Source organism: Phalacrocorax carbo, chromosome 1 (assembly GCF_963921805.1).
Source record: "Phalacrocorax carbo chromosome 1, bPhaCar2.1, whole genome shotgun sequence".
Lineage (NCBI taxonomy): Eukaryota > Metazoa > Chordata > Aves > Suliformes > Phalacrocoracidae > Phalacrocorax > Phalacrocorax carbo.
In genome coordinates this window covers 154,579,139-154,650,983 of record NC_087513.1, presented here as the reverse complement: position 1 = coordinate 154,650,983, position 71,845 = coordinate 154,579,139, and the positions used below count along the sequence as shown (strand labels likewise).

The 71,845-nt window shown below is 39.4% G+C and overlaps 3 protein-coding genes across 18 annotated transcripts in view; 2 read left to right on the top strand and 1 right to left on the bottom strand.

Annotated features, from left to right (window-relative positions):
* Positions 1-38,271: 38,271 nt before the first annotated feature.
* Positions 38,272-42,709, bottom strand: LIG4 (DNA ligase 4). 3 transcript variants are annotated; one of them, XM_064440529.1, is made up of 2 exons: positions 42,552-42,709; positions 38,272-41,912 (listed from the first exon to the last, which is right to left on the bottom strand). In XM_064440529.1, the coding sequence occupies exon 2, from the start codon at positions 41,894-41,896 to the stop codon at positions 39,158-39,160; it is 2,739 nt and encodes a 912-aa protein (XP_064296599.1). In that variant the 5' UTR covers positions 41,897-41,912; positions 42,552-42,709; the 3' UTR covers positions 38,272-39,157. The 3 variants fall into 3 exon arrangements, with proteins under 3 accessions (XP_064296599.1, XP_064296611.1, XP_064296607.1); XM_064440541.1 differs by lacking the exon at positions 42,552-42,709 and adding an exon at positions 42,071-42,207; XM_064440537.1 differs by lacking the exon at positions 42,552-42,709 and adding an exon at positions 42,009-42,197.
* Positions 42,710-42,741: 32 nt separating this feature from the next.
* On the top strand, positions 42,742-50,845 carry ABHD13 (abhydrolase domain containing 13). 8 transcript variants are annotated; one of them, XM_064440570.1, is made up of 4 exons: positions 42,742-42,905; positions 43,886-44,059; positions 44,573-44,608; positions 49,501-50,845. In XM_064440570.1, the coding sequence occupies exon 4, from the start codon at positions 49,536-49,538 to the stop codon at positions 50,547-50,549; it is 1,014 nt and encodes a 337-aa protein (XP_064296640.1). In that variant the 5' UTR covers positions 42,742-42,905; positions 43,886-44,059; positions 44,573-44,608; positions 49,501-49,535; the 3' UTR covers positions 50,550-50,845. The 8 variants fall into 8 exon arrangements, with proteins under 8 accessions (XP_064296640.1, XP_064296652.1, XP_064296629.1 ...); XM_064440582.1 differs by lacking the exon at positions 43,886-44,059 and having other exon boundaries at positions 44,577-44,608; XM_064440559.1 differs by lacking the exon at positions 43,886-44,059.
* A 5,710-nt stretch (positions 50,846-56,555) lies between these two features.
* The window catches only part of TNFSF13B (TNF superfamily member 13b), a 17,895-nt gene continuing 2,605 nt past the window's right edge, over positions 56,556-71,845 (top strand). Inside the window, exons 1-8 of one of the 7 annotated variants that reach the window (XM_064440504.1) lie at positions 56,556-56,895; positions 59,571-59,705; positions 60,935-61,047; positions 62,252-62,664; positions 62,761-62,866; positions 70,370-70,426; positions 70,720-70,832; positions 70,929-71,079. In XM_064440504.1, the coding sequence (XP_064296574.1) occupies positions 62,338-62,664; positions 62,761-62,866; positions 70,370-70,426; positions 70,720-70,832; positions 70,929-71,079 (754 nt within the window). In that variant the 5' untranslated portion in view covers positions 56,556-56,895; positions 59,571-59,705; positions 60,935-61,047; positions 62,252-62,337. Of the gene's footprint in view, positions 56,896-59,570; positions 61,048-62,251; positions 62,665-62,760; positions 62,867-70,369; positions 70,427-70,719; positions 70,833-70,928; positions 71,080-71,845 lie in introns of all 7 variants that reach the window. The other 6 variants (XM_064440491.1, XM_064440508.1, XM_064440499.1 and 3 more) reach the window with 6 other exon arrangements.

Below are 71,845 nucleotides of genomic sequence, written 5' to 3'. Positions count from 1 at the left end.
CCAAAATGTACGCACTGCTGATAGACCACTTTGGTACTGTATTTCAAGTATTGCATGATAAGCTTATTCTTCCAACCTGAATGCACAAATGAAGGAGACACCTGGCACGCATTTACTCATTAGGTCAAGATATCAACGTCTTCAGCAGCAGCAACCAGCAATGCTCTGCACTGGGTGCAGATGTTGGCTCAGGTTGGCTCCACATGACCTTCGCATTTATATCATGTCTGGGGCCACTCCTAAATTGTTCCACTTTTCAGAGGCATATCTGAATGTTGTCAGTCCATGGGCAAAAAAAACCTGGTGAGTGACTGCAAGGAGGGGGTGTCAGGACCCCATGTCCTGATGGCACAAGGACATGGGTCAGTCTGGATGTGGCCTAAATTGATCCTGGAACACAAGGTAGCAGCCAAATATTGCAGAAGACAGAGATAACCTGTTTGCCAAAGGTGGTTGTTGGGGAGAGTACACCACCGGTCTTAATTCTTTTGATCTTCACCACTTTTAAGAAGACAACTTAGATAAGCCTCTGTTGAAGAGCTCAACGGGCTGAAGAGAGGTGTGCAGGAATGACCACAGGGAAAGACTTCAAGGGGTCAGAAAGGGCGTTTCAAATCTTGAAATTTCCTGTTCCAGAGTGCATTAGGTGGCTCATTAGATGTACAGGTCTCTTCAGTAGCATCAAGGCAGCTCCACCTTGCTTTCTAACATACCCGGCTGCAAATATTTAAAGGGTAAATCCCCCTTCTGAGCATTAACGCCCATTAAGTATTGATAATATGACCTGCACAGTAGATACCTGACAGAGTGCTAGGGTAAGTAACCAGTGGCAGTAAACAATAATGTACATAATAACAGTGAATCATCAGAAAGAAAACAGAGCACTAGTTAGTTCTGGAGATGAATTAGGGCAATTTACTTTGTGCATTAAATGAATTTCCCTGCAGTACTTCAGACTGCCTGGTTTTCATACCTTCCGATGCATCTGCTCCTCCTGAGGGTTGCTGTAGTCACTCTGCTGAGCTCCTGTTATATAAACAGAGAAGTCATCTCTTTTACCCTGCCCTTCCCAGCTTGTCTCAGCATATGCTGCTAGCTTTCACAGTTGACAGACACTCTGACAACTGGCAGTCTGTCTGTCAAGAAGATCCTAAAAGATGAAAGCATTGAGTAGAAAGTTCAGTTCAGGATCATCTCCGTGGCTTTAGGAATATGTTTGCAACATAGATACTGTAGCAGAGTGCTGATAAAATCATATCCCTTGCCTTCCTGTGAATGCAGGATCTACTTTAAATTGGCAATATTTGCTTTATGCAATGTTTAATCACCAGAAAATTATGTATTTTAAAAACAGCCTTTCTTTTTCTTTCTCTGGGCCAAGTACAGTCCTCACAAAAGACAAATAACCACCTCTCACTGCGCTGCGAGGAGTGGGTGCTTTGCCTCAAGGTGACCCTCCTAGATTTACCTCTCTGTCCCTCACTCTCTCCCCCCCTTCCTGGCCACTTCGCCAGGCTGCTGTCACCTTCTTCTTGCTTCTTCTCACCTTTCAGAACATTGTCTACTTTCCTTCTGCTTGGCTTATGTCAGGTGAGGAGCTGATCCAACGCCGTCACACCAGGCAACTGGCACCAGGCCGAGCAATATTGTCCCTTTGCTGCTGGCAGCCGAGAGCACGAGGAGAGGAGGCGGTGACCTGCCTTGCAGCACTGACAGCAGGGGAGGGATGCCAGCGGCAGGGCTGGGACGGTGCCAGGAGCCTTGCTGGGATGGCTCTGGCTCTGCATTGCGAGACCTCTGCAGGAACGGGGCAACTTCACTGATATCCCTGACAAGCACTTATATTTTATTCTCTCAAGCGTAGTCCTTGACGGAGTTTAGAAGCCGACGGAATAAAGTAGCTTTGTTCTGCTGTCACTGTTTCTAATTACCAGCTCTAATAAGGCTTCATCCTGATTCCTTCTCCCTGACTTTTAAAATGGTGTTATGGCCTCCAGGGTGAATGGACTATTCTTTCCGATAAGCCAGCAGCAAAAGCAAATCTATGGTGCCTGTTTGAATGTGAAGCAAACTGACTTACAGTAAAATAGAAGTGCAGAATGTTATGCAGAATATTCATCCCAGAAAAATTAAGACTTAATACAAATAGATGATGGGAATGTTACCCAGTCCTCTCCCTCATAAGTGGTTTATTTAAGCCAATTCATTTTAGGCATACAACAAATTTTGATCACAAAGAAACAGCTTTGTATATTGTATACTACCCTCTTCTTTCTGAATAAGAATAGCTCTGCTTAAATAGACCATTTGTCTTTGATAGCAATCTGAAGGGGTTTCGATGCAGGCACCGTGTAAGGCTGCAAACTGACAACGCTACGCAACTCATCCACAAGCTGTAGTGCACTTGTCTTCAGACGAGTCTCTATTTTTCCCCCTTGTTTAGACTCTGTGCTGTCAGATTTAGGGATTTTTTTCAAAGTGGGTTTTCTTCTTTCTTTCTTTCTCAGTGAGTTGATTCACCGAGTCACACAGTTCACCTCAGTGCTTTATACGATAAATCTGAAAGATAATTTAAATTGGCACAGACCCTATAAGATACGCCAATCAATTCTAAATGCCATCTGTCACAGCACTCTCAAAGTAGAGGAGAGAAGAAAGCACCCACTGGTTCAGTTCCCCCACACTACCCAGCAGGTGCCTGACTGCCCGTCAGCAACCCTGCGTCTTTCTGCTTTCTGAAGCTTAATAGGACAACCAGTTGTCCTGTTTAATCCTGGAGTCTACAGCGGACCTTGTAAAAATTACACCCAATGCTAAGGTTATACCCTCCCTTCTCAAAGGAAGACTCAGAGCAGTAAAAATCCTCTCAGTTCTCCTTACCAAATTCAGAGGGTAATTCTTCCCTTATCCCTCTTTTCCTTACAATTAAGCACAGACATATAACTGTCTTACTGTTGGTATGTACATGGCTCCTTTCCAACACATGAGTGTCTAAACTTCTTGCTTCCCTTTAAGAGTGAGGTCTGCTGCCCCAGAGCATCATTTACCTTTCTGCTTCTATCTTTTTAACCCACAAGTGCTCAAAAAAAAGTGGGTTTTGGTTTTCTTCATATTTATTTTGGGTGTGCTGGGGCAGGTAGTAGGGGTGTCTTCTGGATGCTTTTTTTTTTTTTTGATAGGGGAAAGTGGTGCATATATATAACAATGGGTTAAATATTGAGGTGGTTTTCTCTATCTCCATTCCCTCGTCTGTACAGGTGCTAGCTGTAACGTGGATACTTGTGCCACCAGCAGTACCAAACACACCAAGAGCAGACTGGCTGGCAGAGATGGGCCATGACACACCCCATCCTCCCTGTCCGTAAACCAGATTGCTTTTAGTGGGCTACAGGGCAAAAGCATTTCTTCTTGTTTTTTGCCGTCTGCTCTTATCCGCAGCTACAGGAAGGCAAATGCTGCAGCCAGAGTTCTTAGGAAAGAGGGGTTTTCCTTAGGTTTTCCAAATCCTTCCCCCAGGGTGCCTCTGGTCTCTAAGTGGACCTTACCAGCAAGGCTTTTTTTCCCTGACTATTATTAAGGGACAAACACCATATGAAACTCCTCGCTGTTTCATCCTCAACATTCCTCAGCCAGCTGTCTTTATTCAGTCTTTTCGAATGATCTATAGCTTTATTCCCTTCATTCCCTCATGAAATTAGCAACTTCAAAATCCTTCCCATCTTCTCTGAAGCTTTGATGAGTGCTAACAATAAAAGCAAGCAGCCAGATTGCTGGGATTTTAGCAATGGCTAAGAGCTCCGAAATGGCCTTTATTTGCCTGAGAAGGTTGCTCAGGGTGGGTGAATTGCTGGATATCTGTTTTTTAGCAAGACCTTTAATCTGTGTACTGGAAGATTATGTCCTCTGCCTCTGAAAGCAGCCATGGTGAATAGAAACTATCTACTTCCAAAAGCATTATTTATTTACTAGGAAACAACAAAATTATCACCTCAGTGTCTTCAGCTGAAGTCACAGAAGAGAAAGAACTAGTTCTTGTCCTAAAATATTATACAAACAAATAAGACAGAGGAATGGATGAAGAAAGTGATATTAGATCTGTTAGAACCTGACTACCCCTTCTTTTGAGTTTTTATGGATATTTTGTGCTTGTTCTCAACTAGATACGGTTTTAAAATATAAATGTAAAAGACACACTGGAAATCGGGACAGCTACAGGTCATTAAAAAACATATGTTGAGATTCACTGATGCCATGAAGCACCCACTTATTGGATGATGTACAAGATATAACTTAATTTTATACTTGATATGCAGAATGTATGCTACGAGTGGGCAGGTGGACAACAGCCTATTTCTGAATAATAGCTATTTTTTCCCTAATCAAATATCTGTCTTCACTAGAGAAATAAAACATACAAACTTTTAAAAATTATTTGTACAATTTAGACAATCATAAAATATCATATTTTAATTATATTAAATTAGATATATACGTTTTTCTGCCTTGTAAACCTGTAGTTTCGTTTAAAATCTTACAGGCATTATCCCACTTTTTAATAAATTCTGTGGGTTTCAAAAAAGTTACATCAGAACTTACACAGACCCTTATTGCTGTCACCTCTTCTGGAGGGCACTTTGACAAAAATGTCTAATGATTATACAAATAATCAGAAGTACAGTTTGTAATTCTGCATGGAGATGAGTTTCATTACAGTTTGTCCTCACTCCATATACTAAATAAATTAACCTCAACTTCTTTTCTTGTCAGGATAAATCTCAGATGAAAAGATTAAATACAAGTTGCTTGTTCTTGCCCTTTTGATTTCATTTTCCTTACACAATCACAAAATTACAACACACTTTTTCTTGTGGCATGTTCATATATTTGGGTTTACTCTTTTTAACAGGCGCGTTCCCATTTCCCTTGATAAGGTGTCCACCTCCACCCTCTCCATCCCTATTTGAACCACTCACCACATTCTTCAGCAAAGTGTTTCCTGAAGAAAGGAGCTCCTATAAATGCTCCAGCAGTCCCCCTTCCCCTGAGTCAGCAAGTTCCTGCACTCTGTTTACACAGCACTCTTTCTCAACAAGTGTTAAAACTACCAGATATAAACATTTGACAACGGGATTATGATCTCTTTTTAGTATAGCACTTCTTACAGAGATGCTGTCTTTTCTTCGATTAATTATTTAAAATTAATTTTCTTCATGCTCTTTTATTACAGCATGACATCCCCTGACTACTTCTGCAGAGTTCCTTTGTAATGTCTGAGAAGTCTAAAAAGGCTAACATCTATCAGCTGCACATTAGGTTGACTGATGCCTTCCGTGGTATGCTATGAACAGCCTGCTTCCCTGCTCCAAGGCTGCACAGCAAGCTTCTCAACTGCAATCAGCTCCAAAAGCTGCCTGCACTCTACCGCTGCTCAGAAACTCCGCAAGCATGATGTAAAATATATTATCTGTAATCATGTAAATTTGTACAGTCAGAGAGTCGATTTTTATTTGCTTGGCAGGAGAATCCACAGGCTTGCAACACTCCAAAGCTTTAAAATTGCTAGGTACAACTGCTGTGACATTTCAATTCAGCTGTGTTCATCCCAAATGATAGAATGACTGTCTCTGACCTTTCACATGCACGTATATGCATAAAGCTCGACAGTAAGTAAATGTTTAAAATCTCTCTCATAGTACCAAAAGCAGCTGCTGTCTTGCATGTGTATGTGCGAAGATTTAAAAGATTTTCATTAATATTCTGCTAAAGTAAGGCTGTGAAATTTTATTGTTAGCGGTAGCACTCAGCCTCAGAGAAATAATAGGTGAAAAACAATATGTGGCATGCATTCATATCAAACCTTGACAGAAAAGCAAAGCAGTATCTATGGCTACGCTCCTCACAAAGGTTCATCTCCCTTACCCCTGAGCAGACCTGCCAGGCTAGTGTGGAGCTGTGTAACCTGTGGCCCACTCCTCTGCTGTATTATACCAGAAATGTCAGGCAGAGACCTGTGTCCATATCGTGCCGCTCCATTATCGCTTTCTTCATTCGGCCAGAGGGCCCAAAGTACATTCCCCTGAAGATGAAAGTGTTAGGTGTCAGAAAAATTTATGAAGGCGTATGGCATATGGGAAATGAACTGATTTAGTGTGTATCCTAAGTAATCTCTTGCAAACACAGATCCTCAGACATTCTGCCTGTTGATCAAAGCTTGTTCCCCTACCAAACAGTGGCATGTAAAGAAGTACTCATTTCCTCCTTCCAGCAGAAAGTTGAAGGGAATCTTTCAGAGCTGCATCTACTAATGTACATACATTTTCTGCTTAGAAGCCCTCATAGGATTTGATATAGCAAAATGTGACCAAAAATGCTGCCTTTCATGCTGTCCTCTATAACAAGAACATCTTTTTGTCAAGTGTGAGGAACTGACTTCCTACAAGAATAAAATAATTGACTTTATAACACTTCTATGAAAAGTATCTGGTCTAAATCTCTTGGCAATATGTCACACAGCTAAGCTGAGTAACAAATCTGCAGCCTGCTCTGTATGTGTGAATGGAGACATGATCTTTGGATCATGAAGAAAAGCACCATCACAGACCCAGTTGGACCTCTTTAAAAGCCAATGAATTTCAATAAAGACTTTGTCAGAAAATATACTTTTTATTTATGCCAGTGTTACTTGTCCTAGAACTTTACATATAAAGTGCCACGCATGCCAAGGGGAATCCCAATTACTTGCTGTTTGAATCATCAGAGAAAAGAATAAACCAGAAAATGGCTTTTCTAGCCTGTGATATATTTTGACACATCTTTCAAAAAATCTTTCCCATTCTATAATGACAAAAATCCTAGATTTCAAGATGATCCTATGGTATAAAGGGGACTAGAAAAGAAAAAGCAACTCTCACCTCAAGACAGCCATTGGCCCAACAGTTTGGTTAAAACAGACTTAGGACTTTTTATCAACCCTTAGGGGTGTTCCACAACCATGAAATCATTAACTTCCTAGTTAGTAACTGCATTTCTGCCTATGATTTTATTTTTTCTTATGAAAAATAAAACATTCCAGAAAAATATGCCAGGTTTTTTTTGAGGAATATTAATTTTGTGACATAAAAACCCTTTTGAAACAAAACTTTTGAACAGATCCACCTGAACAGAGATCTTCAGACTAAAATCAAAATAGAAAGCGAATTACAGTTCACCAGAACTTTCGGCCACAATAACTGTGCACTGTCATGATATTTTGGAAAGTCAGAATGTAACCACCCAGGCAAATGTTATTTGTCATCTGCATTTTCTATTCAACATATGAGCAACATGCATTTTCCCTCTAATTACCATTTAGAATTTAGGGTTATTATCTTGATCTTAGATGTTGTACTGGAAAATTACTTAGCATTCAGCTGTTTGGCTGCCAGAAGGAGGTACAAGAGGAACTCAAAAATCTCACTTTAAAATGTGAAGGCGCTCTAGGTTGACACTTCAGAATGTATTGCTGAGGTGAGGGTCTCTCCCCTTCCGCTCTCCTTGCCAAGGTTTTTGTTTGTGGTAGTGGACTCCTGACAAAGGAGGAATCTCTTCAGTAGTAAGATTTCAGAACAACTCCAACGAACTCTAAAAGCTCTAGAAAGCATCACAGATGTTGAAGTGGTAAATCAGTGGGAATAAGCAGAAGGATTTCAAGTATTTCCTGCAGAATTCTAAACCCAGAGAGGAGAGTCCACCTTCTGCCATCCTTTTTACTAAAGGAAAAGGCTAAAGGGAAAAAGGTGCCTGGCTACCATCCTGCAGCAGTAAAACTCGGCAACTGCAGAAAAGTATACAAGAGAAAAAATATTGTGAGGGCATGAAGGCCATTTTGGAACCCTAAAGGAATAGGAAAGTGAACCCACCTTCTCAAATCTTAGAAACAATGTGGTTCAGCGTAAACTTAGATTCGTTGTTTTAACTCATGCGTATACAGTCACTAATTAAACCATGTAGAAATTAACATGTAAGAAAACTATTAAACGTAGCATGTTTAAGACATTCATATTTCTTTTAAGTAGAATAACCTAATGCAGGTGAAGGTGGATTCAAATCAATTCCATTGAATTAATGGAATAAACAAAGAAGTGCTAGTGTCCTTCTGAAGTATCACCTCCTACAGAACTAAAGAGACAGCATTAAAAAAACAAACAAAACAAAACAAAACAAGAAAAACTCAAGATCAAAATAAAAAAATAAATTATAGAAATGAGTTTTAATGGTGGATTGAAAGGGAGGAGAGAAAGTAACAAGTCAGTCACTGCAAATGTTGTTTAGAGCCAAATAAAATAATTTTATTATTATTATTGAGGGGATTTTGTTTCAAAAGTGTCTTCCAGTTAATAATTTTTGAAAAGGTGCATGCTTTTCATATTTGTTAGGCAATCTTTATCAAGATACTGCTTTTCGTGAACTCTTTCTAGCTGCTGTGAGACTACTACAGCCAAGTTTGGTCACGGTAGACCAAACTCTTTTTCTACCTGGACCTGAGAGCACAAGGTCTGTTTACTTGAAGTTTCATGGAAGACCAGCATTGTGTTCTACCCTTTTGTTCCCACATTGGATAGGCAAGGCTTTATAAATGTAACCAGGTGGCTAAAGAGGTTACTGGGACAGCAAGTTTCTCAGGAAAGTTTGTGGGCACTAGTGACCAGTGGAGAGGTCAGCAGCTTGCCATGTGGTGTGTAAAAACATGCATTTCTTTCTTCAAACGAGAGCCTAATTAGGCTCAGAGGCATTGGATGTGTGCTACTCATCATCTTATTGGCGCCGTCTTTCCCCCTCTGGAAAAGAAGGTTTCTGCTGGACTGAGAGTATGTGAGACCATGGAATCGAGGGCTACTTACTTTCTAAAGTGCCAGAACTTCAGTTGCCAGACTCCAGCTGTTAAAATTTGTCCACCTCTGTGGCAAGAGAAGTGCTCTGTGGGCACCAGGGCTATAAATTACTGAATCTGAATTAGCACCTCTAGAATATTTTAAACTCTCTTTCATTACCTTTGTCCTGGAAGAGTTGTGTAATTATATCTATGAACATATCTATGCTATGCTGTGCTGTAAAGAATACAGAAACATAAACATTCCTATGAGGAAAAAATAGATATAAGCCATATTTATTCTTCTGTAGCAGATTTCACACCTTTAAACGTTTGTCCATGAGACTGTTTAAAAATTGCTGGAATAAGGGAATAAAGGGCTGGAAAAGAATTTTACAGGGCTGAACCTACATGGCAAAACTGTATCATTATTTTAAAAGTTAAAATATGACGAAATTAATATTCTGTCTACTTCTAGATCTAATTTCTCATTTAGGATTTTTAAAGGATATGTTTATTTGCTTTAATACATCTTATTAATTTTTCACACCATTAATGCAATTTCTAATTATGATTAATATTCACATATTACTAACCTAGGCTAAAGGTAGATTTGATTTAATGTTAAGTGTTCATATTCTTTTTACTTATATTTACAGAGATACAGATATTACTAATACTAAACCACTACCTGTTAAAATAGCTGGCTGTGTAAGCAGTTGTGTCATATATATCACGTCCAGTTTTCAGCTGAAAGAGATATGTCTGTTATCCTCAGTGTTCACCTGAAGAACACGTTAATCCTGAAAGCATTTTATTATATTAAGATGACAAACAACTTTTACTTTAAAGGAAAGGAAACAAGGTTAGAAACTTGTAAAAAATGTGTGTGTTCCTGCTTCCTATTCTTCAAGTTTTGTTGGAAATTGTTAGCTATGATTCTTGCAAATAAGAACCCCACTAAGATAAGGTAGTCCTTTAAATGATGTTAAACCAATATGCTTGGTTAGCCACCTCTGAAACTAAGCTAGTAAAACAGCATATATGTGTATGTTAAACTAAGTTTGACATCTTTACTTCCCCTGAATACCACTGACTAATCTTACATAAATATTAAGACATAGTACAAGGACAACAGCTCAGCCTCCTTCACTGTCATACAGGCTTAGAACCAGATCAGTCTTTCAAGCATCCTTGATGACCTATAACAATTCTTCTTCACAATTGTCATTGCACCCAAAGGTGAAAGATGAATTATTATTTCTGCCAGGGTAGGAATGGCAGCAAGATTTTTGAAATGATGTTATGAGCATTCTTCACTTGATTGGAAATGATTGAGAGATTGGCTGATTCAAACCGACTTCTTGTGTTGAATTTTATGTGATGGATAGTTCTGTGACTGCAGTAGGACAATGCTGACAGTATAATAACTGCAGACATTTCAATATATGTATAACTATGCACAGTTAAATTGTGATCAATACATCTTGTTTATTTCTTGGCATGAACAGTCTTACTAGATATGATTACTGTCTAATCTACCTCCCACACTGCAGTATACGTGCAGGAAACTTTGGTAGCAAGCTGGGGAGAAGGAAAAAGAAAATTAGACTGATAGCTGAACAACAGATGAAAACTTTTGAGAATGTCAATATGAACCTGAAAGAAAGTATTAAATGCAAGCATGAATGAAAGAGCCTTGTGAAAACTATGTTTCTTTACACTATTTCGTTTCGTGTCTGAATCAAAGTGCAGGCACTGCAGGTCTGGCTGGCTCAGGAAGGGATTCACACCTTTTGATTAACTCAGGAAAGGCGACTTGCACAACCAGTTGATCCCCTCAACTGAAACAGAGGTTTATCCAAAGCAAAGGCCACTCTCCATCCCCTTCGTGTTAGGTTCAGCTTTCTTTTACAACAGCTGTGGTCACTCCCTATAGTATTATTTTCAGCTCCATGTCTTGCCTTTTGACTTTTGTAAACTGCCCACTACCTTTCAAAGGCAGACAAATAGCATCACTTCTCTTTTCTGCATGTGAATTGCATGAATGGACAACACTGCTCCAGCAGTGAATCTTAAGGGTTTTGGCCAGGGTTTGGAGGTTAGCATGCACAAGTACCGTTTCCTCAGGTATCATATATGTATGCTGCTTTGGTACAGGGGAGAAACCTGCAAGACACCTGTGTTATCATCATTACCATCACTCAAGATTGCCCTCTTTCTCCATCAACTTCTGACTCTGAAAGGCTCCTCAGTTCAAGCCCATAGCTGAAATTCCTCTGTAAATTGTGGTTTCTGTGGCTCATTGTCTGTAAAGCTACTTGCTACAGTTCAAGTGTGCTCCATACTGTGCCAGGTTGCACCCAGCCACAGTTCATTAGCCACTTTGTTCTAATTAACTATGTTTCAAATAGTGTCGGCTGTAACAGGTCTGAAATCACCAGTGTTGTGGGTTTTGGTTGCTTTTTTCTTCTTTTTTTAACATTTTATCAGGAAATCCAAATGTGCAAGTAGGATCTGGAAACCCCAGATATGTCTGCTTGTACTTACCAGTTGTATGGGTTTAAATCCTCACCAGCAAAGGAAGCCTTATTAATATGCCAAACAGGTTCAGCTGAGATGGAAAGCTGGCTTCTTAAATCAGCCCCGTTAATGCTGATGTGGAATATCAAGTACTGAATCCCACGGGAGCAAGTGAAACCAATTCCACAAGGCTTGTTACTTATGTCTTCCTAAACAGAATTTAGGATTTAGGTTTGATTTAGTACGACACAACTGAATTAGGAGTACCTGTCCCAAGGTGAAGCTTTTCTATGTACCTTATCACTGTGGCTGTGGCCAGCAAAGACATGCAAGTTAGGACTCTCTGTTTAAAAAATAAAATATTCAGACTTCAGCAAGTTATTTTCCTCCAGTTTTAGAACTTTCCAGGATAATTTTATTTAGAAACATGTTTAAATCAGCGGCCTCCAGGACAGGCTGTACTTTGCACTTATTAACCATATCTTCTGGGGTAGAAAGGGCTGATATGAACAGGTATTTGGGAGTTTGGTGGGCATTTGGTGTACCCTTCCATCATTTTTTTTTAAAGTTGAGGAGGAGCTGCTATTGCATTTCTTATAAGATGCATTTGTTATTCACGGCTAGAGGACTAAAGATCAAAAAATGTGCTAAAACTTTTGGAGATCAGTCCCACCCCCAGCATGTTCTTCTTGGGTTACAGTGCTATATCTTCACCCACTTGATATCTACTGTGGGGAATGCCCTTTTGAAAGTGGGTATCTATTTTGAGAGAACAGTCATGGTTACAAAAGCAGGCCCTAAATTTTGCATTCAGCACAGGAAAAAGGTCTTCCTTCAATGGGAAAGATGCGCAGTGACCCTCCTCCTGGAATACCATATAGTCCTGTGGTTCAAACACTTCAAAAAAAGATGAGAATAGGTACTTCAAAAGGTGTCAAGTTATGGAGAGCCTGTATCTCAAATTACTCACTTGAATATTCATACACTGCAACTACATGAATCATGCCAAAAAGGAGACTTCCTCTCCCATTTAGACAAAGACTCAGCTTTATGAAATGGGAAACCTACTGTGAGGTTCTGAATCAGGGACGTAGATTTTTGCATAAGAAGTAGCGAACCCTTTTATAGAAGTCCTTGACTTTTTCCACAGTGAAGAACAGGTGCCTTGCTCAGACATCTGAAAGCACTTCTCCCTCTCCCCTGCTTTGAAAGCCTAGGCACCTCACCTTGACTTAGCTTGTTATGGCAAAGAGGCTTACCCTTACCTTCAGTACACTGCCACACCTATTTTAGGGGCCCACAGTATGTCTGCAGATTCTGGTCTTGAACATTTTCCCTCAGACAGCTTCCACACTGAAGTTTCTGTCTGTCAGCGTTACAATCATCATTATCCATCTGAACTCCTACAGTTTGACTCTATACAGGCTGTTTTTTCCCTTCTGCTTAATTCAGTATCTCTAGCATTTGTCTTATACTCCCTGTTTTTAATTTTGAGGCACTTGGTGCTAAAAGATAAGCCTGTGGCAGATGTAATTATCCAGCAGGGTATTAGTCACTTGTTACTGCCACCTACCTGCCTTTGTCATACCAGAGTGTTTTGGCTGGGAAGGGAGAGACTGGAAAGTCTTTCAACTTCCTTACAATTATTTCTTCATAATAAATAGCTGTGTGGAAACTAGACAGAAAAAACAGAAGTTTAAACCTTAAACCTGAGACTCATCAGTCCTGTAAATCAATAGATCTGACTTGCAGAACCTGCCCCATGCTTTATCTCTATTGCTGGCATCACTGTGTTGACTTTTTAAACTGAAAAGAACAAATATAATAACCTAGTTTGTCATTAGGCTTCTACTTTTCCTTTCAGGCCTGTACGTTCAGCTGGAACCGGACACATCTTTCAGAAAGTCATCCACCTTGATGTTAAAGCTAGAAAAACTGGGCTATAACTGAAATATAAGCTTACTTACCTTTACCATTTACTTTTGGTAATATTTTTGCATCACTTTTCCTAGTTTCAGTTTGCAGCCTTCGCAGCGCTTTGGGAGACTGCTGTAGGTGAAAAACTCACATTCCATTTGGACAAATAGATGATGCGTCTGAGAACTGCTAGCTCTTTTCCATCCAGGGTAATGGAGTGGATTGGGACAGATGGGTAAGCAAGCAGGTGAACCACCCAGATCATAAAGATGCTAGGCAACAGTGTACAGAGGCTTCCAAATAACTCTGTAGACTCAGTTCACAAGAATCACTGGCTGGACCTGAAATTATTCTCACAGTGGCTTCCTTGCATCAGGCTTCTGGTTTCACACAGGTTTACTAGTTCAGATACAGCACTGCATCTGTCTTGGCTCCATCCATTTTTCTCATTCTGCACCAGAAATGGAAAACCCTTTTACCAAGACTTCCGGAAAGTGATTCTGCAGAATTTCTCTCAGATACCTGTGACCTTATTCAACCCCGCCATGCTGGACCTACGCTGGTTTCATGCAGCATCACTCTGGTGGCTCTGTGTCACCCTTCCCAGAGCTGCCAGGAATGAGAATGAGTGTGGTGGGGGTCTGGGCTGGGTTTGCATGCAGCAGTTCAGGAGCTCCTGAAGGGCACTACATTTACTGACTCAAGATCCAAACTGTGCAAAAGTGACTACTTCTGGGCACGTATAGCCAGATTCATACGGCACTGCACTTGAGTTTAGAAGCCCAGCTCGCAGAAATTGGCTCTGCACTGAGTTAGCTCACTGTCTTTGCAACGATTAATGGAGTGATTAATCAGCAACCGGATAAACCACCCACAGATAATTCACAGTTGATTATAGTTTCTTTTATCTGACTGTGCTCCAGGATTGAAATTTTATGTAATGCACAGGCCAAGAGTGTTTCAGCGAAATTCCTAGTGGGTATTTGCAATCAAGATACCACAACACGGCTTGATACAAATGTTAACTTTTGCTCGAGGGAGTACCAGAATGATGGGGTTATTGCAGGTCAGTATAAAATGAAAGAATGTCAGAGTAACAGCCCAGCTTCAGCCAAAGCTGATGCTGATATTCTTAAGATGCTGCTTAGTGAAGGGAAATCTTGCTTTTTTCAGGACTGCAGTTTACAGAGGTTTGGTTTTAAAAAAAAGAGTCTCCAAGGTGGAAGAAGACAAAAATGCTTCTCTGCAATGGAAGCGCATTGTCTGAGAAAAACCAGTTGTACAAAATCAATGGCACATAAGGATGGAGATGCCTTATAAAGAACCTTTGCTCTTGGGTGCCCCTGAAACTCTTATAATTTGGTACCCTGACATTAACTCAGCTAAAGGTCCTAGGGGTCCCACCTTTGCCGTGTTTGAGCAGAACTGGTAGCTAAAAAAATTGTTTTGAGAATTACCAAGATCTTAATTAGATGTTTCTGTGAGAAGAAAATTTACTTTCTTAAATTAACTGCCGGTTTTGTATATTTGCAAATGATTATACGGACTCCAAGAAGATGGCTCAGTTAAAGACCATGCTGTGCTGAAGTAATAGCACAAGGGGAACAACCTTTAGACATATTGTATTCATGTAGTAAATGATGGCAAAAACCTTTTAAAGACTGAAAACTAACCTACAAAAGTTCACAGAAGGACTCCAGTTCACAGCTGTGTCTTTGAGCTGCTTGACAACGATCCTTATTGCTTTATGACTCTTGTAGGCATCTGAAATGCCATGGTAACTATAATTTTATGGATAAACTTACCCTAAATATCTCCTGCTAGCTTCACCCTGAATCAACTGCAGCCTGGAAGCTGGTAGATATCTTGCTGATTCTAATTACTCATTAATCATACTGCTCCTCATGTCACTGCTGGGCTCCAGTCTGGAAGATGCTCCCAGAATTCACGTACCCAATGGAAAAGATAGAGTAGCTGTGCAGGGGATCACAGCATCTCATACCGCATGTGGGAAACCCATTTTCACACACATACAAAACTAGGTCCAACAATAGAAGCGGGTATCTCAGTCCCTGTTTTTCACATGTGGTCCCCATGACAGGAATTCATTGACCTGTGGAGGTTCCCTCCCAAGGCTGTAGGGAAAGAATGATCTGGATCTCCTGAAGTTGGCATATTCTGGATGCAGAACACATGTAAAGTGAAAATGGAGATATGCAATAAGCCCATCCCTAAACACCACAAAAAGGTATCTTTTCTACTCAGGATCCATGCAGTTCCCGTTGCAAGTAGCCTCATCTTCTTGGCTGTATGTATTATATGTACACACATATTGGTTCAGGGATACTGCTGTAGGAACATCTAGTCTCTAGACCCAGTAATATTTGGATTAGGCCCAACTAAGCTTTGGCAAGGTTGAGGCATAGCTCCACATGTGCAGAAACAGCACTCTCAGGCCTCTGGTGGACTTTGCAGCAGCAACTCTGGAGATTCAGCTCACCACAGTCTCAGACAGCAACTGAGAAAGGATTATAAAAATTACCATTTTACTTTTACCTACCTAAATTCCATTTACATCTTGTTCTAAAGTGCTTCATGACTGTCTTTTATAAACAGCTGTGGGATTAAAAGACTGTGAGATTTATGGATGAAAACTACTCTGTAAGGGTTAGGCTATTTGAGTTATTTTTGGTAACATGTCTGGGGCTTGTCCATAACTGTCCCCCCCAGATATTAGTGCTGTAGACATACGGCAAAGAAACAGGAAGCTTTAAAAATAAAGAAGTAATAAATACTGAATTTTCTCATCTACAAGCTTTCAACACATTTATAGCAGTCATTTTATTTCCCATTCTACTCATGTTCTTATTAACTAAGCAACAGTCTTTCTTGGAAGTAAATATTTTATTTTAATAGCACATACTACCACCTGCTGTAAGCAACTGAAATTGCCTTTGCAATTTTAGAGCTTTTAAAGCTGCGTAAGGCAGACAGCCTTAGATTTAAAGTACAGCTAGATTGTTGACATCTCTCTCTGATGCTAATTTAATTAGCTACTCATTCAAATATTTTCTGAGTGTAGAAGTTTCTTAATTATATATGATTTGTAATAGCTGTAGCTTGACTGTCTCTAAGATGCATGGAAATTTAGGAAACAGTTCTGTTGTAGATATGAAATTGATAGCACATTATTTCAATAATAATTATGAAGATCAAACATTTCCAAATACAGAAAACTCAGTTAATAAATTAACAATAGCTCCAAGGTGAGCAGAAGCTCTTTTAATAAATCAAGCCATGAGGGATCAAATATTCAGAGTATAAATTATTAAAATATTTAGTGTTTTGGTCAGTTACCCATTTGACTCAAAGAACAGCTAAGAAATGTTCAGGAAATCAAGACATCTCTTCATGACTTGTTAGAATAAGAAAATTGTAGGGGCAAGGGACACATTCTATGTGGCTATTTTAATGTGTGCCTCTCTGTTTTCTTCCTGGTATGTTTGTCTGCTTCCAATTAAGAAGCTGAATTATATGTAAACAACTCTTTTGCCAAATCTTCAGCAGGCATAAATCCATGTAAGTGCTATCAAGAAGTCAGTGGCTTAGGCTGTTTGTCGCAATCTGGAAAATTGTTTCTTATGTCTACTCAAGATCTTGGAAGAAAAAAAAGAAGGAATTAAGAAGAGAAAGAAGGCAGAAAGCTTTACGTTGTATTAATAAGTATGCATGTGTATATGTAGTACTTACCGGTACATTAGAAAGTACAAGTACAAAAGAAGCTAATAAGAAAAGCCAAGCTCATTGTCCTGTAGCAAATCAAGTTTCTAGCTTCTAGAGGTTGCTTTTCATGAAGAAGCAATTGCAGTCATCTTGTCCCTGCTGCCAATCTTTAGCACATAGCTGTCTTGCAGCATGCAGAATTTTCTCTCTTCCCCATCCACCCAAGGAAGCCTAATAACACAGCAGCCATGGGCTGCCAGGCATAGGTGCAGAGCAGAGTCATACCCTTGCTAAGCTGAACCTGGCTGTAGGTTTATTCTACTCTGCTGCCTGGAACTGAAGAAACACCCTTCTGGTGTTTCCACAGCGGAGCCTGTGGTGTGGCAGGAGCTACCAGAGCCATAAAGACAGCAGGAGGCAATAGCAGATCTCTCTCGGCTCTCTTCTCCTGTGCATGGCAGCAGCAGCCCTCCAAGAGTGAAGCCCAGCAAGGAAAACTCTTTCCTAATAGCTGGTATGTTTGGTGACATAATCGCATCAGAAGACTGGTGGAAACAGAGGTGTCTGTGCAATGTAGACCCAGCTACTTTCTCCCATGTTGCTGGCCTTGCAGCACACATTTCACTGAGGCTGATGAAGGCCAGGCAGTGGGGAAACAGTTCTCCTGCTCCAAGGATAGTCTCAGCACACCCACGAGGGAAATTTGGTTTTAACAATAGTGGTAGAGCTGGGTACTTTCCTACCCGCTCCTCTCATCACCTAGACAGCCTCGACTAGAACACCAGTTCCCTCTCAAGCCCACGCAGCTATCCTCTTAGGGTATTACTCCTGATAGAGTGTGACTAAGGCACATCCAGCATTTGGCCCAAATCATGGAAAGGCTTGCCCACCTTAGTGCAACCTACCACTCAGGCCATTGTGTGCTTCTTCACTACGTACCCATGCTAATGACAGGAACTATTTGTTTAGTTCTAAGTGCTGTTATTAATAGAAACAACAAAAAAATAACAAATTATTCCTTTTTGGGTTTTTTAATTTAGTTTTTATGATTACCTGTCTTGTCGCTTTACCTTTCCTTTTCCTTATCAACTCCATTTTCTCCCACTGTTTTACCAACTAATCCCACCAAAATTACTCTTCTCACTCTTTTCTCCCTTTGTCCAGGTTGACATTTAAGGCAGTCTCTGAACACATTTTTCTTGGAGATTTTAGGTGCCATTTCAGGCATAGCCTCTCCAAAACTGAATGCCTTCTCTTCTTTTTCCTACTATCTCTGTTCTGTTTTCCTTCTTTTTTTTCCCCCACTATAGTTACTTTCACTCATAACCATTCTCTTGCTAGACTTGATTGATTTCCTCAGTTTAGTAACTCTCAAAGCTCCCCTTTTCTACCTGTTACAACATCAAAACATTTTGCCTATGTTCATGCATTGCTTTCAAAAGCCCCATTGTTTTCCTCCTTATAGCTGAGCTTCCCAAGCCTTTTTGTCTGAGCACCACCGCCAGCAGCAGTAGTGCCGGGAGGTATCATCCCTGGAGAGACGGTGGAACGCACTTCGCTTGTGGCTTGTCTGTCCTGAACATTCCAGAAAACTGTACGTGCTGCCTGGGATCCACTGCACCAGGAAATCCAGACCTCTCTCCTTCCGTCTGCTGGTGAACGGGGAAGGGAAAGGCTATTTTGCCTGGCTTTACTTGCATATCCTCATTAGTCAGGATTCCTTCAGTGTCACACTGTGAGTCACCCTTGAGTCAGAATTAGCTTAATAAACGGAAATAAGGAAAGATTTGAGAAAGACTATGCGCAAAGAGGCCGCTGGGGGACTCCGGGTGATTTGTGCTCCTTGCCACCCTCTGAGATACTTCTGTCAATAAGACTTCTGTGAGAGAAGAAATTATGGTGGAAAACTTTAGGCTACCAAACTGAGCTAAGGAAACTTCTTTGTAGGATAAGATATAATGGAGCTGCTGCCCTAGCCATTAATGACAATAATTCCTACCTCAGCTTTCTGATCTCCTTTTTGTGCAGTCTTTCCCCATTTCATTATTGATCTGCCTCTTCCCAATCTGTTGCTTATACGGTTTTGTCCCTAAATTAATTTCCTTCCTTTTGTCTACTCTGTCCTCCATAACCATCTATAAAACACCTGTTTTCCAATGATCCTTCTTATCTTAAACATGAATCCTCATGCTACCTGTTCCCTTAACACCTGTCCCATATTTCGACTGCCTTAAACTGGGAATAGACCACATATTGTTCCAGGTTGCACAATGCTAGAAACTGCATTGCACTGGGAACAAATATGACAATTATTCACTTTTTTTGAGCATGAAGAAAAGGAGAGGAGAGGAGAGGAGAGGAGAGGAGAGGAGAGGAGAGGAGAGGAGAGGAGAGGAGAGGAGAGGAGAGGAGAGGAGAGGAGAGGAGAGGAGAGGAGAGGAGAGGAGAGGAGAGGAGAGGAGAGAGAAGAGAAGAGAAAAGAAAAGAGAAGAAAAGAAAAGAAAAGAGAAGAAAAGAAAAGAAAAGAGAAGAAAAGAGAAGAAAAGAGAAGAAAAGAAAATAAAAGAAAAAGAATCACTATAAAGCAATGGCCCAGAAATCCCAACATGTTCTCTGGGTGACTGAAGTTTAGAGATGCCATACCTCTTCAAATATCTAGGCCACTTCCTGTCATCTTGTTGTCACTTAACAACTATAATGTTTGTTGAGACATGTCTCATTTTGAAGCATTTTCTTCTCTTTCTACCCTTTTTATAGGTGTCATAATTTATGAGGTATGTTTATGTAGGTGCCTTATAAATTAAATATTTTAATATTTATGGGTACATGGGTTTGATAACACCTCAGTGGCAGTGAATATTCTTTTAAAGTTCACCTTCTTTCATTGTCAGACAAATACATATGCAAGATTACTCAAGAGAATCTCTCCTAGTCACATTCTTTCTGTCCAAATCTTTTTGTTTTTCCTTTTATTTTGCTTTGTTTTAGTCAAAACAGAGTGGAGAATAGATTACCTGTGTTTCAGTTTTACTGCTGCTGTTTCTGTTCTGCTGAACTCTGCAGGTTGTCTCCAAAAATACTGTCTGACAAGGGAATTGTTTCCACCGCATTTTGTGCTTTCACCCACAAGAATCTGTCAACCAAATCCACCAAAAATTGACTGTGGTCTAAACTAAACAAAATAGTTTGACAGCGTGAAACAGTACCATTCAAAGTCAATGGCTGAACCAGGTTGACTTTTATAAGTTAAAGGCTTGGCTCAAAATGTCACTTGTGTGTAAAGATGTCCAGAATAATCTGTGCATATCAGATGTGAAAACTGAACTTTAAATTTTGATGCAATCCTACCCGTGCTTAAATACATGCCTTTTAAAAACTAATTTAAAAATACATGAATCAATAGAACTGCTTCCGTGCTTAAAATGAACCACTGCTTAAGCAATTGGCAGGATGAGAGCAACAAAAATGCTACCAGCCAAAGCACTGAATTCCTTTGCCTTTTTTGATAGCCTCTGATCTTTCATCTACTACAGGAATGACACATGCATGAAATCGTTTGCTCTCGATGCATCAACCGACATGGGGTTTTTTGCTCGTGTTGATTTGGCTTAGCATAAACAGAAAATGTGTTTTCAGCAATGAAGGAGCACTGTGTTTTCAGGCTCTTTGAAATGCGGAAAACAGAAAAGGTCAATTATTCCTGTAGATGCACTGCTTCTTCACTGGTGATACCATCTAAATAAAAGTGATGCTCTTCTCAAAAGTCAGGCATTTTGATACAAACCAATGTCCTTCTAATTTAAAAGAAATACTTATTCAGGTGTACAGACCCATAAAGAAGATGAGTGTCTAGATATGTTTCTCTTACTTTATTGATTTTCCTTTTATTAAAATGTCATTTCTAGAAACACAGTCATTTGGTTTTCTGTATGACAGTAGGTCAATTTAATTTTTAACTCCTGATTTATATCACAAATATTTTGCAATTCTTTCTACACATTAGTAATAGAATGCAGCTTGTCTCTGAATACCTCTTGGAAGCTTGAGTATCTCTAATCCTTCTTTTAGTATTTATACAGGCATAGGAAAAAAAATATACACAGGTGCATATAGAAAAATGATTGCTTTTTCTGTTTTGACTACTAAAGAGGCATGACCCAGTTAGCAAGGACATGGGTGTGCCTGAGAGGTCACCTATCTCCAGGACTTAGACACAGGGCCCTAGGTTATCCAGAGGCATTTCCACCTAGTTAAAATCTACAGCAGAGGCCTCTTCTGTAGGAGGACACCTGTTTTACATGTGTGTGTGTGTATATATACATATAAAGCTAATATGTATATACAAAGCTATATATATAGGTACAGTAATGATTTAATCCATTAGCTTTATGATGTTTTAGGATGCAGAAGCTCTAAACTTGAATCCATTTGTGAAGGATTGTTTATGCATTCTGCATTAAGCTGATCCTGGATAAAATATATAAACAGCTCTTGAAGCAGAGTTGGCAACACAGCGCTCCTGCGCAGCTTCCACAGGCAAGGTGAGGAATGCCCATAGCGGCCCATGGCCTCCAGCCTGCTCGCCTGGGTTTCTTCTGGAAAGCCAGCACAAGTGAGCCTGTAGCCTCTCAACCATGGGATATTCAGCACAGGTCACCCACATCCTGCATGATAACGTTTGTTATAACAACCAGCATCACTTTAAAGAAACAGTGAATTTAGTTGCAGTGAATTTCACTGCATTTCATTCAGGCTGGACCCACACCAGTAGGCTTGCTGGTGCCAACTGGGTTGAGCCCTTGCGAAGAGATGGATGGACTAGCTGTGGATTATCATCAGTCTTCATTCCCAACAATGCTCAGTGCTGTGAAAACTGAAATGCTGCTCTCCATATTCAGCAGCAGGAGGCAATATGCTTTTTAAGGTAAGGTACCAAGGAACATATAAATCTTTAGTAGCTTTTGGTAGCAAATAAACAGGTCTTCCAGGATTGTGGTACTAATTAGAAGTCCCTAAGCTCTGCCTAAAGTGAGCTTATAATAGCTAAACCTGATTTTGCATCTTTAATAAAATGAGGATAACAATGTGCTCAGTGTCAAAGGATTTAGAAAACATGAACGATAAAAGGTGCAAATTCCCACATCATTAGAACTATTACAAATTAGGAGTTAAATGCTGGCTTGTATAAGCTGATGGGTGTCTTTCAAACACGGATTATCTAATTAAATGATTCACTCCTGTAGTGCTGTAGTTCATACCCTGGTCTTGTTCACTGCTACACTTGGGAATGCTGACTGATGACTCACGAACTGTGGATTCAATACTTCATTTACTCTTTACAGATCCTAGGTAATCATTATAATTTCAAAAACATAAAGAGTAGTAGCTTTGCTTTATTTTTGTGCTCAGGAAGTTGAAGTTATGTTGCTCTGGCGGATTTTGTGCAGTTATATGTCAGCTGAATTTTCATGTACAAATGTATTCCCTAAGTTGATTTACCACAGGACTTTAAATGTCAACTCAGTATTCATATGGAATCTTTTGTCTGCATTAAGAGTCGGCTGCTGTCCGTGATATTGGGTTACAGAGCACAAGAACAGCCAGCCAAAAAAAAACCAAAGTCATTGCTTGATTTGATTGTTATTCATTTTTAAGTACTTTCATTCAACTCTGATTGCTGTAGAATTTGTCTGCTTTATGAACATCTTTGAAAGGCGACATTGATGTTTTATGCTGTCTTAAGTGCTATCATCACTGTTAATGAACATGGACTCATTAATGTCTAAATAATTCACAGCACAAGGGTGTTTCCTTCCCTCTTGAGTTTGCTTTTCCTGGGACAATTAATTTTTGTATTAGCTACTACATCTGTTTGCAATACTATCCATGAATTTTAGTTTATCCTTTGAATCACAACACTGTTTTGCACAGTAAAGGTGGCATTTCTTAATCAGGTGAAGAGTTTTTAGAACCCATCTCTATCTGTAGAAAAACACTTTTATTTTTTTTTTTCAATTCTTAAATCTATGACCTATAGGTCTTTTACCTATTCCTTAAATGAAAGCTGCCACTATTAGTGTCAATAACATTACATTGTGAACTACGGAGAAAACAGATATACCTCTTGAGCATGGGACTATTAAAACTGACAGTATGACACTGTGATATTATCAAATCATGTAGGAACATAGACAAAAAGGAACAACATCATCATACCTGCTCTTGTCTTAATTTTGGATATTGAAGGACAATGTTTTTTAAAAGAATATTTTTCAGTGACATATTATGGTGACCATTTCAGGAAAAGCATAGCAAAACTGAAGACTTGGGTTGAACACAAGCCCTAAAGTTTCTAAGGAATAAAATGCCTTCTCCTGAGAAAGATTAATACTCTGAAACTGCACCACCAACAAAAAAAATAAAATTACTAGTTCTCCTATAGGGTTGGACAGTGCAGCATCCCTTTATCCTGCACAATACCCAGTAACTCCTGTGAAGCAGTGGAATACCACCTAAATCAACCATAATTGAATTATGATTTTGATGGGAAGGTCTGTTGATGATCAAAATATCCTTCCTGTGCTGTGGGCTTGGCGGTTATTTGCTTTATGGAACTAAAGGGGACGATCTGCGGAACCGTTTTCAGTCTATTAGTCCGTTTTCCTCATCTTTGGCTCTTTCTGTCCAGGTAGAAATTGCCTTCTGATATGAGTACACTCTTTATTTCCACCGGATTTGGATTCACTGAATATGCATAACAAGGATGTGATAGCATTGCATTTTTAGTATCTTTCTTACTAAATAAAAATGACAAACAGCAGCAGGTTACAGCAGACCATAACATAGCGGGAGTCTGCTAGGTTCTGAGAGTCTGCATAAACAAAGAAAATAAAAATGATAGCATTTTCTGGAGTGGTGCACATCAGGATACATCACGCACTGCAGCAATGCTGAACACATGTAGTTCTCTAAGCAACAGAGCCAGATGAGAGTGGTTTCAAAGAATTTTGTGAATTACTGATTAGATACTTTGTTGCCTAATGAAGTATGATATTTTCCTGTGGCTGGCCATTCGTACTTCCCTCTTCACATGAGCACTAAGCAGCAAACTGGAGCAGAGGAGGTAGTGTCACAACTGAAGAAACTTGTTTCCATACTGCTGCGCCTTGGGTGGACTGAATTCATGAGAAGATGAGAAAACTGCCGGGAGTTCTTTTGGCATCTGAAATGTTTTTATTATTTCTTCTTTCCAGGATGGGTTCAGAGACCCTTTCTCTCATAGACGCCATTAATGCCTTCTCTTCTACTCTGGCACCTACTGTACTGGGGCCTGGGCAAAGAAGTGAGCAGAGAGAGGGATATCACTATACCATTGTGCAATTTGGTTAGAACTGGCTGGTTGGTTAAGACGTTATAAGGTATGAATAGACACAGGCATACGCACTTCATTGCTTAATGCTCATTCTTTTCAGGCAACTTGATTAGAAATGCGAAGGGAGGCAGAGGGAACAAGTAAATCATCTGCTTTCTGTATGAAGAGATCTGACTTTTAACAAGTTGCAGCTCCCTTCAGTTTGCCTCTTTCTCACTTTACAGTTAACAAAATTCTTCTACTGAGAGAAGAAAAGGAAAAAACAAGTCCCTGGTAAGCTGATTTTACTACACACAGCACTTAATGCATGTAGCTTTTCTCTGAATTTATTCCCAAAAAGTGGTTGCCTTTCAAGTTCTATTAAATATACTTAAATATAGACTTTTATGAATGTAGCCCCCTTTTATCTCCTTCTTACAACTTTTCCTCCCTCTTTGGAGTATTTCTGCTGTCTGTGTTTCAAGATCCAAGGCTTAGCTCTGGTAGGGAAAGCTGGCTCAAACTTCTGAGGAAATTGCTAACTTGTGAGAAAGATCTGTGACAACATCTGTAGAGTGGAGTCGTGTGAGATAAGATAGGTAAAATTGCCTGTGGAGGTAGGATTATAGAAACTAGGACTGTTAGTAGCTCAAGGATTCAGGAGGGAAAATGCCAACATGGAAAAGAAAAACAAAACACTAAGGGAAGAACAGGGAGGTAGACGTGAACAACTGAGGAAAAGCTGAGATCCAGGGAGCAGCAGAGGCCAACCTTTGTGACTTAACCTGACTCAGGATCCTCCTGACCCGACCTCAATATTGACTCCCGCCTTGCTAACAAGGAGTCTCCAAATGTCATATGGGAATGGGTAAAGACAAAGCATGCTAATATTTAGCCTAGTTATTTATTAGGTGGCTGTCTTTTGTATGTGCCAAGCAATGAATAACTGCTATATACTTTAAAGCTGCACATATTATGCTGCTGCAGTCTCTTCGCAAATAGCTAAAGGTGTCCAAAGTGATCCAAATAGTTACATCAATTGGTTACATCAAACAGGTAATGTCTTAGTCATGCTGAGTTAGTTATGTGGATGCCACCAAAAATGAAACAGGCCAAAAGCAATTGGTTGCAGAGCTTAAACAGGCGAGACTTTTGAGGTATAGTTTCGAAGAGGAAAGGTATTAAACTATCTGTACTACCCATTGCATGGTCCAAGCCTTTGAAACCTGGCTGTTGAAGGGGAAATTCTAATTGTAACTGCTCAGCAGTGGTAATTTGTGACCGAGGAAAGATCTGCCATGAAGGACAAGAAGGCCCAGCTGCAAGGGGTTAAACTGGCTGGAAGCAGGAATGCCAGAGACAGAATGACTCCTTGCAAGGGAGTGAAGGTTCCCTTGGTGATGAGACAGGAAAGAGCCTCAATATTGCCTTGTAGACCATTCTGGAATGAGAGCATGCAGGGGCCCAAGCTCAGGGGACACCCTTGGGCATCAGAGCTGGGCTGAGGGATGGATCCACAGCAAGGCTGAGGTGCCGCGTGCAACCGCTCTTGGGTTTGGTGCTGGTGCAAGTGTATATAAGGAATCTGCCTGTGCCACATCATTGCAGACTCCTTGTAAAACTGCCTATTATGGTAGGACTCTGCCCAATGCATTGCTCATTAAACTTTTCTATTTATGTACAAACCTGTTTAATTCATCTCAAGGGGTGCCATAAAAATTCCCCAACACTATCTATATGTTCCCTTTTCAGACTGGACCACCCTACCTTTTAACATTTCCTGATCAGTCAGAAGCAATATGGTAGCTGACAAGTAAGCTATTGCCCCAAACTGAAACTCTGAGCTGACAGTTGAGAAACTTATACATGTCTTCAACCAGCAGAAGAGCTGTGATGTGTGAAGTCTCTGTCCTCTACCTGAGAACTCCGCTGGAAATACAGTCTTCCTTGCGTCAGCCCCAAACCTCTCACTACGTCCCGTGGGCCAGTGGCTAGGGCATTTATCTGGATTACTGTCTGAGTTTCTATCATGATTTCTCCTTTTATATAAAGGCTCTGTGATATAAAACAAATAAACAGCTTTGAGAGCAGGGACTGAAACTTCCCATGGCAAATACTTAATCCATGAATCCAGGTTATAAATCCACCCTAAAATCTGGACATTAACCAGTCCTTTTCAAAGAACAGTTTATGTTCATCCAACTTCAGGAAGAATTCAACCTCTGTGTCAGTCTTGTCTTAGATATCTAAATCTGAAAAAAAAAAAACAACTAAATATCTTATGGTTAATGAGATTTTTCTTTGCCCTTAGTAGCATTCCACCGAATTTGTGGGGCTTCTAGAGGCCCCTTTAGGTATAAAAGTCCATTTGTCAGAGTACCTACCCAGGCAGTAGAATGCTTTGGGTTCGGTACAACACTAGCATAGCTCTCCCATTCCTGGGGAACACTCAAATAACAGACTGTAAACAAAGTAAGTGAAGTATATGGAAGGGTGAGAGATCTATTAACTGTTCTCCCAAAGCTTGGATCCATGCAGGATTATAAAAGTCATGGGGCAAGAGATGCAAAAAGCCAAAGGGAATCAGATTTCACTTTGATGAACTTTCAGACAGGTCAAAACAGGGTTTCTACTTCTGGCTTCCTGAGGTATGAGTATAAATGGACCATTTTACTAGGAAGCAGTCCTGGGAAGAAGACCCACTTTATCTTAGGAAGCGTTCACAGAGCACTAGTTTACAACTGCAGTGAACAGGCTGGACACCCAAACCAGCAAACTGCATGATACTGTGGAAGTGCTGAAATTTTTTGTACAAGTAAGGGGAAACAGGTGGACCTGGTTTCTCTCTGCAGCTCTCCAGAGCCCTCTGCAGCCTGATCATCATTTGAAGCTAGGTACACAAGGTGTTGATGGGACAACATTTAAATTAGAAGGGTATATTGGCAGAAATTATTTCTTCCTTGAGATGGTCTTGAAAAGGCTCACAGTACATTCATAGATGTAACACAGCCAATCTATCCTGTTACCCTTGTACACAGAAATTATTTCACACCATTTTCAGCATACTGCTTAATGCCAGCGAGTGAACTCCTTTTTTGCATTTAACTAGATTCTACGTCATCCTGTCAAATATGTTAACTGAAACAGCCTGTTTTTCCCTTTCAACAGAATTTAAAACCAGACGTAGCACAGATTTCTGCAGGGTGCAACCCAACCTAAAACAAGTTAGTAGTAGATAAAAGAGAGGCAGGAGGGGGGCAGAGGGAAGTTAGGCTGATTAACGATGCAGAGACCATTTCTGCTTGAATACTGATGAGCCAAGTTATCTATTTTGGCCACCTGCCTAACTATTTGGTTCCTGCCAGTATTTCATTGCTCGTACTCATCTTTGGGGAACTGTTATTGTATGAATTCTGCTAAATTATTTTAATCTTTATTTTAATTCTTGTTAGCTTTTAATATAATTGTAAAAGATAATTTGTGATTTTTGCTTTGTCTGATTGCTAAAACCTTTGTAAGATAATAAATGAAGATTAAAATTCCCCATGGGAATTCTGGAGACAACTGTGGGTGAAGGCTTACTGAACAGCAGCAGTAAGCAGTGGGTCAGGGGTTCGGCACCCCAACATAAGCACAGAATTGTGTCAGACCAGAATTCATAAACAAAGAAGACCTACAGCAAAGCATGTGCACTCATATATGTAGAGGCAAATATCGTAATTAAATGCATTTTACACTAAAAGATAATGCACTATGAAAGGAAATGTAAGTTTGATTTTGGAAAGGCTGAACTGACTGTGTCTGCCAAAAATACAGGTCAGGAAGGCAGGTTATCCAAAACACGTACAGCAGAATATTTTTCCCATCCTATTAATTTTTTAAGACCCAGGTCTCTCCCTCGTGGAAAGATGTTCCTTTATATCCCCCAGTCACTAAAAAAAAAAGTTAAATTTTTCAGTCTTAAATGTTTAAATATTACTTGTACTGCACCTCAGATGCCATTTACTGAGTGACTGCCAGGAATCTGTATGAGATCTGTATACAGCAGTTGGTGTGTTTATAAAGCTCTTCATCAAGCATAAGAATTTAGATCTATCAATATAGAAAAAAAGCTTCTAAAGCTACCATGTCAGAGAAAAAGAAAAAAGGAGTAAAATCATGTTTTTCTTTCTCTTAACTGTCTTTTATTTATTATCTTTGTTAATGTCGCTAATGCATGTGACCCCATTGCTCTGACCTGGTTGCTTTATAGCACTGTGTCAGGCAGTCTGCTCGCAGCACCTGCTGTGTTTCAGTTACAGCTAGATGGAATCAATAAAACCGGCTGTCCTTATCATTTCTATTTTGTTCATACAGCCATGTTCAGAGACCTGAACAATGTGACACCTGTCATCCTCATATTTATTTTTGACTTGAATAATCTTCTGTCTTCTTACTCCAACAGCACTCAGAGATTTTAATTAACATTTAAAAAATAAATTCAAGGCATATTTAGCTATGTCTGCTATAATCATATATGAGCACGTTTATAGGATAGACTGAAGCATAACAGAGAAGTACACAAACTTGCTTTAAACTGGATGGATAAAATCATTCTGCTTTGGCAGCACACAGATCTTGTATTTAAAAGCTGTAACACACTAGTCAAGAGAGGCTAAGGCTGGGGAGGAGCTGTGGGAGACAGGGAGGAAAAAAGCAACCACAAAACATAAACTGAGACTAGCTATGTTACACATCTATTGCTGTCTTTTACTTGAATACATGTACCTTTGCACAGACATACACACATGACCCATTTATCCACCTGCCTTTGACCAGACCGTTAGCTCATTCACTGCAGGTGTATGATGCAGAGGCTGAAGCCATGGATTTGAAAGAACACGTTGCCTCTGGCTGCTGCTGTAGCAAAGCTTGCTGAGGAAAGGCAGGCTGTAGCGTACCAGCTGCAGGAGGAAGCTGCCACGTGCAAGAACAAGGAGAAATCCTACCTCTTCCTTCGATCTCCACTTGCCTGTAAGGTCTCGAAATGTGGTTGGGAGTAGTGTTAATGTTTGTAAAGTCTACCATCACAAGAAGGAAGCTGTCACTTAAGCACCCCCAGATCAAGGCTGGGCAATCAGACCAAAGTGGCTAAGTTATTGGAACCTGTTTCCACTCTCAAAACTGGTATGGCTATATATCACCTCAAATTGAAAGCAAGCCCTTCTGTTCTCTCAGATATGGCTATTATTTAAACATTTATACATATCGCTTAGAGAGTTCTTTCCACAGAATATGAGACTTTGAACAAACTTGTGTTGCGTTAATAGCAGGAGTCTGAGGAGTGGCTGGGGAGAGACCCTACTGTTGAGTCACGAGGTTCAGGCAGAACCCCTTGCTTTCTAAACTCCTTCTCCAAGAGGAGTCTAGGTGCGGCCAAGTCCAGTCTTAGTCTCAGACTTGGTCAACAGTTTATTTTCTAAAGGTTGTAGATGTAGCCACCCATCAGAGTATTTGTTGCTAGTAACTAGTGTGGCAGATGCCCAGGCCGGTCACGTTCAATGAGAACGATCACGGCTAGATTAATGAATAGTGCAACATATTAAACCAACAGATACACGGGTTCTTTGGATTACTGGTGATAGAATTGCTGGTTACAAGACATACACAAATAGTAAGAAAATGAGTAACACTGCTAGGCTACAAGTGCATTAAGCAAATATGAAGCGACTCCAATGGATTGGAAATTTAAAGTGAAGCTATATAGAGGTCTCTAAGTTTTCCCAAGTGCTCAAATCTTACCCAAAGGCATCCCAGTGTGGGGGGAAGAGAGGCTCAGCCCATCAACAGGTCCCAGAAGTCAGAGTGGTACACGATGGTATCTTCCCTAACACCCTTTTCCTCTTAACCTATTTTATACTATTTTTTTATCTTTCAGGTGGAGCTTGAGTGACTCTAGTCATACATACCTTTGTTATGATTGGTGTAGAATTTCCTCACTTTGCTTTTAAAAGCATAGACTAGAAAAATTCAAAGCGCATGCTCAGTGAGGGGTGGTCGCACCTTAGAGGCGGGTAGATTTTGGGATGGAGGTGTGTTTTGGTATTGTAATGATATTATAATCATCAAAGTTCCTGAAAAGGACAGCAATTTGTCAAAAGTATGACGGACTGTTGGCCCAGGGTGGCAAATATGCAGCACACCAGCTCTGTGGCACCTCGAGTCCCCATTTATCACAGAGCCTGGCCATGGCATCTCCACACCGCTCCACCCTCCAGACAACTCCTCTTAGAGCCAGCACACCAAGTTCTCCTGGCATTGCCAGCATCTCAGGTTATAAGCCTAGGGGACTTCCGTGGAATGGTTTTCTCACCTGTCAGCTGCACTCTACCCTGAAAGCTTCTTCCATGCTGTACCTTTTCTAAAAATATAAGTTTAATTTCTAAGTCACCTCTAGAGATTATTCCACATCTTGGTGTTCACGTTCAGTATAACTCAATTTGTTTTATGCTTTGGTTTTTTTGGCTGTGTTTTTGGAGGGGTTGTTTGGGATTGGGGGGAGGGAGTTGCCTATAGACTCCTTAGTTTATTACCAATTTTACAGTCCAGCTTTACATAAATTCTATGGTTTACTTTCAGTTTAATGTGTAGCTGTCAAAAATCACACTGGTAAGAGTGCTAGCCATACTAATGCCTGTTGTACTGCAAATGAAAAAAAAAAACAGTAAATTTGCAATGTATAAATTGCCACCATTTGACAGTTTTCCCATTCACAAGTGTTGTGGTTTAACCCCAACCGGCAACCAAGCACCACGCAGCCGCTTGCTCACTCCACCCTGGTGGGATGGGGGTGGGAATTGGAAGAGTAAAAGTGAGAAAACTCATGGTTTGAAACAAAGACAGTTTAATAGGTAAAGCAAAAACTGTGCAAGCAAGCAAAACAAAACCAGGAATTCATTCACTGCTTCCCATGGGCAGGCAGGCGTTCAGCCATCTCCAGGAAGGCAGGGCTCCCTCACGCATAACAGTTACTTGAGAAGACAAATGCCACCACTCCAGATATCCTCCCCTTCCTTCTTCTTCCTCCGGCTTTATATGTTGAGCATGACGTCTTATGGTATGGAATATCCATTTGGTCAGATTGGGTCGGCTGTCCTGGATGTGTCCCCTCCAAACTGCTTGTGCACCCCCATCCTGCTCACTGGTGGGGTGGGGTGAGAAGAAGTAAAGGCCTTGACTCTGTGTAGGCACTGCTCAGAAATAACAAAATCATCCCTGTGTTATCAACACTGTTTCCAGCACAGATCCAAAACACAGCCCCATAGCAGCTACTGTGAAGAAAATTAACTCTATCGCAGCCAAAACCAGCACAACAAGACACCAGAAATTAGACTGGGAACTTCAGTTCAGACCCGACTCACAGAATCACGGAATAATCGAGGCTGGATGACAGCTCTGGAGGTTATCTAGTCCAACTCCTCTGCTTTTGAAGTGTCAGATACAGCAGGTTACTCAGGACTGTATCTAGCTGGGTTTTGAATGTCTCCAAGCATGGAGACTCCATAACCTCTCTGGGCAACCTGTTCCTGTGTTTGACCACCCTCATAGTAAGGAAGTGTTTTCCTGGTTTCAAACAAAATTTCCCCTATTTCATTTTGTTCCCATTGCCTCTTATCCTGTACCTGGGCCACTGATGACAACTCTTCGAGCCTGGCAGTTCAACCAGTTTTCAGTCTACCTCCCTGTCCGCTTATCTAGACCATACTTCATCAGCTGCCTATGAGAAAATTACAGAAGACGGCGTCAAAAGCCTTCCTAAAGTTGAGAAAAACAACATCTAGTGCTCTCCCCTTGTCCACCAAGCTGGTCTAATACTATAACAAACCACATAACACTAGACAAAATAAGTTAAAACAGAACTACAAGTGCTTCTATCAAAAAAAACCTTCTACCTGCATCCATCTCAAGCAGCTAATTTGAACTTTATAAAAAGTTGATAGTAACACCATAGTTAACCTTTTCTAACTGAAAAGTACAACTCTACACAGAACCAGACTATGTGAATTTGTTCTATTCTGGGAAAGACTGAGGACAAGAGTGTGGAACACATAACCCCTCACATCACACACACTCATTTTGTGTGTAACAATCCTTTTTTCCCTGGTGTCTTATTTCTGGCCACTGCAGTCCTGAAAACTGTATATTACTTTGTGTATGCTACATGACATAGGAGAAAACTGAACCCTGGTTTCATAGTTTATATAGTTCCTCTACCCGCAGCATTAACAGAAGAATGAATTTAAATATATTTTGTCACTAACATAGTGACGAATATACATGTTGAAACATTCTTGATATGTCAGTTTTCAAACACAGTTGCATGCTTAGTCATCCTACATCTTTCTACATTCTTTGCAAGAAAAAATGAAGAACGTTAATGCTTGCAGTTTGAACTTGACATTATCCCTTATATATTCTTCCAAAATAGTCTTCCCCAAAGTTACAAAGAAAGGAAAAGCTACATCTGTTGAAAACATCCCAATAAAATGCTAAATATTTTTTATCTGAAAAAAAAATAATTTCAAGCTGGATGCCTTTTAATTTCCTTACTTCTAGAAAATAACATGGAGAAACATTTTAATTATACCTGTAAGTTCCACCTTTACTGTTAGGCTTGTATAATAATTCAAACTTATAGACTGTTCTCTCATTCCTATCCCCTCATAGCAAAAAGTACTACAGTCAAATTTTATAAGCCCGTCTCCTGTTTTGTGATACAACAGCTGTTACCAGCTGGAGATGCTTTACACTCGGTTGAGCTATGTTAAAAGGCATTTCCCTAGTCACCTTCAGATGGACATTTTTTCCCCTTTCAAAGAAATTTTATAATTTACAACTTCAAGATACTCTTTTGAAAAAATTCAAATGGAAATTGCATATGGATTAGAAAGATTAAATGACTTATTTTTAACAGAAAGATTGAAAACGAATATTGTAAAAAATGGAGTGTCAACCTTACTAGCCAACTAAAGAGCTTTTTAAAATTGCTCACCAGATCATGAAACTGAGGTGCCATAAACAGAATAATACACCTTATCTGTTATTTACCATAGGCTGACAGAAATCTTGACTGATTTCTTTTCACCTGAGTAAACGGACAGCTTTTCATGGTGATTTGTGCCAACTCTTTCAAAACATACAGATGTAGTATTTCAGGGAAGAGTAACTAGCAATTGAGCAACAGGGACCACACAGTTTTTGAGTGTTTCACCAAACAGATGTACTATGGTAAAAATTTGTAAGATGTCCACAATTTTTGAATTCAGTCCTGGAAAGAAGCTCACGTCCAAACTAAATATCAGATGAATATCGGGGGACAAGGGGAGGGGGTTCTGTAAAGTGTGAGGATCTCCATAAAGAAGAGATGCAAGGAAGCCGGGTTTCCTTCATTCAGTTCCATGTAGTATCAGGAGATGCAAGCAGGCTGCTCGGTGAGGGGAAGCATGCTGGGAGCCAGGGGGACAGCAAGGTGGGCACAGGGCGGTGTCCTCACCAACAAACAGCACCACCATACAAGTCCCACCCAAGAAGATAAGCAAAGCATGTCCCGTGGTGGTAAACTTGGTGATGTAGTGATGACTAGGCAAGCCCGTAGTGATGAAGCAGGTCCAACATCAAGGCAGGAAGTCAAGTCAGTGGGTGAGGATTGGGATCACCCAGGTACACGGCCAAGCACAGCTGCAGGACGGCCGTGGTGAGGACTAAGACCAGGGGCCTGAACTTAAATACTGCTTTCAAATTGATCGAAGGAGCTCCCTAGCAAAGCTTGTCACAACTCTTTTCCACAATTGTCTCAGCAAGGTAACACAGCTACACCACCGAAGAACTGGCCCTGAGCACAGGCAGTCGTACCTCAGGAGGAGGTGGGTGCACTGAGGGCTCTGACTGCTCCTTTTCCCATCTATGATGCTCTGGTACACTAGAAATGCTCCTCATGGGTGTGGTTGAAATAGTTTCTCTTGGAAGTTATCATTTTGGTGTGTGCCAAATATCAAAATAAACTGATGATATAATTTAGTTAGACAGGTTAAATATGTGAATCATCCTTGTTCTTCAAAAACAAAGAAAACATAAATTAACTAAGAGGGGATGGTTTTCATTAACTGTTTAAATAATAATGATTTTTCACCATATTTTATGCAAAACACTATTTAAAGCCCTCCTGCCTAATTAAAGTATTCATTTAACAAGTTAGGGATCATTTCATGGAGTATGTGTAAAGACTGGTGTATATGAAAATAAGTAGTGTCTCATGTTGACTCACTGCAGCTTCCTGACTTTTCTTTCTTCAGCAATTTAGCTTCCTAAAAGCAGGAGGGAAATAGAGGAATTTAGTTCTGATATTCCCCACACTTACAATAAAGTAGAGTTGCATAAAGAGATCCAAAGCTACCATAATACTACAGCTAAATTGTAGCTAAAAGAGAGGGAAGATTTTTTTCATCCACACAATTCAGCTTCCCCAGTGTTACAACATACAGTATTTTAAACATGACATTGCTAGGATAATACATCTTCAACACTCAGTCAGCAGGTTGCAATCTATTGCATAAGCACCATTACCTTCAGTGTTACTAGCTTTCAGGTCTTCGAAGGATAATTAAACAGTTGATAGCATGATATTTTGCAGGACTCTGTATTCTAAACCCTACCTGCAGATGCAAGAGTAAGATCTTTTTAAGCCCCTTAAAAAAGCAAGAATATCAGTTATTTTCAGTGTACAGGCACAAGCAGAGGAAATGTGAAATAAAGCTAGAGGGCTGATTCAAGTTGTGCTGATGTGCAAATACCCAACAACTAGTCAAGGCTGTGTTGCTCTCCCCACCGGGGCACAAACTACTCGCTACCTAGAAAGCAACCCCACCCCTCCCCGCCCCAGAGAATAATTTTTCTTCATATGTTTAGGTTTCAGCTTGTTCACGTCCTAGTGGTTTGCTTAACAAGACATGCACATTCCAAGTGGAATTAGAAGAATTCAGTGAGTTATCTTAGGAATAAATAGCCCTTGCAAATACCATATTCCGACACCTTCTGAATGTCAACCACTTAAGATTTTGTCTTCTGATATTCTCATATAATGATAGCAAAAGCAACACGCCTGAGGTGGGAGCCATCTGCTATTGCCTTGCAACAGCCATATTTTCATCCACTGGCATATGAAAAGGGTATAGAAGAGCAATAACAGCGCTTGGTGCTTGTTTAGTACCTGGCATAAATGTCTACAATATTAGCAAGCCATGGTCTTTCCTTTCACACCATTAGATGTGAACCTGAGGTGTACATTGTAATGTATGAACATTTCTGAGATTTTATGAGCTCTGTATGGTCCTGCTGTGTTTCCACTGACAAGTCAGAGAAATCATATGAAGAAATAAAAAAATATTGCTCCCTGGCAAGATTTGTGATACTCTGTGCAACCTGCCCACAGGCTTTTAATTCCAAAATTGCAGTACACAAGTTTGAGTACATGCCTTCCAGAGTAGAAAAAAGTTAGATGTGAGCCTATTTTATTAAACTGTTTAATAAACGAAGTGAACAGGGGAACCTCCTCCCAGGGATTGTGACATTTATTGCCTGTGCAGAACTCCCTTTGTAACTAGCCAAGAAATGAGACCATCATCCAGCAAGGATGGCTCCAGCCAGGATGGCTACCTACCAGATGTTCTGCTACAGCAGGTCCTGAAAGTTGCTTTCTTCTTTCTCCATCACTGGCAGCATTTTTGAGAAGTGCCAGTTACAAGCCAGTGGATGGGAACAAGACCAAACTTTTCTCTATTTTGCACAAACTGCAGGTCTACGGTCCCTTTTCCTCTTCTTTCTTTCTTTCTCCACTTCTTCAGGAACACCATCTTAAAATAAACTTAAAACTTTATATTACAATGCAAATTGGGAGGCTTGCTCTCAAGCCAACTGCCTATTTCGTAAAAAAAAACCCAAAACCAAAAAATCAGCGTTACACAAAATGTAAATAAGCTAAGGAATCTTCACCTACAAAACCTCTATCTTCAAACATCTAAATGTAATTAAGAAAATGGGAGTATTTACTGCAGCAACAAATACAATAGGCTGATGTTTTGTAATCAGAGGGCGTCCTCTGAGAGTTCAAACATCAGGTTCATGTTTCAGCATCTGACTCCAGCTGTTTCTTTTTCCTGAACACTGTTTTTAATTATGATGATTACCTAATAATAAGGCTAGTTTTATATGTCAAAACATTTTTTTTATTAGGCAAAACAAAATAGGTAAGATTTTTTTCGTTACACAAACACTCTTGATCCATATCAGCTCTTACTGCTACCTACAAATCTTGTCTTATATTCATCTTTTCTCTGCACGCCTCCTTAATTAACTTTTTAAGAAGAACTTGTGTCTGGACAACATATTCTTACTTTTTGAATCATTTCCAGCCTTCATTTGCTCCTTCAGTACAAATCAGAATTTCCTTAAAACCAAGCAGATTCACAAACTCCTTCCCTACTTCTCCTATTTTCCTGTCATTACCATTCCTCCATGAGAATGCCGTTGCTTAGACGATTCCCCTGTCCCCTGGCTTATATTCTAGATACATACTTCCCTAACAGCGGGGTCCAGTTTCATCTGCAGATCCATGCAGTCCGCCCACCTAAGTCACCATGTAAAAGAATCATCTCAAAAGAAAACCTGACCTGCGACGCCTGTATTTTTACAGCGTAGTAGTGAGACTCCCGTTCTACGCTGACATATGAAGTACGCCATATCAACTTTTTAAAGTAAATGTAAATTTGCAAAACAGTAACCAAAGGAAGAAATACACACCATCTAAATTGCCTGACATCATCCAGTGTGTTAATTATCATGCCACATTAAATATACACGATTAACAATTAATTCCTACTTCTGACTAGAACTGAGGCAAAAGACAAAATAAAACAAGCTAAAACAGCATACTGCATCTGCAAGGTCGTTTGGGTTTATTTGTGAAAAAGTAAACCTTCAGTTTAAATAAATATAAAAATAAACCTTCAGTACTCTGTGTACTGAGGAGTCAGTTAAAAGAATAACAGTTTTGCTGGGAAGTTACTAGTTCCAGATTCCCCAGCCTTGCATAGCTCTGAGAGAAAAAAAGACAAGATGGAATTAAAACTTTTAAAATACATCTCTGTAAACGACGTTTAGATCTCAGAGTGAGATATTTAACAACATCTCAAGAGTCAGCAGTTAATACGTATTTCCTTTTTTTCTCTTAACGTTCCTAACCAGGATCATCTAAAACACATATTTTACTAAAGCCCATTTAAGAGAAATCTGTGTGGGTATGAAGACAAAATGCTTTTAATTTTCTGTTTATAAATCAGAATATATGACATTACATGGAAGAAGCCCAGTAAGTTAAAACTGAAGTATTATATTTCACATACACCAATTACTACTACTTGAAGTATTAGAGAAAAATAATGCACTGTCTTTCACTATAGACTATTTTATGTATAAAAGAAATATTCTGCTTTTTAACAATTTATATGGTGGCTTAAAAAAAGTAGTTATTACATTTTACTTATTTAGTGTCTTTCAAATAGTAGGGCAGCTCCTAATGCTAACTAGAAGAGATAAGAATAAACTACTTTCCAATTTGCCTTTCCTATAACATTTCCCAATTCTTTTTACAGTAATTTTTTATATGAACATGACCACAAAAAGCACTGAAGGAATAGTTGGCCAAAACCTGGTTATATGCGATCAGTTCTGTTTAATATCAATATTGGCATAGCCCAAACTGAGGCCCAACCCTTCTCCTCTCAAAGTTAATGCATAAATGATCTAACAGACTAAAATCAGAAACTAGGTCTCATGTTTTTCAAAAGTTATCTCTCACAAAAAACCATACCAGGCAGACTTTAAAAATATATTTTATTTAGTAATTGGAAAAGAAAAAAAAGAGAAAATTAAACTGGATAATTGGAAGTCAGTTTTATGTTACTGAAATAGCTTATGAAACATTTTTTGAAAGATAAAACTGATAGTTAAATGTAAAAGCCTAGCTCTGTTGCACTTCATGGTTTAACTCTAACTTTAATGATCATAGGTCATTACAGTTTTAAAGTAATTGATATGCATTTTAGAGAAATATGGGTCATTATTAATTTATTAGCACCTCAATCAGAAGTTTAGGTTCTATTTTACAATGGTTACTTATACAAAGAAACATGAGATCAATGCAATATCCTAAAACCAAAGTGCTACTGAGGCTGCCTGGGGCTCTGCTAAAAACAATGTAAACAGATTAGTATACTACAGACAAGGTTTATAAATTACTGAATTCTGTAGCATATGGAATATACGCAAAACAATTCTATAAAAACAAGAATGTGGTTGTAAATTCATAAATAAACGATATGTTAAATAGTAGAATCTCCATAAAATAGTAACTTTTGTCTTCACTTTGAACAATGGAGGCAAGCACTATTAATAGCTAGGAATTCTCTTATGTAAAATACTACACCTCTCCCGAGACCCGTCTGTGAAGCAAAAGGGCTACATTATTTATCTGGCAGTGTTTTTTGTCTTTTTTTTCCTCCTCCAACATAGCTTAGCACCCTCTTGCTTCCACAACAGTAGAATTAAAAGCCTTCCTCTAATTTCAACAATGCAGTGTTACTCTTTAGCCAGAGCCAGCTTTAAACAGACACAAAAACACACAAAAAATTTAAGGCAACCTTGTAATATCCAAGTCCAATCATGCCGTCAGGAACGCGTTCGCTCCAGGCTTAAAAACGACTTTAAATTAAGTACTGATTTTCATTCTTTAGGACTCCTTCCTCCACTGACTCTGTTACCCACAGCTCAGATACGATTTTAAATTTTTTCCCAAACGTTCTCCGGAGTGTTTTTATCTCTTGTACCCGGGAATGGTCTTCTCCTATAACAACATGGGAGATGCCCTCTTCAAGGTGAGAGACTACTTTTGCACCATAAAAACGGAGCTCCAAAGCTCTGATCGATAGTATTGTTCCACGGATTTTGGTTCTGGGCTCATTAACAACAGCGTAACAGTCCACATAAATAGTGTCTCCTCTGAAAATACTGAGCTGGCAGCTGTTCCATGCGTAATGTTCTTCTAACTCTGCAATCATGTCCAAAGGCAACACCTTATTGCCCTTCATTCTTGAGAACACTTCCTTGAGTTGTGCAACATCTGCGTTTGCTGTGTAGCTGTCTCCATAACAATCATACTCCCGAGCAAAATGTTCTTTTGTGTCAGGAGACATGTGAATCATAAAGGCTGGCTGCCAGGGCACCAGCGTTTTGGTTCGAAAACACTGAAGGAGCCACTCTGCCCTCACCACATCGTATTTGTTGGAAGCAATGATGTTTTTCACCCTGACATTCTCAGCTCCCACGATGACGCAGTAAGTCTCCGGCCCTGGGTTCTGTACCACGCTGCCCCCACATTCAGCTATTCTGCTCTCCAGTTCAGACTTTGAGTATTCTCCCGTTCCCGTCATAACACAAAACTCAACGTCTTCAAACACATTTGAAACCTTGCTTACATTAGAAAGATCGGGAGCTTTAAACTGCTCAGCTATTCCAATTACCTTCCTCACCTTTGATACGGTTTTCCTTTTTTTCTCTTGTGGCTCATCATACTCTTCTATATGAAGGTGTTTAGATGCCAGCTTCCCTTCCGCTTTGCTTCTGAGATCTTCTAACATGTCTGAAGTCATGCACTCGTACCATTCTTTGTCCTCTCGTATCTTCTCAATTCGGGGGAATCGCAAAGTACAGTCAGTTTTGTACATATCACTGTTAACAATCTCGGCTGCCTTGATCTGAACTATAACAGAGTTGCAAGGTTCAATGTACACTTCAGGTTTTTCAGTTCCACACAAAATGTTACAGGGAGGGTCCTTCCTATGGTAAGGCTTCCAGTGTTTCGCCAGTTTCATACCTAAATCATACAATTCCTTCATAGTATAGCCAGAGCCAACACGACAAATAGAGTGGAAAACGGCAGGTTTTTCATTCGGAGGGGGCGTCTCTGCAACAGCGCACAGAAAATGAGACATCATTCCACCACGCAAGCCCTTTCCCCAGTAACCACCAACAATTAAAAGGTCTAGTTCATCCATCAGCCCATTGACGTATTCTGGCTTGATTTTTAACCAGCCTTCCCCACGTTTGTCAGGCTTGTAGGTGGACATGGGATCTTTCACCATAATCCCTTCCTCTCTTTTATCTATGGCTTCGTTTAAAGCATCAATTACTTCTTTTCTCGTTCTGGCACTTTTTTTATGTACAATGTGTATCCTTCCCGTTACCGGGGTAAATACACTACTTAAGATTTCGTATCTTTTGCTTAGTATCTCGTGACCCAACTTCTGATCGTTAACCATCAATACATCAAACACACAGAAGCACGTCTGCAGATCAGAGTCCTCCACCATTCTTTTTATGTCAAACCTGTTTCCCTTCTGCATAAAAGTTTGTGTCTCAGGATTGTAAGCCATCATTTCACCATCGAGAATGCAATTTTGTATGTTGCTCTGAAATATGTTATGAATAAATGGCGTTAATGAACCCTCAAGGGGGGAGGCACCAAACTGCTGAGTATAGTCAAATCCATTTCGGGAAAAATATTTATATACATCTCCGTCTTTGTGCATCTGCATACGTTCACCATCCAGCTTAGTTTCTATGTAGAATACCTGGTTATTCAGTTGTTTCTCAATTTGCTGGACATCAGCAATAGCAGCAAGCATTGGTTTGAAGGCAGCAAACAACATGATAGAGACATCACTAAGCGAGACAGAGGGGTCATGCAGCTGCCTGCAAACTTTTTCCAGATCAGTTGTAACATTGTGTAATTCAAGAGCATCAGGATGAAAAATGGAAAATATAGTTTGTTGGCTAACACCAAGCTTTAGATCCTTTATAATCATCCGGATGAGCCATTTCTGTTCCAGTGCTGTGCTCTGGGTAATTAACTGAAGAAGACTTTTCTTTACCAGAGCCTTGTTTTTAGCAGCATTATTATTAGCTATTGCATCTAAGTGTTCATTGACTTGTTCTATTGTCAGCCTGCCTTGTTTTGGGCTCCTAGGTTTTAAGACAAAGTACGCAATCATTGCAAAATCTCCAGCGTCGCCGCGTGAGCCATTAGGTGTTCTGTAATTTAAAAGCTTTGCAGCATCTTTTCCATCTTTTGGTAAATTAAGCAGTTCGATATACAGCTTTGCAAGCATAGTTTCTTTAATTCCATACGCCATCCTTTCTCTTTCCAACTGTGGAATAATCAGCCGCATAGCTGGATAAAAAGAATCCGTGACATCTTTCTCGTTTTGATGAAGAGCATCGTGGAATTTTCTCCAGGAGTCCAGGAAATCCTTGAAATACTTGGTTTTCTCTGGACGAGATTTACACATCTGTATTCGCTCCAGAGTTGAACACAGATCTGCAAAAGGGACGTGAGAGGCCACTGTTTTTTTAAGAGGAGGCTGCGAAGCAGGTGCGGAAGCCATCAGAGTCCGTTTTTCACTAAGAACAAAAAAGAGTATCTATTTGTAGAGAAAGAATGTGCCGGCATGTTATTCTGTCTCAAAAAAAAAAAAGGTACTTCTAGTCATGATTTACCGATTTCTCTCATTTTTCTAATTAGATTGAACTGTTGTCTTTACTCAGGGGCGACCACGAACCTTTTTTAGGGGCGAAGCTCAGCGGCCAGGCTGCGACACTCCCGGACAAGGCATCGCCCAGGCGAGCGGGCTGGAAGGCAGGAGGGGGCACCGCGCACCCCTCCCGCTGCTGGGATACCGGATTTCTCCGCCGTGCCCCCCTTCCCCCCCGAGCATGGCCCGCCCTGACACCCCCGCCCCCGGCCTCCGCCCGCCCAGGGGCTCCCCGGGGCCTGAGGACACCCGCCGGGCTCGCCCTGGGGGGCTGCGCGGCGGCGCTCCGGCGGCGGGGTCCCACCAGGCCAGCTGCCGCTCCCGGCGAGGGCACAGCGTCCGGGGTGTGCGTGTGGCGGGGGTGGGGGTGCGTGCGTGATCCCGGTGCTCCTCCCGCCCCTCGCCGCTACGGAGTTGCCATGGACACGGGGGGACGGGACCCCTTCCAGCGGGCAGCCGGGGCCGGGCGGGAGGGACGGACGGACGGACGACCCCCGGTGGGACTTACGTGGAGCCGGGGGTACCGGCCGAGCCCGGGTCACGGCTGCCGGCCTCCGCCCCGGAAGGGGAGGGGCGCCCCGTTGCCGCCGCGGCCCCTCGTCCTCCCCCGTGCGCGGGGGACCCGGGTACCGCGGCCGCGCAGTTACCGCGCAGTTGCCGCCGCGGCAGGGAAGTGCCAGCGGAGGCCGGGGCGGGGGAAGGCGGGGAGAAAGCGGAGAGCGGGCGGGCCCTGACTCGGAAGCGGAAGGCGCGGCGGGCGTGGCTCCCTGTCCCGGAAGGAGCGGTGGTTGAAGTTGGGCGCCGGGGTCTGCGCCGGCCCCGGGCACGGCTGGCGGCTGCGGCGGGCGGGAGGATGCGGCGGGTGGGTCTCGCCTCGCCTCGGGCCAGCCCTGTCCCGCCCTGCGGGGAGGTGGGGGGAGGCGGTTGGGGTAGGTGGCGGGGCCGTTCCGCCCCCGCGAGGCCGGGACCGGGCGGTGGCGGCGGATGGGAGCGGGGTGGGCCGGGGTGGGGGGAGCCGGCAGATTTGGTGTTGATTCGATGTTTAGGGTCCCGCCGTGAGGCGGCTGTGCCGCGGGCGGGCGGGCGGGGTGCTGTGCCGGTGCTGTCCCGGGGCAGCCGTGCGGGACGTCTCTCCCGGGGCCGGGCCGGGCGGGCAGCGGCGTTAGGAGCGGCTCCGGCCGCCCCCTGCCAAGCCCCGGGAGAGCTGTTGCACCCCCGCAGAGAGGTCGTGCTGGAGCCTTTCGCGTGTCTCGGCTGCCGTGCGCAGCGGTTGCTGCAGGTGCTCGTGGAAGGTGGGGCAGGCGGAGGTGACTTCGGCGTTGCTTCACCTGCCAAGTGGACGCGTTGCAAAGGCTGAGCAGGGTGTTTCTTCCAGGTAGAGATGGATATAATTTAACACGCCTGGAAAGCGGTGTGTTTCAGAAGCCCGTGCCCACTAGAAAGCGACGGCTCTAATACGATAACTGGCCGTGGTTTGTTGTTGTTTTGGTTCTTTTTACACATTGCCATCATGATTCAAGGCGTGCTGGTAAGGTTCGTTTAGATTTGTCGGTTGGTAGGGAAGTGTAATAACAGTTTAAAGGAAGACACTTTCAACTATGAATGTGTACCACTTGATGCAGAGCTGCGGAAGTTTGCTCTTTGAAATAAGTAGAAATAGCTCGCTGATTTTTAAAAGCCAGAGCCCTTAAATGCCTGACAGTTGTTTATACTCGGCTTTTCCTTGGTTAGGAGTAGCTACTTTGCTGTTACAACTTTTTTTTTTTCCTTTTTTAAAAGAGAGTCTCTGTAAGATTTTAGTACTAAGAATGTCTGTTTCTCCTGTCCTTATTAAACTTGTAGGTTTTCTTCTAGATTAGTTCCCCTTCTGAAACCAATTTGTTACAGTGAGGACTTAATATTTCTGCTCACAGAAGTCTTCTGAATAAATATGAGTAAATGTAAAGCTTGTGTAAATCTTGTCCGTGTCTGGAGGAGGCGGAGTGTAGGGGAAGGAAGAGCAGTAGAAAGAAACAGGTATCTTCAGATATTTCTCTGTGTTTTGTTTGTTTTGAAACTGTGAAATCCAAAAGATTGCAGTGAGTGTTAAAACTATTTTTTAAAGCTCTTTAATGAGAAAGCAGCTGTTAAACACCTGAATGCTCTTCTTAGCACTAACTTTAAGGCTGCTCATAGACTAAAAGTTACCTTTAAGGAGGCAATGTAAATCTTTCGTACCTTTGTTGTTATGTACCATGTATGTTTTATACTGTGTGTTGTGTGTACAGTCCAGGACGTTTTGATGTGATTCTTGAACTTCATTGTAAGATGTTGTTTTCAAGTTTATCAGGTGTTTCAAATAAGAACTGAGCTTGACAGGAGAAGCATGAACATGATATACACGATTTCATCAGTAAAGCAGATGTAACTTCTAGGGGTATTGGCTGTTAGCACTCCTTAATTTTCTTTCAAGTAACTGAAGACAAACAGTAATTGTGTATAATTCAAACGCAATTTTACTCAAAGTTCATAAATGGAATTGTCTTTCAGGCAGAGATGAAGCCTGGGAAATCATCACATCCAAAGGTAAATGTTTTATAATGTGATTAATATATGAAATAGCACTCTTTGATATCAAAAATTTAGACAAAGATGAAAAAATACAACAGAATTTGTGGCAAGTACAAAAGTAATTTCAGCTGCCAATTGAAATGAATGAAAAATTGGTCCCGAGTACTTTAAGTATGCACTTGAGTTTTTATGATCTCAGTTGATAATGAAGCTGATAATCATTTAAGAATAGCATTAGGACTCAGCAAAATATTAAAACGGCTTGATCATAAAGACTTTTTTTCTGCAGAATTTTTATTGTTACGAGTGATTTTTATTTTTAGTAGTTAGTTAATTATGCAATTTGTAGCTCATCTGATAGAACAGAAGAGGTCTGCAGTAATTCCTGGACTGTGGATTCAGCAGTGGAGATGTATAGGTACAGATGTGCATGTGCGTATCTACATATTTGTATATCCCTGTGGCATAAAATGGAAACTCATCACTTCTAAATTTAATTTCTGTTTCGAGAGGCAATACAGTTCTGTGGCTGTGTTAACTGAACTGGTCTTTCATGGCCTTTAAGCCAAAGGCACAGCAGCAATCTGGCTAAGTCTTACTTTCATTAGGTGTTAACATCGAATCGGGCCGCATTGCTGTTCTTCTGTGTTAATGCTTTCCACAGTAGAACTTTGTATTTCAATATTGTCTTCTACTTGTCTCTTAAATTTACAAGCATCATCAAAAAAACACTTGTAGGAACGACCAGCATTCCCAAAGGCTAGCCTTTCTAACGCAGCATTATCAGAGGGACAGGAGGAAATGTGAAGCGGCAGGAGGAAATGTGAAGCAGATAGATGCTAGAGGAAAGACCTCTGATCACATTTGTGACTAAGAAAACATCATCTGAGAGGAGAATGCAGAGGAACTGGGTTTATATAGTCTGGAGATATTGAAGGTAGGTTACATATTTGAAGGATAATAAACATTGAACTGGAGGTAAAGAATTTAAGTTGCTAAGTCTCCCTTCCTGTTAAGTTTCATAGTAGTAAGAGTAGCTAAGAACAAGAACAGTGTATGTAGGAATTTCCATTAATGTAAGAGCTACCTAGGAAGACATCTACCAGATAAAACTGTATGGTTCTGCTCTTGATGACTGTATTTGTCACAGACATTGTCTTTCATGACAAGCTTAAAAAAAAAAATATCTCCCTTATGTTTGTTTTCATAGCCTCTAACTTAGCTTAAATTTTCAGTGGGTATGAAACACTGTTACTGTGTATGCTTTAAAATGGGATGTGAATACTTGTTGCAGGAAAACCTTGTAATTGGCGAAGTTATGATAATTACTTGAAATATAGTGCTGTAATATAATGTCCCTTCAAAACAGCAAGGTTTTTTTAGTGAAGCAAGACTGATTGCCAAGGGATTAGTGATTTATCTAGGAGATTCGAAATGGAAATCTGTAGAGCTACTTTATTTCCCTGGCTGAAAGAGAACTTCCCCTAGCCTGCTGCTGGCCAGCTTGCTGACTTCCCTTGGTTCTGGTGTCCCCATCTGTAATACATGGATGATGTTTCATGCTATCTCTCTGTAGAGCTGATGCTGGGATACTTCTAACGGTAGAAGGCAATATAACTGAGATAATCCTGTTAAACAGTCAGACATTTTAAAAAAATAAAATTAACCAGTCATATTTGCAGATGAGAGAAATTGATTAAAAAGTTCTCGTTTAGAAGACATAAAGGGGTGCACGCTTCTTCCCTCAACTGGGACATCAGGCAGTTATGGAGCAAGTCCATAAATGATTCTTGTAGTCTAGGAAAAGAAGTAGGCTTGTCTAGAAAGAGAATCAGGCTTGTCCAGGTGTTGGGTCCACTCTGTTTCTCAGGTTGAGCGGCTTGGACATCAAAGTCTAAATATGTTGTTCTCCTTTTCCTTCCCTATCCCTGCCCCCTTCCCCTGATTATTCTGGCATCCTATTAGTCACAAAAATTAAGAGATAAAAGACGTGCTCTTTGTAATTCAACATAGAGTTTTTGCATCATAAGATGTTATATTGTAGATGGTTTGAAAGGTTTATAACTTCCCATCCAGCACAACAGTAATGGGAAATGAAGACTAAGAGGAGACATTTTTGTGTGTTTTTTTTTTGTGTAGTCTTGCAGTATGTTGAACAGTCTCAAATCTCATGCACCTGAAAAAGTGTTGAGGAACACCTTCTTGCTCTCTGAAAATGACTATATTAGCTTACCTTTTTTACTTATATCCTTTAATTGGAAATTTGGTTCTGCTTGTGTCATCTTCTACCGTTCAGTTCAAACAAGATAAAGTTTGGAAGGCCGGTAACTTTATTGAGAATAAGCTTGTATTGACTTGGTTTCAAGTCTATTCTAGGCCCGTGTGCTTGTTTGAGAAACCATTCTTTTCCTTTCTAGTGATCTTTCAGTTGGTATTGGAAGGAGGCAGGGAAGAACCTGGGAGAAACTTGCATCTTAGTTCTCTAGCTAACAAATCTTGCTGTAAGATGTGAAGCAAGAGACGTGGTCTGATTCAAGCCTGGAAATGGATGGACCTAGTGAAGTTTCACAGTGCTGGGAAGAAAACTTCTAATAGTTGTGTAGTCGTTCATTACTGCAGAATAGTCAGCTTTACTTAAATATGTAGGTGAGTATGAAGCGTTTGTGGCTGTGTAGTTTTGCCTTCCTGATAACCACCATACCTTGAGTTCTAGTTGTAGGCTGCATTGGTTTTGCAACTCCAATAGCAAAGTTTTTATATATATCAGAAGCAATCACACATCAGCAGTATCTCAGTAATATAGCATTTTGGTAATATTATCCTACTGAAATGAAAATAGAAGCAGTGCACAAGTGAAACTAACATGGTTTATATAATCAGCTGTGCGTATCAGTCTTCAAATAGTGATCCTTAGTGTTTATGGTATAGCCATCTGCAAAACTTCAACTCTTACTTAGTGACCTATGACTTCCTTGGTTTTTAGTAGTTGGTTTAAATGATGGACCTCTGACTTTCATCTTGTTGAGAAAGCATTTCTGGAATCCTTAATTTTGTAAGAAAGTCAGCAAAATTTTGAATGGCGTAGATGAGGAAAGTGTTTTTCTGTGTCCTTGTCAGTGTTCTTATAGTCTTGAAATCTAACGCAGGAAATGTTTGTCGACTTCATTAGGAAACTTTTTTACAAATTAAAGTATCTACTTTATGTAGATGTGCCTCCTAATTACTGTGACGTCTTTACTAGAGAAATGGATCACAAGAATTAAATTTTCATATAGACAATATTTTTTGCATACTTGGATGTGGATATTGAACGTGAGCTCACAAATAATAGAACAAATTTGGGATAATTGCTTTCTAGACTAGTTTATATTTCACCAGTTTTACATATTTGGAGTAGATACACTATATAAAAGCTTAATTTCAATTTGTCTTTAGTATGTGAATCTTAACATACAACAGGTCTGTTTTTATTCAACAATTACATATAAATCAGATATAAAATAATTAGAGACGGGAGTTTTCCCTGGTCATGTGGGGTGCTTATCATATCTGTGGAGTGCAAAGGCTGACACTGCAGAGGTCACCTTTTATCACTCGGTCCTGCCAAGGTGGCTGGTGCAATCGCAGCACTGCCCAGTGTTATTAGGCCATACAGCTTATTTTGGTGTGGGTCCTGTGACTTAGAATGCTTGGATACATCTCTGCATGTAAGACTCCTTTGGAGTTATTTCAGCTTCTTACTGCACAACATAATTTTAGGAGTTTATAACTTTGAGTGTGTCTAAACTGTAATTATGAACTGCTATATAACTTAGAGTGTTCTTAAACAAGTGAGCTTGTGTTGTCACTTCCAGGCAGTATGGTTATTCAACTCAGTGGTGACTGCGTGTTTACTGCAGTTCTCGCATAGGTTTGGCAGGTTTTGCCTATTCATATTACACTTGAACCCAGCAGTGAATAATGTGAGAGATTCTGTGTATGCTGTGAGACATAAGTATCTCTTTTGATTGGAAAGAAGATTTAATCCGTTATCGTTAACATCACTTTTCCCATTTTATGCTGTGTGTATGTTTTTGTCATGAGTCTGTTCTCATGTTTGGACTTTTCAGCAGTTGTGGTTTTCATTGATCGGAGACTAATGTAGTTAGCTGTTTTCAGTGGTCTTATGATGACACAATCTTTCATTAGCTAAAGATTTAATGTGAGTTATTAGTCTGATAGTGGAAAACTAGCATTATAAATCAGAACCAATCCAACTATAGTAAACAGCTGTCATAAATGTAACTACACTGTGGTCTCTTACTACAGAAGAGTCTCTCTTCTGACCAGTTTATGTGTTGCTCTGTGATCACAGTTGGTCAAGATTCTGAAAGACAGCCCCTAAACGATAGCGTATCTGGTATGCCCTGTGAGCCTCCACTGGTTGCAGAGTGAAGTGCATAGGCTTACTGAATGCTCTTCTTGGCCTTAATCAGTAGCAACTTAGAAATAATGGCTATTTTTCATTATTTCTCTGGATTCTAGAATTACGTGAGAAGCTTCGACAAACTGATGATAGGGTCTGTACGGTTGTTCATTTTGATGGTGGGGAAGACTGAGGGGAAAGCATAAGTTGTTATGGTCCCAGCCAACCAATATTCTAGTTCTACTGATGGATCTTGCCTGCTAAAATAATGTAAATGGGATTTTTAAGGGTTCTAAAGCCTTTTCCTTATGATTGCTTTCCTGCTTGTTTTAGAGTTGAATGGTTTCAAAAAACTGAAAGGGAATTTGCCAGCAAGTTTGATGTTTATGCTTTAATGTATTGACTTACCATTAATCTTCTGCAAGTATGAATACTTCAATGAATTCCTTTTTCATTCCCCTGTATTTATACCTACATGTTTGGGTTTGTGTTTTTTTTACAGGATTTACTTGGAGTAAAAGATCACTGACTTCTACAATGGAAAAGTCATGGATGCTTTGGACCTTTGTTAAAAGATGGCTACTAGCTTTGGCTTCCTGGTCTTGGAGTCTCTGCCGTATTTGTCTTTTACCCTTGATAGTAACTTTTCACTTGTACGGAGGCGTTATACTACTTATATTAATATTTGTATCAATAGCAGGTATATTATATAAATTCCAGGATGTGCTGCTTTACTTTCCTGAACAGCCCTCTTCATCACGCCTTTATGTTCCTATGCCTACTGGTATACCGCATGAAAATATCTTCATCAAAACCAAAGATGGAGTTCTTCTCAATCTTATTCTGCTGAGATACACAGGGGACAATGCAGCGTATTCGCCAACCATCATTTACTTTCACGGGAACGCAGGCAACATCGGCCACAGGTTGCCAAATGCTTTGTTAATGCTGGTAAACCTGAAAGTGAACTTAATTCTTGTCGATTATAGAGGGTATGGAAAAAGTGAAGGAGAAGCAAGTGAAGAAGGTTTGTACTTAGATTCTGAGGCTGTGTTAGACTATGTGATGACTCGGTCTGACCTTGATAAAACAAAAATTTTTCTTTTTGGCCGTTCCTTGGGGGGAGCAGTAGCTATTCACTTAGCTTCTGAAAATTCCCATAGGATTTCTGCCATCGTGGTGGAGAACACCTTCCTTAGCATCCCATACATGGCCAGCACTTTGTTTTCTTTCTTTCCAATGAGATATCTTCCTTTATGGTGCTACAAAAATAAATTTCTGTCCTACAGAAAAATCTCTCAGTGCAGAATGCCTTCTCTCTTCATCTCTGGGTTGTCTGACCAGTTAATTCCACCAGTTATGATGAAGCAACTTTACGAATTATCCCCAGCTCGGACTAAGAGATTGGCGATATTTCCCGATGGAACTCATAATGACACTTGGCAGTGCCAGGGTTATTTCACTGCACTTGAACAGTTCATCAAAGAAGTAATAAAGAGTCACTCCCCTGAAGAAATGGCGAAAACATCATCTAACGTAACAATAATATAATTGATATTCTTCTTTGGGGTGGGGGGTGGTACCTGCACTGTACCTTGATTTTGTGAAAAGTGGTAAAAAGAATGTCCATTTTTAAATGTATGTCATGTCTGTACTTGCCTAAAGATTGAAATTAAACCTGGAGAGGTCTAATGCTTTATTAATATGTTACAGATAACTTTTACATTTACAGCATTGTAAATGAACCATTTTATGTCTTTCTCATACTTTTTTGGTATCTCTGTCCATATATTGCATTTGTTTAATATGTACAACGGATGCTATTAAAGGAACTTGCTACAAAAGTAGTGAAGAACGTATTAGTTTAGAACAATGGGAGGCTTTTCAGTATTCACTGCTGTATGTGTGAACTTTTTGGACAGTCACGGTTAGCACAATGATCTGTTGCTTCTTTTAGAGTTTATTTAAAGTGTGCCATGCATGAGATTAGTGTTTTATTCCTTGAAATTTTATATTATGCAAGGTGGGAAGTCTTTGATGTGCTAAATAATATAAAATAACACTAATGGTAGAGTATACTTGCAAGTATACTATCCTGGGTTATTACTGGGTTTTATGGTTATGCATACATAGATATTTCAAACTGCATCTGAAGAGGAAAAGACACTTTTGCTGTTCTCATTTTACTATTTGTATTATAATAGTGCCCGGAAAGTTGTATGTGCCTAAAAATCATGGCTTCAGGACTTTGCCCAGGCAATTTCTTCATAGAAAATAGAAGTAACCTTCAAAGAGAGCAGTGCGATCTAAGGTCCTTTCCACCCCAAGCTCTCCTCGCTAACATACAGGCAAACTGTTTGTTGGTATTAGGCTGGCTGTGCGTTGAGGTGGGATTTCCTGAGGCAGAGTGGGCGGTGTGATAGAAAGGAGTGTCGTACAAGGTAAAAGTATGTATTTGTGTTCAATTTTTTTAAGCCGGTGTAGTTAAATATCTGTGCCCTTTATTTATATCGCCAAAAGAAACAAATCCAAATAATTACCAGTGATCACATGATTAGAGATTAATTTATACAGCTGTTACAGTGAGGATAATAAAAATGAGCAGTGTGTTAAATTTGACAGACCTAAGCTTAGTCTGAAAGAGATGACATTTATTATAACACTTTCACCCATTTGCTTGCAGAAAGTCTTTGCAGTTCTGTTGTACTGTGTGGAAGTAGCCAAAGCATCAGCAGAAGTGAGTTTTCTTTAGCTCTGCTGGGATTTTTGAAGCTAGTATCACCATTTCGGAGCCAGCTCTACTTAAATTGAGAGTGTGATTCTGAGTGAATGCTGGGGTTCTTTTTCTTTGTTTGTTTTTAGGAGTCCTTATGCTAGGTAGTCATATCAAAGTTGCACGCTGTTGGTTCAGTCCGTATTGGAGTGTGGGGCTGTTTAAATCGCTGCTGCAGGCTTAATTTCTCATTTGCTGCAGCTGGTAGTTCACCTCTTCAAAATATCTTTTTTATGGTAAGAACGAACTGTGGAAAATCTTCCACACAATTGTATAATTGCCCTTTGGATTAAAATTTTTAAATAAAATTTTCTGCCATGTTGTCCTGATTCAGAAAAGCATCTCGGCACAGACTTAAAATCTGTTGCCTGATGGACAGTGGTATTTTAAGCTTGTGCTTAAGTTCTCTGGTTGAATAAAACTGCTTTCCTGAACTGGTGCCTTAATGGTTACGCCTCCTAAAGTTTATTACATGGAATTACAGGTCTTATGTACACATGGGTGATAGTTGTCAGCAATTTATAGATAGGGTGATATATCTTTACCTAAATGTGATTTTTATTTATTTTTAAATAAACACATACATACCAGAAGTTCCTGCTTTCTCTGGTAAGTATCTTTTGTTGCACTATTATTAAGGTTTTCTTACAGTTGATTGAAAAAGCTGTAGAGCTTTTTGGATCTTTAGACCTAAAATCATCATTATAGACAGAGCATAGATTGAAATCTGAGTGAAACCAAAACTATATCCTCAGCCTTCCAGTGGTGGTGGGCTTTTTGGGGGGGAGGTGGGTGGGGAAGGTATGTTGGTGAAGTTTGGCTGGTGGGGGTGTGTGTTTATATAGCTGAAGGGAGTTAATAGACGTAGCATTCCCTTTCCCTGGCATATTCTAAAATGGCAGTGTGAGCTGCTTGCATAGATTGTTTCAGCTACTTCAGATTGCTTCAGAATTAAGGTGGAGGGAGAGAAAGAAACTAAGTGGGCAAATGTTGCTTTTCTAAAAACAAGTTGATAAAACCAAAAGAATAAATTACTTGGAGACAGAATGAAGAGAAAGTCAATAATTGTTTCAGAAGTTGTCATAATTTGCTATTAAATACCGTTGATATTATTTTCATAAAATGTTTATTTCTAAAATAACACTTCCCGCCAATCAAAGACAAACAAAAACCTAAACCCCAAATACCCCCAATATTATGAGGCACTTCTCTACAGGTGAAATGCTTTTATTTGGTCACGCAGACAGCTACGTCAAATGTGTGGCATGGACTATAGCAATCTGGAGCTGTTCAAAGTGGACTTGTATTTAAACATTACTTATGATTATCAAGCCATATTTTTTCACTATATTGTCTGCAGGACATAAAGGTAAAGCTTTGTCTGGTTTTGCAGGTGTTGGGTATGAGAAGACACAACTGCTGTACGCGCATCCTTTACACTTAACGGGGTTTCTTCCATCTTCCATGTACGCACGTTTTTATTTCTCCCTTAATGCGTTGGGCACGTACTCTTGTGAATGAATGTCTGTTGTCATGCTATTTTTCATTGCATTGGCTATGAAATCCACTGGAAGAAAATAGAAAGGAAATGGGTTTTTTTTATGCAAATGTTCCACTGCGGTGCATACGATCTTTTAAGGGAGGGAGAAGGGGGAAGAAACTTGTTCTGACAAGTCAAGACTTGTTTTTATTTTATGGTCTGTGTGATGGAAACCTACAGTTACTTGCTGCTAGAAAGTGAACTGCAAGCAACGTATTAGTAATAATAGCTTTAAATTGCCAAAAGATGTGTTATGATACTGTTGCATTTATTCCACTCAAAACCATTATATGTTTTCCCTTAACAGTTCTCAATTTGTCTAGAGATATTTCCCAAGTATTTGTCCTCTCTATACAAATTTCTAGTTCGGGGGAGAGGAAGCTGAGTTATTTTTACAGGTTCGTAAGAAAGCCTCTTTGCTTAAATATGCACATTAAATGAATTGTCTCTTTTATAAGAGGAACTTTAATTACAAAAAAAAAAAAGAGGGTGGGGCAGTGTCAGGAGTTGAACTGGAATTGCCGTAGCAGTAGAGTCCTTGTAAGGAAGCATCCAGTATAAGACCTTGCGTGCGCACACGTGTGTGTGTGGTTTTAATTAGCAGAAATACTTGAGGCATCCTGCTAACCCAAGTTTACATTCCCAGTATTTGTTTCTGAACTGTGAAATGCGGAGAGATAAGCTGTGCTTTCATCTGAAGAAACGGTAACTGGAGTAGCTGCCCTCATGTCCATTTCTCAGGTAAAATTAGAAATAGAGCACAAATACATTTGGTAGGCTATGGACAATCTCTCTGTTGAAGGGCAGATGGATTAAGTATTTATAAAAAATATGCATATCAGCATCTCTAATCATTTGTGTCACGTCGAATGTTCACAGTGAAGAATGCACGGCTAAATTGAGAGTCCAAGGTATGGTCTCTTCTATGAGCAAAATGATGCAGACATACCTCCATTTGTGTTTCATAATTCAGTTCCTGAGAAGTAGGTTTTTATTTTTGTTAATGACAGGTGATTTTGCTAGGGGCACTTCTGCCAAATACAAAACCAGTGCCTCTTGCATGTAGTGGGATCGGCCTGATATATCCCATTAAGAATAATTTATGATGCCATCCTGCTTGTATAATTTAGAGTAGAACCCCGCAGAAGTGTAAATAAAGATAGCATATTGAAATTCTAAATAGCACTTGTGTTCTGAATTCAGAAACAGTCATTGGACATGTGATGCAAGCTGTTTATTTGATTTTTCTTTATTATATAGTTAAGGCAAAAATGTCCTATAAAGTATTCTTAAGTTTTGTAGACAAAGCGTAAATGTTACTGTATATGTGCAAATTGTGGCAAAGTTTTACATTCTCATTCTAGCCTGGTTTTTACAATAAAATTAATTTTACAAAACACTTTTCTATTTTTATGTACCGACATATGCAATAAATTGATACATTAAAAGTGCTGTTAATGTCTTGTTCTACTTTGTGGCCTGTCTTCAAGCATGTGTACAGGGGTATTTTTGTATGCGTGGTGACTCATCAACCTCAAGATAACATTTTCAGTTACTTACTAACCAGAGCACATGGAATAGACATCCATATTGTTGGATGTGGCATTTGTGGAAAGCTATTACAGCAGGGGAAAACTGTATTACAAATTTTTGCTTTACAAGCTTTGCCATGTATCCTCACTTTCAGGAACTGTTAATAAGTAAAACTGATATGTGGTAGCTCTCCATCACTTTCTAACACATCCTGCATTTCAAAACCTCTCCCTTATCTAGGAGACAGAGAGATGGACTGAATGTTACATCACTTAGGAAATATTTTAAGTGTTTCTACCTAGTTCTACCACCTTTTTCTGGTAATAATTTAAATGCCAATTTTAAATGCTGTAATGCCACTCTAGCAGGTTTATAGCGAATTCATATAGCTGCAGTACGATACTCGGGTTGAAGCAATTTCTACTTTCTCATGGAGAAATGCATAACTAAGCCTCTGCTCCCATCCTGCATGGTTAATGTGAAATACCCAGAAAATAAGGATTTACTGCTGTCTTTTCTAAAGCTGCAAAATGTGTGTTCTCTCCTGGATTACTGCAAGGCTTATAATTCAATTTTAACCCGCTACCTAGGAAACAGTGCTTGGGGAGTGGGTGGTATATTTTGACATTTTATTCAAGATACCTATTAATTCTGAATGAATAAAAAAAAAAAAAAAAAGATATTTCTAAAGCTTGAAAAGGAAGCAATGAAAATAAAGGAGCAATTCAGATTTGGGCACTTCATGCAACTACTGCCCATCCGGAATGAAAAGCGGTTTGCTGTCCTGTGAACTATGTCACTAAACCTTAACTGCGCAGTGCTACTCTGAAGAATACGTGTCTTGCATTTGTTTTTTTCTTATTTGAAAACTGATTAGCAGCTCGGCTACGAAGTGCAACATAAACTGTGTCCTGGAATTTATATTCATTTGCTTGGTAGATATGTATAGGCCTTCATATCAGATAGACAAAGGTAAAATACAGTATTTGAATTTCTCTCAGACTGTGCAAGTGCTGCTTATATCATAGCAAACGTTCATAAGGGTATATGAACATCTAAACTAAAATGCTAGAAATGAAACCTTAACCAAAAGCAGGAGACTTGCTGCCTGATAAAAAGATCAAGTATAGGTAGGTAAACAAAAATTATTTGCTCCAAAGATATTGAACATGCTTGCAGCCTTTTGTTGGACCCTACTCAGGGTCTTTGTTTTAGGCTTGTTGCAGAGTTCTGTCTCTGTGAGTAGATAAGGAATGCACTGAATATTTTCTTAAAATGTTTTGGAAACCTTAATGTGATTAATTTGTTATGCTTCCAGCTTGCCTGGGGACAGAATAACCCCTATGTCTTGAAAAACAGCAATTTTTCTTTCTCTGAAACGCAATACAGCTTAAAAGCAGACTTGGTTTTAATGTATTTCAGAACCTGGTTTCACTCATGATTATTGGAGGTGCATTGTTAACAATCTTAAGCAGTGAGATGAATAATGCCAAACTGCAAGGTTGCTAATATAAAAAGTGAGCATGTTCACATTCCAAGTTTGGAGAGATGTTGCCGCTAGTTTTGACGAGCAACTAAGGAACGGATTTTGCTGCCTGAAGACAAAGAAAGGAAGTTCTACAGCTGTTTTGCGTTATGCTTACGTCTGGTGTGGGCTAATTATTTACAAAAATTCAAAGGGAAAGGTCAGGCAAAGAACCCTTCCCTTTCTGTCCTTGAGGACTCAGGGGCAGTGTAGCAATTAGATACAGATATGAAGAAATAACGCTATGATTTGAAAGTACTTGGATTCCTGTCCTGTGCCCTCTATTAAAGGTCCACAGACTGTAGCAGCAGAAGCGTGGCCACTCCCACATGAAGGGCCATGGCTCCTTGTTTATTTTTGCTACCATACAAATGCATTTTTAGCCCATCTGTGCAAAACCGGTCAAGTTGCATAGTGTTGAAGAGGTGGAGAGATGCAATACTCCGTGTTGCTGGATAGCCAAGCCAGTGAGACTATAAGAGAAGTGAGCCACAGCTGTATGACAGAGCTCCTTTTTCCCTGTGCAGTAAGAAGGAATTGCTATAGCATCATGGGCGGGGGGGCGGGGGGGAAGGGGAAGGGGAAGGGGAGGAGGCTGGCGTTAACCTGCCGTAGTATATAAATTTTGTGTTCTCTTTTTATATTTTCTACATATTTTAAAATTATTTTATATTTCTTGTTGGTTCTGCTGCATACTTTGAGAGACACCTATCATAATTGCTTTTCCTTTCTGTGCCATTTCGTATTCTCTTTGAAAGCACTGTAATAACCATGTAAAAAGTAAGTCAGCTCTATGTTTACTTTGTGTAGTATGCATGCCAGATTTGAACCCAAATTGCCTAGATGCCTAGAGAAATGAAGCCTTAGGCAAGAAATAAATCAAGCATAGCATACCTAAAATGTGCAGAGACACTTGTGTTATCCTAGGCAATTTTGAAATTAGGAGGCAAAAGGAAAAGAATACCTTTTTTCTTCAGAAAAATCTCATAGGATTTTTTTTTTCCTTTTAACAAGGTAGTATATCAAATAAGGCTTTACCTTTGTATAACACATCCTTTACTTGCAAGGTATTCAACAGCTTCCTAAAGTTTAAGATAGTAGGATGTAAGATACACAACCACAGGAGCACAGTACCCACAGATAGAGTGGGGTTTGGATCCACATGTGAGATAGGAACTTACCGAGTTTTGCTACTGTGTGAATTGCAGTTAATGGCTGAAAGAACTAATTAAGTGTCCTTGAAGGGAAGGTGTACTGTGTCTGAAAGCTATCTCTGAAAACACTTAATACAGGTATCTGTAATAGCAGAAAAGTGCTATGCAGGATTTATTCTCATCTCCCCTAAAACAGTCCATCCATTTTGCCCATCTTCAGAAAGGACTTGAAATTAAGTGTGTTTAAAATGGAAGCTTTGTTTATTCTTTGCTGCTCTATCTGTTCTGCACTGTGTAGTAAGGCAAGCTACTGTGGCCTCTTCCTTTTTTAATAACTGCAGGGACCAGTTCCATTTTGCGGCCACTTCACAAGTATGTGGAGTTGGACCTTTGCCACTGGAGGCATACTTCTAGTATGGCCACCAACATTTGCCTGGATCTCTGGGTTGCAGCATCACGCACAACCTCCTTTTTAAGAACAGAATGTTTGTCTTTAAGTAAACTTTTACGTTTCTTCAGTAAATTGGGTTTTTTATCCAAGTCTTCATATTCGAATCATCTCATTCTCTTTTGTATGTTAAACTTCATTGTGGGGTTTTCCTCCCCCTCAAAGATGATGCTTTTGTGGTTAAAGTACGGTACTGGATTTCAGGAAATCAAGAGTTCAGTTTCTGGTTCAACCACAAATTTCCTGTGTGATTGCTTACTATCTCTGCCTTGGCTCCCCGCAGATGTAGTGATGGTGTTTTATAAATTTGCAGGTTAGCAGGGCCCATCTTGATCATTTAATCTGATACTCTGCATAACGGAAATGAAAAAAGTTAATTGCTTGCAGAAATTACAGGCTTTGTTTCTGCTGTAACATCTTGAAAGGTTTAACCAGCCTTGATTTTGTTCAAGAATCCACCATTTCACCTGCTGAAACGTTCTCACCATTAAGAGTCTTCAGTGGTAATGTGGTTTTTTTTCTTATTATTATTTTGAGTTTTACCTAAAGTTTGCTCTTTCTCCCAAAAGTAAAAGACTTGGTTAAGTAAAATTCTTAGACTAGCCGAGGCATTTCTTAATAGTTTTCTTTGGCTAAATTAAAGAGGTCCCTTAGTCAGTCAATCTGAGTGTTCAACATAGCTCATTCTTTGGGTTAAGGAGGCACTAAATCATTTGATTCACTGCGTGTGCATGGATCAACTGTACTGTCCAGGCAAAATAGGACCATAGTTCCAGAATACCTTTGTTATAAGGTGATTCATATTATATTATATTATATTATATTATATTATATTATATTATATTATATTATATTATATTATATTATATTATATTATATTATATTATATTATATTATATTATATTATATTATATTATATTATATTATATTATATTATATTATATTATATTATATTATATTATATTATATATTATATTTACCTTCCAGAGTTAGTTGGCCAGGACTAGGTTTCTGCAGCTTAATGCAGTGGAATTTTCTTTTGTAGAAATAGTTTGGAAAACACTGCTTTGAACTGGGCTAGAGGTGGTCACTTGTTGCCCTAAGGTTTTACTGCGTCCTTGTGTAACGTAGCGTGTGTGTCTTCAGCCAAAAACAGTTAACACAGTACAAACTTTTGCCAAAGCGTTTTCAGGGAAGCTGGCCAGTAGAAGCAGGCTGCTAACCACAAACTGAATACCCTTTCCGTGATGAGTTATTCAAGCCTCTCATATTCATTCTGAGTTTTTGTTCCGAACCCTTTTCGCTGCTTGGTTTCAGCAGTCATAACTCTATGCAAACAGGTTTGTTGATATAAAAGCATGATGACTGCTACTTTTTATTTTTGCTAAATATTTTGCTCCAGCATATATATCCAAATATTACATTTCTGTTTCAACAAGAATGTTCCACTGATAGCTCATGTTCAGCTGGAGTCAAAACCCTCCCAAGTTCCTAAGGAAGGCTAATCTGAGCACTCCATAGTCCTTGTTTGTCATACCTTAGTTTAAAATGCAGAAGAAACTGCACGTGTGTTAATCTTATTGACTTTGCTTTAAGCAGGTTAAGGACTACTTTGCAACTCTGCCAACAAGAGGACAGTATGTTATGACAAGACAGTGGCAAGCGTCAAGGCACCGGCTCCACGCTCTAGGCGCTGCAACTAGCATGGGGGGTTTTGTTTGTTCGTTCGTTTAAGTAATTTTTTCTAAGTTTTTACTTTAATGCCATTAGTAGTCTGCAATTTACTGAAGCTTTGTTTGATTGTGTTAAAATGTAAGTTGTTCAACTAAGTATATTTCTAGTGAATTCATGTTGTTTTGCATGATTGATCTCACGGTCATTTATTGTTCCACTATGTTTTTGTCATCACAAAAGTTGTCTAAAATCATATTTTCTTTCAAACCACTTAACTGCTTATGAAGCTACAGAACAACACAAGGTTGCAAACAGAGTGATCCCTTTGATACTCAACTAGAAATACCTGTTGAATTTAACAATTTGCCATGTGTGGGCTCTTCTGATTTTCCTCATTTCCCCTTTGAAATTCTGATTTATCCAAATGATAAGTAAGACAAAGCCAGTTGTCTGACAGAAGTCCTCTGTGTCACCAGAATTATTTTGTCAGCCCAAATAATGACCCCATTTAAAGAAGTTGTGGAGGCTGGGAACAGCCTATTTTCTCTAGAAGTGACTAGACTGATGCTAATTATATACCTGTCTGTTATTTTCTTATGTGTTAATGACTGCAGAAACCTCACTGACCAATTGTTTCTCAGTATTCCTGGATAGCTAGTTATAACTTTCATTCTCTCACTTGGTTTCACTTTTTAATTACTTTCCAACCATCATATTATTTTTAAATTATTATTTAATTATTTTCCAATTGTCATTTTATTTTTGGAACACAGTCAGTACTAGGCTTGTAATGTTCTGATGTCTAGTGACATTTCAAGGCATTTCAAGGTTCTAATAATTGCTTACTCTGTTCCAAAAAAACTACCTTATTTCATCTGAAATTTCCCTCAGAATGCAGCCCCCTTTACACCTTAACTTAACCTTGAAAATGGGTACGGAAGCAGTATGGTATTCTGCTCTTATTCCACCCTGCACTGATTTCTGTATCTTGTTTTCACAGTATGTACATGCCTTCTAGGGGCATGTTAAGATACATGTAGGGGCATGTTAAGATACATGGTATACTTCTTTTCCTCTGCATTTAGGAAAATATTTTCTTGGCTGTGCAGGATATTGAGTCGTTGCTAGAGGTGGCAAAGTAAGGGAGTATCTTGCATCACAACGGAAGATGATAAAGCTTATAATAACCCTCAATTTCTCATAGTCTTAAGAAATAGAAGTGAAATAGAAGTGGGAGAGGCTACGGAAGTTGTTTATTTTTGCTCCTTCTTCTTTCTTCTTCCCAACAGAATCAACTTGATCTGAACTACTCTGACAAGTGTTGCCATCAGGATTCATTGCACAGTATTCAGATAGACCCGTAAAAGTGTTCTCTCTTGCAAAGATAAAGTTTACTTACATGGTAAAAAAAGTTCCGATCCTCGTGGGGGTTAATCCTGTTGACTTCAGACCTAATTGTGTTGCTTTTTGATCTTTTTTCATGTCCCAGACCACTGAAACTCTTAACAAAGGAGCAAAACTTTAATTTTGTGTGAGAGGACAATACAAAAGGATATGAACATGTTTGGGATATTTAGGTGCCCTTGCTGCTGCAGAGGAGAAAGGAATTCCTAATGCAGGGTTTTAAGATGAAAGGACTAGTAAAATCTTAAAAAGATGAGTTTAAACTGAACACTCAGGATCCAGCTGAAAAACTTCAGTATGCATGTTTAAAGTTTTGGGGGTTTGGTTGTTAGTTTGGGGGTTTTTTTTAATTCTCTAAATGTTATTTTCCTTCTATACCCCTCTGCCCTTCCCCCCCCCCCTTCTTATTTTCCCCTCTCACAATTTCCAGTCCTCCAGTTTTCACCCCTTCTAGATCCTCCCCACCCCAAGTTTCCTCTCCCCTCTTCTCTGTCTCCTCTTTTGCATTAATCCAGGTACTTGAATTCTGTAGAGAAACTATATTTATTAGATAAGTTTAATAATAAGTCATCCCTTTTCAAGCTAGTATGATGAAGTGAACTGCAGAATCTTCAACTTCATACAGTTAAGAGACCAGTAATTTGTTACTCATACCTGGGAATATTTGTCACTGTTGTGTTTAGGAAACCACAGAAATTTTTGTTTGGATAGGTTGTCCACTCTGTAGGCATGTAGGCACTTTAGATATGAATATATACACATTAATGCATATATGATATGTATATACACAGTACATCTATATACCTACACAGGCACAGAGGCAAACACATCGTCATATGTGTATGTCTTTTAAGTAGCACTGGATGATATGCTGCCAGGAAACTTTATATTGTTTCTGCTCTTCTAGATAAGGCTCTAAACTACCAGTGGTACTGGCTGTGCCTAAATTTAAAGATAATGGGAAACGGTAATAGCAAGCTGCCACATAAATAAATAGTTGAAAGTGAAAGGAGGAAGGTACGTTGAGCAAGCAGCTTATGAGAAAGTATTCATTTCCAAAATGCAACACAGAAAGAAGAAAACTAAAAGGAGATCGAACCTCAGGCGTTCACTCTGTAGATTAAGTTTAATGGTTCTATCAACGGCTTCATATGACAGGAAATGATCTGGGCGTTTTGTTCACTTATTCTGGATGCCCTTAGTTTCAGAGAGCAACTGGTAACATGGATTGCACCTCGGAAGGGGACAGCTGAACTCTCCCTCTGGCTTTAGTGAGGAAAGAGCAGCGATGAAATCCGTGGACTGTGTGCACGTCATCCAACAGAAGGATACCGCCTCCTCTCCCTCTGCCCCCCCCGGTGCTGCTTCAGGCACCACGGGACTTTTTTCTGTCACATTCCTGTGGCTTGCAATGCTCCTCTCCTCTTGTCTTGCTGCAGTGTCTCTTTACTATGTTATCACCCTGAAAACAGAATTAGAAACTCTGCGCAGCGAGCTGATCTACAGGGTCCAGGCAAGGTCTCCGCTAGACCGGCCACCCGTATCCCCTGATGAAAATAAAGCGGGTACCCCTGTTTCTTCCTTCCTGCAAGTGTCTGCAGCTGTTGCCAGGCAGGTAAGCTGGAGGGGTGGGTTTTGGCTTGCCGGGGATGAGCAAATGTGAGGCTGCTTTCTGATGCAGAGAAATGACTGACTCACTTCTCCCTGTTAGGAGAACAGGCCTCCTGGTCCTGGCCCAGCTGATAGCTTCCAAAAGGAAATCTGGAACGGGAGCAGAAACAGGGGGAGAAGGTCTGTTGTCCATACAGAAGAAAGAGGTAAATAGCACCCGGTGGAGTGGGTTGGGAATCCACAGTTGGATACTGTCTTGAGAAAAGCAGCAGTGCTCAGCTTGTATCTTCTCCTGTCAGCCGATCCGTGCTCCCAGAACCTGTTAAGGTTTTTACAGTTATTGATGAATGAATGGTGTTAACTGTAGGTATAGTCTCATAATGGTCACCACACTGTTTAAGGTACCAGGAGTCCATGCTCTCTGCAGGTTGAACTTTGCTTCTTGTAATGGAGGTATTTCTAGATGATGCAGTAGAGTTGAGTAAGGCAATTTTAAATTCTTCAGACTGTAAATCGCTCAATTCTAAATCCATTATTCTCAGTTCAGGGTAATGCCTAACTTGTTTCTCTCTGATCAATATAAGGGAGGGAAAACTATTATTAAAAATGCCAAGTCATTTTGCTGGAAAAACTTGCTCATCCTAAAAGAGAGAAGTAGCAAGAAAGCTTCTTAACTTTAGGGAAGTAGGAGCTTTCAAAGAGAAAGGCTGGCTTGTACCTGTCAAAAGAGGCAGACTACAAGGAATTCAGAAGTTCAGTGTCATTTCTGCATTAAAACAATCTATTAATATAATCAGCAAAATTAACAAAGGTGTGCCTATCCAGTAAGACTTTTTTATCATGGCCTTTTAAAAAGGTGCTCCAGGGAACACTGAAGACTGTGCTCCATAGAAGACTTCTGATATGTATTATAATGTTGGAATATTAACGGGATATATTTGTTTCCTTTGGGGATAATATGCCTACATTTTTTTCTTTTTCTCTTTCCAAACACAATGATGCCTGATAGGATGAAATACAGAATTTTATTATAACAATTTGCATACACACTCTAATTGCACAGAGCAACTAAACATGTTCCTGAGTCCCTAAATCAGTTCAACCTTCTTACAGATACTTTAGATTGTTTTAACTGATGAAAGATATCTTAAATTATTAATAGACAAAATTAAAATAGAGTAATTTGTAGGTGAAGACTAAATCACACTTTGTTTAAAATGTACTTTTGATTGACTATTTAATGTGAAATGTATTTCACTTAAGATTCAGCAAGCTAAATGAAATTTATGTTCTAGAGTATAATCACTCTACTTTCCTCCAAGTCTCTCAAAAGAGAATATTCATTTAGGACATCACCCAAAATCCATATGTTTAAGTGGGATTTATTCTATTTCATTAGTGATCTTTGGTTCAGGGTCTCAGCTAAGAGTGATTTTACAAACAGGACTGAGGACAAAATTGCTTAAACTGTCTTTCTTGTAGCTTGTCTCCTGTCACTAAAGCTTCCCCACTCTCCCCATTCTAGCATTTCCCAAATAAAAACTAGTGATCTGTTATACCTAAAGTACAAGTATCTTCAAAAATAAGGAGGCATGTCTTTTTTAAAATGAGTATTACGGCGTCAATACTCTGCATGTTATTCAGTCCCCTTCACAGTAGCTTTCATCTTTATTCTTATTGCTATTTGAGGGTGTATGGGGACAGGAGGGTTATGGGCTCCTCAGCTGTGCTTCTTTCTGGCAGACGTAAGATTTTTCTCATCAGGTAGCCACCTCTGATTACACCTATTTATCTTTCTTCACATGAAATTCTAATTAAGCTACTTATCTCTGTAAGCCTTTTTTCAAAGATACAGCTGGCTTTAAAATTGTTGAGGATGGATAATAGAAAGCACAGAATAGGAACATTAATTTAAAAGGGAAAAGCTACACAGTTTGACAAAACCATTTTCTAACATAACCATCATATTTTTTTAATCTAAAAAAGAAAAAAAGTAAATTACAAATCTTGCACTTATATAAAAGGTCATCTGTTAGACAAGGTTACCTTTCTGCCTGCTCTAATTACAACAAATTAAATCTTTCAGATGTTCAGTAAGGTATTACATTTTCTCAGATCAGACTTCAGTGATGGCCATGAACCTACTAGTCGATGTGAAATTTTGTTTCAGCAGAGTGAGTGAAATAAGAGAACATGGTGTTGTTCATGGTGCTGAATCCCGTCTGTTACTTGTTCATGTACACAAAATTACTAGCCCTGCATTTTGATCTTCTCACATCCATTTCTGGGTAGCAGAATCCTGGCAGCCTCCAAGTTGTCCTGCAGATGCACTGCACTCGTTCTGGTATGATGGCCGATAAATTAGGGTAAAGAGTGAGGTGCCTTGTTCTTATGCTATTTCTGTTTGCTTCAACAAGGTCTCAAGGTAGAGTCTGGCCTCACAATTAATTGTTGACCCACAATTTCACCGTAACATGGGCCAAATCCTTAGAAAGTGCATACTTGAAAATGTCACTGATATACAATTACTTCTAATCAGAGAGCAGAAGTAAAACATAGAACCATTATTTTACTTATAAACAAAGTTGTGGTTCAGTTCTGTTTTCTTTTTAAACTTTAATTTCCAAAAATGGGTGCTCCATGATTCTTTTTAGGCCCAGCACAGCCCTTCTTGAATATATGGAATTTCCTTTTTTTTTTTTTTTCCTGTATGCATGATGTTTCTATTTCTATTCTTCCATCAAGCATTCCTATTTGCTTGATGTTGTGTGCCTAAAAGTCACTACAAATTAGAATGTTAATTAAAATGACAACTGAATGAAAATGGATCTAACACAATGTTGGTTTTGTCATATTTTTGTGGGGAATGCATTTTTCTGTGCTCATGCATAGAACTATTAGTCATCAGTAGTCGTATGCACATTTTGTGTCTTGAGACAATTTCCAGTTTAAGTAGGTTGAAGAGATGGGTTTCAAGCATCAATTCCAAATACAGCTGTACAGTTAACAGTCAGAACCAGAGTTCTTGATACAATGAGTAGGAGTTAATGGGTGATTTTGAAAGGTACAGATTATTAATATACAGGCAGATAGATCATGTAACTACTTCTGGCAAATGTCATATCAGGACACATATGAACAGATATAATTTTTCTTATTTGTCTTTCTTTTTATAAGTTTTGCCTTTAGAGGAAATGGCTACACAACAAAAACATCTGATTTTTATACCCTGGCCACAATTACTGATTGCCTTGCCTGCATCTAGTGAATCCAGGAACACGATATAGGTTGCATTACCTAAGCCAGTTCAATGTACAAATGCCAAGTTCCATTTACATGCTCTCTCTGTGCCTTGTTCTAATCATTATTGTGAAATTCTGATTCCCATGGCCAGCTAAGGAGGGGAGCATCAGGTCTTCTGTAAGCTTAAATTCCGGCAGCATCCTGCTGTGATCAGATTGGAGCACGGACTGTATTTACTTTGGTGTATTGAGGTTATCCATCTCAGCCAGTCTGATGGCGTGTATGGAAGGAGCTGAGCCTGGCATATGACTCGGCAATTTTTTTATTAGCGGTTCCCAGGTTCTACCCCAATATCAGTGTGTCCATGGGAAATAACTATTGCCGTGCAAGCATGGCGAATACGTTGTGAGAATTTTGCCATTGTGCTTGGTGTAATTGCCTTATAGGCACATTGGTACATTTGTCGGTTAGAAGTGTTTTGACTCTGTATGTTGCTGGTTTAGATCTCTGTGACAGAGGGATAGCAAGAACTTTTACAAGTGGAACTTGTCTTTAGTGATCTTTGAATCAAGAAACAACCTTTTGTTACTAGTCTAAACAAATGGCACATATAAAATTCCTTCTCCAAGTAGCCAAAGTACTTCTTATTTTATTATTTGAAGAGGGGAAATATAAAAGTTCTCTTAATAATAAAAAAACCCCCTACTTCTTGAAAAGATGTGTTATTCTTTTTTGATTCTGCTGACAACAGGCTAACTCAAAAGGAAGTAGGCCCTTTTATGCGAAAGGCTAGAAAATTACTTGATTCAGTGCTTGCAATTTCACATGAAGAATTCCACTTACTGAATGAATGAATCAGCATTGTTTATTATGCAGAACACTATGCAATCAAAAATATACAAAATAGGCTCTAATTTTTAAAATATTTTTTCTGCTATATACGGTATAATAGAACTCTACATAAAATATTCTTAATTCTTAGTAAATTATTTCCTTGTTATTCTGATTGTAACATGTTACTGGTTATTCTGTTAAGGACAGAATAATGCCACCAGTACTTCAAAGATCTTTGTTAGATCATAGTCATATCTGTAACTATGACCAAGCCCTTTTAATGTAGGGACTTATTTAATCCATGATTAATGCCATATAAAGACTTCTTAATTAAAAAGCGCCAAATTAACCAGTCTATAAAAACGCACAGGCGAAAAGTACAAGACGATTTCTTGTGATGAGAAATAAAGAAGTTAAGGGAAGAACAACTGCAAATTTTTCAAGAACATGCATATAACTTATAAACTGAATTATCTAGTGTTTAAAGATGTTTCAGGAAGTCTACAGAGAACAGATCTAGACCAAAGAAGGAACCTAAACATGGATGTCTGTTTTTTAAAGTTCAGGGTTTTTGCTTGCTTTTATTTCAGCAAGAATTGAGATGCATGTCTCAGGCCTCAGATATTGAAACTTAAAAATTTTTGCATGAATTCACAGATAACAAACTTGAAATTTTGTTTGGATGGGTTATGAAGTTAGATTGCAAAATATTAAAATCATTATGCAAGTTAAATACTACAAAAACTTGCATGGGAAGGCAAATTTGATTTTACCATTATCAGGTCTTAAATCATGCAGATATGCAGAAGGCTGTGTTCCTATCCCACTGCAAAAGCTAGCTTTTTAAAAAAAATATTGTGGTTACATTGCTCAACCAGTGGAGAACACATCCCTTCATGTGCTGGCTGTGGTTTATAAAGGCATCTGGAGTCACTAACTTCTTCAGAATTCACTGTTCTGTTCATGGAAGAAGACAGATTCTGAAATATTCTTCTCCCCACCCACACCCTGCAGAGCGGTCAAAATCAGAAGAAAAATATGCTTGTCAAAGCAAAGCTGTTATATGAAGTCATGAGAGGGTGGGACACACTTTGTTGTTCTAGACACACTCTGTTTTATACAGCTAGACCTCATGATGACACTCAGTCTAGATATTTTCGCACATTTTTAAAGACATACTTTACTAACCCCGTATTCTGCTTGCGTTATTAATTATTCAAAAATACTTCAGGTTACAATCCTGAAATTTAAGTTTGATTTACGCTGGGCTGAAGGGCATTCAGGTAGAGCATTTGATTTGTTCAGGTCAGTACTGATAGTAACTATTCAACCCATATTTTGTAATGCATATATTCTTGACATTGTACTTCAAGGTCTTTCTTGGAATAGAATTGCTAATGTTTCCTAACAATGTTAACTTTTAACTGAAAATCCCTATTAATTTACCCAGAAAATATACTCAAATATACACAAAAATATACATATCTTCTCCTTAATAGCAGTGTTGTTGACTCTGAATTTGTTTCAATGAATTATTTAATTTTAAGCATGTATGTAGTTCCACTGAGGTCAAAGTGAAGTGCTTGTATATACTGGAAAAAGTTATGTGTCAGTCTTGGCATCTGAACATTTTTTTGAAGCGTGTTGTTGTTCAATCCCTCAAACACATTTTTAGATATCATTTGTCCTTTGTGGCTTTAGGTAAAATGGACACTGCTAATTTCTGTTCCCTTTATTGTCATGCTGTATGCGTATCTGGACACGAAAAGCAAGCCTACTATATACTGTGGAGCCTCATTTCTCTCTGCATACACTAAAAAAGAGGACAGTGAGAGTTTTTTAGAGAATATGGAGAGTTGGTATGTGTTTTAAAAAGGTGGAAAAGATCTCAGACTGTACTGAACTTGCAGGTTTTAATTACTGTGTGGCAGTTCTCAGCAATGATGACTAGTATTTCAATGCTTAAACTGAAACATAAATCCAGACTTGCAGTCTGTGAATCAAGATAGTTACGAGAATGTCAATGCAATTTGTAGAACAGATTGAACAGGAGTTGCTAAAGTAGCCATAGCTTTCACTGCTTGTGAACACTACTCATTGGTACCCAGCTGGATAGCAGCTGGTTAGTGTGAATCATAACAAATCCTCTCTTGTTTGGTTAGTGGAAAATCCAGTGGCCACCCTAGTGAGTTCTTTTAAAAGCAGGAATGAAAATTTTGATTTAGCTTACTGAAATACTAGGGAAACAGCAAATTCTATTCACCAAGAAGGCACTTTGCTCCAAAGGACGGTGAATGAATACCTTGTGAAATAAATTGCCTGATGTGCTTTGTTGTGCGACTCCAGAAAATCACATTTTGATTTCATTTGGAAGCTTCTTTTTCAGAAAACTTTGTCGTTTGCTGTTGTGCCAGAAAAATGACTGACGTATAACAACTTTTTCAATTTTGTGTTAGCTTGGTTTTTCTATTCCTTTAAGAAGGCAGGGAATTAAGATGCTTTTAAATTCTTGGTTTGAAAATCTGTAGATTTTGGCACACTGTTGATGAGTATTGACAGAACCCAAGGACACATTCTAATGTAGGAGACAAGAGCTTACAGGATAGCATTCCTGCTAAAGTAAGTAGGGCTCACAGGCTGTGTGATCATTGTGACATTGGAGCATTCCCAGATGCGCACTTGAATCTTTGGCCGCTGCCAGTTGGTCAAAGCACCAAAGTAAATAATACTACTTTGTTTTCCAACCTGCAAAGTAGCACTAGAACCAAATTTTTTAATTAAAATCTGCTGTAAACAAATGCAACTATCCTCTTTGAATTTTATCCTGTTCCCTGACATTTATGCTTAGCAGATTTTTTAGAAGATCTTTGATTCACTTGCGAGCCTATATTTTAACATACCGCCATATTTTTCTCTGATCAAACTCCTAGTTTCTCATTAGTGTCACCAGTCTCTACAGTTCTGAGTAACACATAAGTTTTGACAGATACTAAACTATTTGTTATGTGTGCATTAATTTGTTAACAGTCATCTCTATATCTTCCCTCTTAGTCTCAGTATAGGTTCGGTATCTGAAAACATATAGAAAGTATATATATGGATTTTGAGGATTTATTTTGAAAGTACCGTGTAACCAGTATATATGACTAATATTTTACAGCAACTATGACTGTAAACTGGTTTCTTTAAATAACGTAGTAAACATCATTAGAAAATCTGATATCTGTGGTAGATAGCAGGGTTGGGGGTTTTTTGAGGTTCTGCTTAGAAAATGAACAAGGCTAACTGATCTGATGATTCGTAGCTCATTTGTCTTACTGATACATTTTTCAGTTATATTAGGACCAGAGATTAAAACAAGCAAGTATTACTTGTGCTGCTCCCTGTGGCCTCCTGCTTAGCTGCATGATCTCTGAAAGTTATCTAGTACGTTGCGATATGAATTTTGTTTTGGCACGTTTGAGTAAGATCTGTGTTAAAATCAATAGATTATGTTTTCAAATAAGCAGTAAGATTGAAAGAAAATTTTTCTTCATGTCGTTCTTTCTTTTTTTTATTAGTAGTTTCAAAATCTTACTCTATTCTATTACTGATATGTGTTTCTTTGATCTCAAAATGCTTTCACTTCGCAGTGCTGCAGGCCTGCTTGCAACTGATTGCTGACAGCAAAAGTGATATCCAACAGAAAGGTAAGAATATGTTCCATGATTTTTAGCTAACTATTCCATGTATTAACTCTTCCAACCAATTTTATCTAACTTCAAAGCATTATCTGAGTTATGTCACTGAATTACTTTTTTTTAAAAAAAAAAAGAGGTTCCTGCATCTGAACAGCTCTTGCAAATATCCTCTTCTCTGTGGGGAAATCCAGCTAGTGGGACTGGAAGTCTTGACTAGAAGTCAGCTTTTTTAATTTTTGGCAGATGAAAATGAAGAAAGTAACTTTTCTTTCTCATTGCCCCAAAATTGCTTTTTCTTTTAGATGATTCAAGCATTGTCCCTTGGCTTCTGAGCTTTAAACGTGGAACAGCTCTGGAAGAACAAGGAAATAAAATAGTGATCAAAGAAACAGGATATTTTTTCATATATGGCCAGGTGAGAAAGCTCAATTCACTACAGCATCTGACTTTTTAAAGGATTTTTAATGTTTCCATACAATATGTTTGAAGTCTCCATCTTCTCATTCTGTAGGTTTTATATACGGATACAACATTTGCTATGGGACACTTAATACAGAGGAAGAAGGCTCATGTGTTTGGTGATGATCTCAGCTTGGTGACATTGTTTCGTTGCATCCAAAATATGCCACAGTCTTATCCAAATAATTCTTGCTATACTGCTGGTAATTATCTAAGTTTTCTTTTTCTTTGTTTGCAAATAAACTGTTTCATATAGACTCTGTAGTGTGGGGTGATTAAGTATTGTAGCAGTTCTAAAGAAAATGGACGGCATTCATGGATTTGGTTAGTTGCAAAATTTCAGAATACTTTCAAGAAATATGGTTTTATATAAAGTATTGGCAGTTGGAGGGCACGCATCTGACTTAGGTGATCTGAACAATTCCCCTCACTCCGTTGACTATATAATGTGGTTAGACACTTCGGTGCTTTCCGTTCGTAGATGCCTGAAGCAGACAAAAGGACATACTGTCCTTACTGAAGAATTCAGTTTAAATTAGGGGTTGAATTCCACATTTAGTTATCCCAATAAAATATTTAGGAGCTATGTTCTGCTTTAAAACATCATATATGAATTTGAGCCACCCGATTTTTGCATACCTTACTGTGGAATTTCCAAATATATTTCTTACCAGCTTAATTCTCTACTCTTTATAATGGCTACTTCAGTTTTACTCTTTGGTTAGATGAAAAATAGTTAAGTCCTATCAGGAGCTCTTTCTGACTGCACAAATTAGAAACACCACAGGAAAGATCAGTTAAAATATTTAATGCAAGTCCAGCAGGCTCAGTGCTCAATATATATGTATATTCCTGCAGTAGCGTTTAAGGAATTATTGTCAAGGCCTATTAAACCTTGTTTGGTAGCTCTTATCTGTCTGCCTTTTCCCTTTAATGGTGGATTTGAGGGTTTTATCTTTTGTTACTTTC

Bases quoted from the DNA above. Each gene is read 5' to 3' on its own strand.
- LIG4 (XM_064440529.1), bottom strand. From the start codon at position 41,896: ATGGCTTCCGCACCTGCTTCGCAGCCTCCTCTTAAAAAAACAGTGGCC.
- ABHD13 (XM_064440588.1), top strand. From the start codon at position 49,536: ATGGAAAAGTCATGGATGCTTTGGACCTTTGTTAAAAGATGGCTACTA.